This window comes from Platalea leucorodia (assembly GCF_965183815.1).
Source record: "Platalea leucorodia genome assembly, chromosome: 12".
NCBI lineage: Eukaryota > Metazoa > Chordata > Aves > Pelecaniformes > Threskiornithidae > Platalea > Platalea leucorodia.
Window position 1 is genome coordinate 1,491,111 of NC_138834.1, and position 68,890 is coordinate 1,560,000.

Here is a 68,890-nt window from a genome sequence, read left to right on the forward strand (position 1 = left end):
TAAATCAAAACTTGACAGCAATATACCACAGCAGAATACTAACCATAAGCCAACAATCTGTGAAGTATTGAAGGGTGAAGTATAGATAATGTTATCATCACAATTGTATGAAACACTTCATTAATGTTAGCATATATAAGCATTTTTCTTTTAAATATTTCAGAGTAGACACATAGCAAAACAAGAACACTCATTGTCACTGGCCTATCAAAATGGAGAAACAGATCCAGACATGAGAGGCAAGAGACTTCCTACTTCCAGCAATCTGATCTTCATGCCATTTTAACCCATTGTAAAGTATTAACAAAATATTAGGATTATATCTCAAAGGAAAGAGCAGAATATTGTTAAAAATGTCTACATCAATAATCAGTGTTCTGTACACATTCTAGGAAGCACTGCAACATTTAATAAAACTTGCATTTCCTTAAAAAAAAACAAAAACAAAAAAACCAAACAAACAAAAAACCAAACAAACAAAAAACCAAACAAACAAAAAACCAAACAAACAAAAAACCAAACAAACAAAAAACCAAACAAACAAAAAAAACACCAAAACACTCCATTTTAAGGGAACACTTTTTATGAGACACTTGAATTGCATTTCCCATGTATCTCCTGTTGATACTAGAGGGATTCTCCTTGACAAACCCCAATATAACACCGTAAGTCATGCTCATGCCCACCTTTCTCTCCATAGGCAGTCTTGTTTAAGACTTCCTTCTCTTTCCCAGGAACAGCAAAACAGAAACAGAAACTCTTGCAGTAGCAAGCTTATGGATTCTACTAGGCTGCTATGAGCGATGTTATGTCAGTACACATCACAAGAAACTCAACCAACCATCAGCGGAATTCTTTCAAAGTTCTGACAACGGCACAAAGTGACCAAAATTATTTTGTTCCCTTCAGCTTCATACAATTAACCTCATAGGCAAGGCATATGAACAGTTGTCTAAAGAAAATTCAACCCATCAATGAGCAATTAAAATACCCACCATGTGAAAGTTCTTCAAAGTTCTGATGTACACATAACAAGAATAATATTCATGCTGTCTCACTTTCAGCACCTGACATACATGCTTAATTTAAGAAGCTAGTCTCCATATGCTATCCATATTAGTCTCCGTATACTATCCAAAGAGAGAGAGGCTCCTTCAAAGCGCCAGTTAAAACACTTGATTCAGACTCATAGACTGAATCAACCTTCAGAGAAGTCTGTCTGTCTCTACCCACTGTTTTTATTTGCAGCCAGAAGCAGCTGCCCTTTCTAACTCAGGCATCTAATTGACATGCCTGAAGTTATTGTAACTACCCCAACTTAAGTGTCACATCTCAGATTCTCCTTCCTCAAGACAGCCCGCGCTTTATGAACCATATTTGAAGTCACTCTGCGATTCACTTTCCTCTGGGGAACCTCTGCAACCTTTCCTACTCTGAGTATGGTTAAAAAGATTATTATTTTTCCATTTAAAACCTACAAAAATAAGTTTATCCAATACCACTACATACATTCACCTCTCATCAAGCTGTGAATCCAGTAGATGTGGACACCGTTGATTAGTTGCAATACAGTTTCTTATCCATAGGAACAATTCAGTAAAAGTCTGACAGAAGCGATCGCACACTGTTCTGACTAGCAGTTACTTAAAATAATACCACTACACAACCCAAATTAAATAGAGAATTTTTACTATAATGAGAAGGTCCCATGGAGGAATTATGCTGATATACTTCCAACTCCTGGGTAGAAATTACACCACCAGAGAAGATGAACAACAGGCAATTAAATTACCAGAAACAGTAGCTCCAGTTTCACTAACTCTACATTGCAACAAATGTAGATCAATTAAGAAGAGACTTTCTTACAGCAACAAGTTAAGGTAGCCCTTTTCTGTACAAAAACCCACGATCATTCCTTTTATGACAGCAGAAATAAGGGGGGGGGGAGCGGAATTAAGCTTAGAAAAGAAAAAAGGTATGTGTAATACAAAGCTCAGATCTTGTAGAGATTTTTTTTTTCTGGCCAGTACTCCAAATTAAGCTGCTGCTTGGCACCTCAAAGTCAGTCAATATCACCGCACCTGTAAGAATTCTTACAGGGATTATTTCATTAAATAATTCAAAACATACCCAACTAAGAATGCAGGTCTTGATATCAATCCCCTGGAAAGTCCACTCTCAAGGATGACTGTACAAAGGAAGCACTGATGCCTAATTCTATACTCCCAAATTATTAAATTCCGAAAGAAATAAGGAAAAGAAGAAATATTTTGAGTTTACCGTAACTACACAATGTCAGGACCGGCCCCAGACTGATTTACTCACTTCTTCCCTCTCACTTGCTTGCAATGTTTAAGCTGTAAGTCTTCAGTAATGTATTTCAGAAGACAGTAAACGCTTCACAACTCTTAAATAAACCATAAGCAGCTAAACAGTAACTGTTCTGGAGGACAAAGGCCTGTTGGCAAGGAACTAGACTTCAGGCTTCCAATGGCTTATGACAGCAATAATAAGGCAAACAAAATAAATAATAAAATGAAATTGTGAAAGATACCTTGACACTGTCCTTTTAATCTTCAGCCAACTTGAGATGTCATGTAAGCACTGAAGCAGCAAAGAGATGATACTGCTTAGAGAGCAAAATACCCCAATTTCTCCCTGACCTACGAATCATAAGCTAATAGATTCGTGGTGCACTGGCATATAACCGTACAGTAGCTCACAGAAACCCTGTTGCAGCTTCTGAAACAACATGCATGTGCCCTGAGATGCAGGAAAACCATGATTATAAACAACATCAACTGAAGCATGCACAGAAGATTTTGACACTGCAGTCAAAGACCTTATGGAACAAAGGTCCTAAACTGTCCAAGCAAGCCATCGTATTAGTAGAGATAAAGCATACTGCATGCAGTTCACAAACAGAAAGGTCTTCCCAGGGCAACATAAACTGGAGAGTGAAGCAGAGAAGCACAATCCTGCCTATGTGTTCTGAACAGATCTTAGTGTCTTGTAATGCTGCCACCAGCAGTATCACCATTAGACAACTGTTGGATGAATATTACTTTCTTGAGCTACTCAGCCTGGAATCTGTGATCTAAATACTACAATATTGCTTTTTCTAAATATACTCTGTATTCAAAATCACTCAACTTGTCTCATGGTAATTAATATCAGCTGATTACAGAGGAATACGACTTGCAGAACCAGACCAAGAGATCCTTCACAAACAGGTATTTGGAGAGATGCAGAACTGTACATACTCAGGCTCACAGGTTCTTTCCTCAGTGTACTATTGCTAGGAAATATTATCTATCTTGTGCAAAAAGTCTACACTTCAGAAAACACAGATTTAGATAGCTACAGAAGTACCCGCTGATTCGGTTTTTCTAGGTTAACTCCTCAGAGGGCCTGATTTTGAAAGATATGATTAAGCAGATCCCTTGACTTCATTGTGGCCAGCCTCTTAGAACCAACTTTAGATGGCTCTTACTTGGAACCAGTGACATTTCTTTCAAGTGTTTTATAGATTGGACAAGAAAAATATAACTACATGGCAAAATATGAGGGTGTAAACACAGTATCAGCTTTCACAGAATTTTATAAAGTAATCAGTTAAAAAAAAAAAAAAAAATCAATAAAGCCAGTCATTTCAGGGGTATAATGATGCCTTACTTAGTTAAGATTCATTATTTTCAGAAAGAGGCCATTTGTTTCAATAGTGCTGTGCTCCCAGTAATGACTACTATAAGAAAATATATTCAGTCATGTTCTTTGTAGGAATGAGTAGTGACTAGATATGAGCTTCATTAACTAAATTGAAGTGTTCTCTACAAGAGATTAAAATATTTTAAAATGCCACCCATATATACATTCCTACTTGGTCTCTTGTACATTTTTTATCCCCAAGATTAACTGACGTTCTAAGAAAGGTATGTATTTTGGTGGGTCAAAACATCAAACTATCCTGAAACACAGTGACAATCAATGAGCACTATCAGGACTCTAAAATGATCTTTTATTTGATGTAGTGTGTACAAGTTAATGATGAATAATAGATGCTGTCCATTTACTATTAAATGATTAGCCCTTTACATACCACACACCAAAAATGCTACTTCTTGAAAATGCTAGCGGGTTGACTGCCAGCCTTTCAAAAGATTGCATATTACTAAATTGAACTGCCTGTTCTTACAATGTTGCAGAAAAGCAGACACATAAAAAGTAGTAGATTCACTAGAATTAGTTATTTGTCTTACTACTTAAAATGAATGCAACCTAAGCTAATGCAGAAGATCTAGACCTCTAGAACGTCAGCACATAGAACCAGAAGCAGCTTTACAGCTTGTTTTGGATCACCTGCAAAATGCAAGGGTAGGAGTGAAAAGGACAAACAAGGAACAAAAAACTTGCACCACCATTTTTTAAGTTTGGCTTTGTTTTACACAAGTTAGATGAGGGAAATAAAAAACACTTCATTATGCAAGACAGTTGCTACTTTTTTCAGATGTTAAGATAGGTGTCTCACCTTCTTGCTTCAGCACACATGTAGACCACATCCTACCTGGAATTTAAGAGAAAAACTTCAAGATCTCCTTGTTCTTATTTTAATGCTTAAACCCATGATCCTGGCAATGCCCTTTTCTGAAGAAAATAGGTTTGCCAAGTTACATGTGTACTCTATATGTTTCGCATTATGGAAAGAACACTTTTTCTAAAAATATGTGATTTTTAATCTTAACAGAAGTCTCAATGCCAATTTCCAGGTGACTCATATGTCTGACTAAGGTAACTGCACGCAACACATTTGCTAAATTCTTTCCCTATCCATATTGGTGTAACCCTGGAGTTGGCCTTTTTCCTCCTTCTTCTGTAGAGACAGGCAATAAAGTAAAAAATTTAACCTAACCTTTCTGCTTTGAAGATTACTGTGATGGCTATTAGGAATAGAATGCACTCACACTAGACAAGATACTGTCATACTCTGGTTAAACAGTAAAGACATAAGCTAAATGTAATCTCACACTTAGCTGCTACAGCATTTGTTTACAATGTTTGTGTCAATGATTTATACTCACACAATAAAATATTAAGAGCAACAAATTATAAACCTGGTAGCACAAGAGTTCTAACAGGTTTTCCTCACAGTGTATCAATTCTGACACTAACCAAGATCCACCAAAAGCACTGCAGAAATGTGTTGCATTACATAAAATCGAATACAGAAGCTTAGTTTTATATAACTGTAATATGCATGCAGATGGTCTTCAGGATAAGACATCTTCTCTAAACTGCCGTTTGTACAAAATTTGAAGTCTAAGCAAAAGGCAGGAATTTTGCCATTTCTAGTGCAGTGTCCTAACTCAATATAATGGGAATCTCTCTCTATTTGTAACTCCTACCAGTTCTTCCAATACTAAACAATTGCTGAGACTGAAATCCATTGCAGAGATTTTGAATGAACAGATGAAAATCAAAGAAGGGAACTATTTTTCATTCATTCTAGCTAAATAGTAGGTCGAATCTATGGTTATATTAATTGAAATTCAGTTATTTATATTGACAGCAACTACGGCATAAAAATAAAATCAGCAAAGTCAACTTTATAAAGATCACCAATGTCAAATAAAATACATTCTATGCATCTCTGAACAATACACGAGGATAAACTATGCAGTGAAACTATGCAGTCAAACTGTATTGTTCTTCCAAACCTTGCCCTCCTAACACATTCCTTCAGCCAAGCAATGGGAAGATAAATCCATTTGCCTAATGGGGCATATAATTTAAATATTTCAGACAAGCATTTACAGAGATGTTGCTTAAAATACATTTAACAGCCATCCATCCAAATATCTTGCATGATGAAGATCACAGCATAGTTCACAACTTATTTTCCGTAGAAGCTCCAAACTACCCAGCCCTTTCAGTTACCTTAGTCACCATATATATCCTGTATTACTTTATTATAACAGATCTTTTTTTTTTCCCCACAGCAGATTTAACATGAAGCTGCAATTTTTTTCTTTTGCAGTGCCTTGCAACATTTCTTAAGCCACTAAAATTTCAGATTTTACTACTGCACCATGCAGTCCTGCACGATTTTGTAAACAAAATATGTTTAAATTTATAGAAGCTTAAATGGCTAATGTACTTAATACAGACTGCAGCACTTCATCCACGGAAGATACAATCAGCCAGTGTCAATATTCTGTCATTTAGAATCATGATTTTTACCATAAAGCATTCCCATTAATGCAAAACAGGAGGTTTTTTCCCCACAAACTTGTATCTAGCATTTAAGACATTTCTAGTATAAAAACAGGTCTTCACTTGATATAAAAAAAAAACTGCTTCGGGTTTTTTTTATTTTTTTTAACATGCTAAGAATCACATTTTGCATTGTGACCTACCTAAGGCACAACAGTACACTGCAAAAAGCAAAGTACATGTCATAAAAATTCCCCCTTCCACATACACAAACAAGTGCCTACATTAAAAAAAAAAAAAAAAAAGGAGAGAAAGGGAGAAAGGCAGTCTTTACTATTCGCATGCTAGACGTGAACATTTTAAAGAGTTGATCAAGTTTTGCAAACATTAGATTTTAATCATGTACAGCAATACTGCAGGGAAAATGAAAAGAAAAAAAAAACAACTAACTTTGGCTTTTAAGTCTAATGGCTTTCACGTTTGTGAAGAAATAGGTTAGTTTTGTTTAGTCTTTACTACAAAGAGACTCATCTCCTATGCATGCCACAAATAACCTGAGCAATGACTTCCCTCCATGGCAAGAACTGCCCATCATATTGCAGGATTAATACAATGTTGGTTTGTTTAGGGGTTGCTTGTGTGTGCGGCTTGCGTATGTAATTTTAGCTATTCGTATACATCAGCTCCTCGTTGCGTACCTCACAATAAACTGATGAACGCTGTTAAACCTTAAAGAGCAATCTTTAGCAAACAAAGAAGGCTAGTCTGCAATCGTGATGCAAAATCATCCCAAACGCACTACACCCTGCAAGAACCTCTCACAGAAAATAGCCCGGCAGCCTCATTCATGCCCCGCAACCCAATGATCTGCTCACCATCTCCTCCGTCTTCTCTTATTTCTCTGTCCTCAGCTTATTTTCTTTGCTTCTGCTGGCTTGAAGGAGGCGGGTGTACCAAAAAAAGGAAGAAAAAAAAAAAAAACAAACCAAAAAACAACTCTTCAATAAAATACTGAGGAGCAGCCGCCGGGCAGCACATCAGCGACAGCCCCTCGTCCTCCCCTCCCGCCGCCCGCAGCGGGAGCCCCCCCGCGGCCCCCCCGCCCTCCCCCGGGAGGGCGCCCGGGCTGCACCGGCCTCCCCATCCCCGCTTACCGCCGAGGCGGCACCGGAGAGGGAGCGGGGCTGATTCTCCCCTCCCACCTCCACATTCCTATTTACAAAGGGTACCCAAGACCGTCTTTATCCAGCGGGGGGAGGAGGGGGAGGTGGAAGCAATCATTAACCCTTTTCGTGCATTTACCTTTCCTACTACGATTTTGGCTGCGTTTTTAGAGCAGGCGGGGGATGTCTCCTCGCTACGGAGCACATAAACTCGCTGCCGTCAGGCCTCCGGGTCCCGCTCGCCACGGCGGGAGGAGCGCGGTCCTCCCGGCGGCCCCCGAGGCCGCTCCGAAAGAAGGTCCAAGGGCAACGCTGAGGAACGCCTGCCCTCCCCAAGCGGCGCTGACAGAAAACCGCCGCCCCGGTGGCGCGTCCCTCAGGAGAGGCCCGCCGGGCGGGGGGAACGCGCCTCCCGTCAGCCCGTGTCCGCACCGTCTCTCCAACTCTTTTTTTTTTTTTTTTTTTTTTTTTTTTTTTAAGCGGGGCGTTATCGCTCCTCAACACTCACACCTGGGGGGGAGGACCAGCGGAGGGGAAGGGGCACCCTCCTCCGCCCCCGCCCCACGGCCACGGCGGCCGGCGGGACGGGGAGGGCAGCGAGGCCGCGACCCGCTCCCGCCGCCCACCCCTGCCTCGCGCTGCCCGCCTGCGGCCGGCACGCAAACCGGCGCGCGCCTCCCGCGCCGCGAATTTTCCTATTGGGCAGCTCCTCCGCGATCGCGCCCAGCAACCAAAGCCTCATTGGCCCTCGCCCGCCCCGCTCCGCTCGCTGGCCGGCCGCTCGGCGTGGCATTGGCCGGCGGGACTGTCCGTCAGAGCGGGGCCGCGGCGGCGGAGGGCGGGCGCTGCTGAGGAGCCGCGGCGGCGGAGGGCGGGCGGTGCTGAGGTGCCGCCGCGGCCCGGGGGGAGCCGCTCCCGGGGCGAGGGCCGGACCGGGGCTGCCCGCACGGCAGAGCGCGGTGCGCAGGGCACGGCGCTGCCGGCCGCTGCCCGCGGGAGCGGTGCACCGGCTGTGTGCTTTCGGCGGGAGCGGCGGGGACCTGTCTGTCACCGCACTGGGTGGGTACGCGAAAGCGCCCTAACCGCAGCGCTGAGCCCAGCGGAGGGTTTTCTGTGCCTGGGGAAACGAAACGGTGCTTTCACAGCTGTAGGCCGGGAGATCCTGGGTGCAGCGGATGTCTGGGACGCGCCGTGACAGAGGGCCGGGCCGGCGCGGTGCGGGCAGGTAGCGCTGTCGCGACATCCCTGTGGAGGTGCCTGGCTTGACCTTCCCGCCACGGACAGGGTCCCTGCACAGTCGGAGTCACCTCTCAGCCTTCTCTCCGATAAGCTGAATAGCTTCCTAAATCCCGTATTTTATGTCTCGTTATCTGCCCCTTCATTACTTTTATGTTCCGCCTGTGACTCATTTCTAGTGTTTATCCCCTCCTCCCTAACGGCGGTGCCAGAAGTGGTGCAGTGTTCCAGCGTTACTGGTGCTGTGGACAAAGGCAGTATCGCCCCCTTCTCCCCCCTATATATTCCGTATTTTATACATTAAAGGATTACATTAGTCCAGTTTACCACAGTATTGCTCTGAGAGGTCATGTTGAAACATTTATATATAGTAACAGGTAAATTCTTCTCTGAAGTACTTCTTGTCAAGCTAGTCCCCATCCCTGCATTCTTTATTTCCCAATGTGTTTGCTTGCATTTTCTGACATTAAAAATGCATTTGGACCGGGATGATTTAATTGGGCACATCTGTAGTTAATCAGTTATGTGAATTATCCCCTCATCTACTAAGCTACAGATTTTACTTGGAAAGATCTTGCATCATCTAGACAATTGATAGAGATGTTGAACAGGATCAGAGCAAGAACTCATCTCTAGAAAACTGCCTGGGTCACTGATGCCTCCTCCTTAGCAAATACTTTTTGAGAGATCTCAGGGAAAAGATACTTAATCCATTTAAGGTGTGCTTTATGCATTCCATACAACACGCATTCCAGCACTTAAGAGAGAGAACAAAGTTTTTAAACAAATGTCAGGACTATTTCTCTTTTAGTTTTTGAGACTAACTCAGGACAATTCAAATTAGCTTTTCACTAAGCTGCTGCTTTTTTTTAGCTTTCTCCAGTAGAGGTTCTGCACCGATGGCCAGTACCACTCCCTTCACTAGAGATACTTAAAGTGGATACAGAATCCCTGCCTACTTGGGATCCGACTATTCGAGTTTGACAAACAATGGGAGCTATACACAGATCCCCTAGGATGGGGTCTAAAAGGGACAACAACAACCGAGCTGTTTTAGGCAGAACAAAAAGTAGACACAGAAAACAGAAGGAAGAGTCTGAATGGCCACCAAATCCAGTATTCACAAATCCTTGCAGCGGGCTGTTTTTGTGAAACCTCCTAAAAAAACATTTTTAAATGAGTCTGAAGTTATACTAACTTCCCATGTGTATTAAAAATAATGAAAAAAAATTAAAAATCAGTGAAAACTAACACCATTACATTTAAGCCTATGGACAGTTCTCCTTTTCTTCTTCCCACGGACATAACTCCTACTGAAGGTATGCACACCCATCATCTGAGGATTTTTAATGGGTATCAGGCATAGAAGCTAAATAATCTTTGGTCACAGTGATGAGTCTATACTTTGAGAAACATAGTGACAGCAAAGAACAATAAATTACATTTAATGTGCATGCATTTTACCAATTTTAATGTAATGGAGATTAAGAGATTTGTATAATTCGACTACTTATTCATCAGATAATTGTTTTAAATAACAACTCTACCTGAAAACATAAATATATTTTAGCTTTATATGTGTTAAGGTTGATATATGTAGGTAATAGGTACAATCTATTATTGCGTTTCAAAAGCAATAGTACAAATAATGATGATAATATACTCACCCAGCAATTTTCATCAGTAGAGCTCAAAGACTTTGCGAAGGTCAATGCCATCATCCCGTTGTTGACGATGGAGAAAGAAAGTATCGAGATGAACTTGCTCAATGTCATCTGGCAGACCAGTGGTAGAGCTAACAACTGACTTCAGGTTTTCATCCAGGATGAAAGGTTTTGCCTTGCAAGCCACGTTACACACTGACATACCCCTGGGAGTTCTTTTCATTAGTGTTCCGTCTGTTGTGTTTGTCAGTGTTAGAACCTAGAAGAGCAGTCAAGGCTTTTCTGGTCTTCCCTTAGAGGCTTCACCATAAAACATTTTTAATTTACAGGCTCCACTGAAACCCTCTATTGCCACCTGTGAAAAAGTGTCAGAAAAAAAGTTTGAAATCTTGTTTGAAAAACCCATGAGTAAGTTAATATTTCAGTATGAAAGGACAAAAAGGTGGCACGGATCCAATCCCAGCCTAAATCTGCAGATCTAAGGAAAATTACTAAATGTTTGATTATCAGTTCTGATCATGCTGGGCTTAATAACTGAAAGCAAATCTGACTTTGTTCCCTGTGTTTTCCTCAGTCCTCAGGAAAGCTGCCCTGCCCTGAATTGATACGACTGCAAGCTGAGGGCGCAGTGACTGCGGGGCCTTGCTGGTGGCGGCGTCCCTCCCGAAGGCAGTCAGGCTGACACGCGTCCCGCGCAGCGACCTCCTGCTAGGAACGGGTAAGGAGCTGCATCCAACCTCGCTAACATTACCAACAACCCAGTCCCGGGTGTGTCAGTCCCCAGAGGTACGAGCCCTTTGAAGCTCTGATCAGGCCTTTGATGTTATTATGTCGTGCCTTGAAACAAAACACACTGGAAGCCGGCAGAGGCGGCCAAGCAGCAGCCCAGGTGCTACACAACACCAGAGGCGACCTCTCCAGTCCACCATGGCGGACATGGGCGCAGGGCTGTGTTGAAGGTGATGTTCCCAGCACCCAGTGCTGCCTCCTCTCGGAATGGCCCAGGCCCAGGGCCAGGCCCAGGGCCAGGGCCCCGTCAGGCGGCGGCGGCGGGAGGCCTCGGGCCGGGCGGGAGCCGCAGGCCGCGGCTCCTCTCACGGCGCCCCGCGACGCCCGGGCCAGTGCGGGAAAGGGAGAGGGCGGCGCCCACCGGGCACCTGTGTGCGAGCCAGCCAATGGCAGCGCGAGGAGGAGAGGCGGGGCATCCGTCCCCCAATAGCGCCGGAGGGGCGGGGCGCACGGAGCCAATAGGGGCGGGCGTTGTTTTGAACTGGCTGCGCTCCCGGAAGGCGGGCGGCGGGGATGCGCTGGTGTGCGCCGGGTGAGTGCGGGCCGCTGGCGGGTTGTCCCGTGGGGCCCTGCCCGCCCGGGAGCCGCGGCCCTGGGGGGGCCCTGCGGCCACGGCCCCTTCTCCCGCGCGGTCCTGGCGGAGCCACCGCGGGCCGTCGCCCTTCCTGGTTCGCGCTTGGGTGGGAGGGGTGGGGACCCGTCTCAAAAATAGCCCTGGGTCGCTTCGCCTGTCACGGGTGGGGAGCCCGGGCCTGCGGCGCGGCCTGGCCGGGAGCTCACCGGCTCCTCTTTTTTGGGGCTGGGGGGTGCGCCTCAGGCGGCGGCGGGCCGGCCGGCCTCGCCGGGCCCAGCGCCACGGGCCCCCGCTCCGTGGCGGCGACCGCCGCCCCTCACGGCGAAGGGAGGCGCCGCCCCGCAGCGCCTGCTGCGCGAGAAACTTCTCGTCCTGAATTCGTGCAGCCGCGGTGCTGGAGCATTTTAAAGCGTTGAACCGACGCTTGTTTTCTTTGGTTATGCGATGGCATTTAACTCTGGTGGTGGCTGGTTGGTACTTGCGTCACATACAGGAGTTTGATGAGGTGATCGTTGTAGCGGGCGGTGACCCTTTGATGGCAGCACGGCAAGAAACGGTCACAGAAAGACACTGAAAACTGTTGATGTGTCAGTTTGTAGGTATTGAAAACACTCGAGTTCTCTGGAGAGATTTCTTTTGTGATTATACGAGGCCAGCTGGGCACAGGCTGTGCTGAGGCACACTTGGATTCCTAACTTGCTCTCCACTGTGTATCGTGCTGGTTTTAAAATTCAAAATATGTAACAGAAACTAGACTTTTTTTTTTGTTAAATTCAATAACTTTTTTTAGTTGAGTTGTTTTCAGGCTTCCCATAGTTCTTATCCGCAGTTTGACGTAGTTGATCCTGGCTGTACAGAGATTCAAGTATCTCAGCTCTAACTGAAGCCAACTTGCTATCTATTTTCATTACAAATACTCAGTTAATATTTTGAACGAAGTGGCTAAAGGGTGAGCTAGTATTTTTCTCTGTAATTGTTTTGGTATGTTTGGCAATGCTTCTTGTTAACAACTTACACTTCTTCCAGACTCAGTAATAGGCTGTCTACCATCACAGCAATGATATTCTTGCAAGTGGAAACCACCAGACATATAACATACCTGCAGTAAAGTAGGTAGGCCTAGGCACTGGTGCTGCTCTTGTGAGAGCAATTCCAAGTGAACCTGCTGAATGCTGATAGTAAGCAGCCAAATTACTCTTACGGGCATGATCTTTTAAAGAGCACATTAAAATTACAATTAAATAAATAACTGTTAACAGCAGAACTAGCAAAATTCTGTTAGCCTTGCCTTATGTCTCCTAGAAGGGTTATTTGAACTCAAAGCAATAAGCTCTTGTGTCGTAATGTTCATTTTGTATCTGCTACCTTGAAAGAAATGAATATGTTTTTTCTTAAGTAAGCATACTTGCAGGACTTCTTTCATCTACTTAACTGCCGTGGGTTTGTGTTTTTCCTTGGTCCCTTCTTTTCCCCCCACCCCCCCCGCCAAGTTTGTAGGATGTCTATCACCCCATGGCCCCTCTAAGTTTTGTTCAGGGTATGTAGTAATCTCGGAGTTACTGTAGATGAGGTGGGAAGGGTGGAAATAAAACCACAATTATGTAAGTGATGATTTTGCAGCCTTTCTGTCACAGGAAGTTAAGCTTAAGAATATAAACCAGACGTACTGGGTCAGGTCAAAGGTCCATATAGACTGGTATTCTTTCTCTGGGAGGGTCTAGAGGAACATCTCTAAGGAAGAACATAAGAACAGAGCAAGTATATATGATTCTTCTAGTAAGTATTTCCTCCAACTACTTGTAACATAGACTTTCTATGAATAAGAAATGGAAAGTGGATTTTCTTGCCCCCCCCCCCCCCCCAACGATTCTTAGCCACTTCCTCCCTGAAGAAAACATTAGCATTGTGAAAGCTAAGAATAACAGTCTTTGCCTAAAAGAAGGAGGAAGTCTAGCAAAAGATTCGATGTGTAGAACTGTGGCAGAGGAGAACAATTGCTAGCACTCTTGAGAAACTAGGGGAAAGGCTCTTTTACTCCATCTCTTGCAAATGTTTTTAAAGCATGGTGTGCTGAAAGGTGATGTTTACTGGCCTTTTTTTCTCTTGGGAGCTGTACAGTGGACTTAATCTAGTAAGATGCTGGACAGAGAAACTGGGGAGCTGAAAATAAAAATAGCTCATTAAACTTGGGAATGGCATGCACTTTACATGTTGTTTTCTGTGTTTTTGTAAGTGTTCTACTTTGCATTGCTGTCTCTTGCAATGAAGACTGACTCTTCACCTTAGGGTTACAAACCCTCAGTTAGTTACAAATTGTCTTTATAGAGAGCAACCTGAAATGCATCAGATCATGGATCCATCTTTTCCCTCTCATCTTTATCTTTAATGATTAATATTACTACACAGGAACATGTGCTACACAAGGGAAGTGCAAAAGCAAATCAGTAAAATGCTTTTAAAAATGCAGCTGTGACATACTTTTCTGGAGGAAAAAAAAAAAGTAGATTACTTTTAAAAGCTAATCAAGCATCTCTTATTTTCCATGATTTTAAAGTTCAGTATAAAAAAAAATAATCTTATTCCACTACTGAGAGAAAATGCATCCAATTTCATTCCTTTATGGGCATTTGAGGAGTGTAGTGCTCAGTTTCCTTTGGACAAATTCAAAAGAAGCAGTAAAATAGTTTTAGACTCTGCTGACCATGAGTTATTGTTGTGGTAGATAAAACTACCAGAATCCAGTGACTAATGATCTTTAGCTGTCTCTCAGACTGCACCTAAACCACAGTTTTGGATCAGTTGAGAAGCAATTGAGATCGCTGTGGTAACTGACAGATGTTATTTATGATGCTTCATTTGCGAAAACAAAATACATAACAAATGGCTTCATTTTTCAAAGGCTGCTACTGGGAGTTCTTAAGAGTAAAATGGTGTTATGCCAAATTGTGAACTGATTGCTTCTAATCAACCAAATGATGGTAAAACCCTATGAAAAGAACATACACAATCTATCATGTTTTGGTCTCTTGGTAGTCCCTCTAAATGCTACCTTATGCTGGCGCGTATCCACTCAGGTTTTTAACGGATCGTTAAAACGAGCAAAACAACACACTGTACTGTCTAACAGAGTACAGTAGCACAGAATAAGAATGTTAGTTTAATGGCATTTCCAAATCAGCAGTGCCATTTGGAGCAGAACGCTTAATTACAGGATGTTTGTAATTCTTGTCAAGCTGGTTTGTGTGTATTAGGCATAAGTTAGACAGCAAACTAGAAACATGTTACAGAAATAGGAGATTGTTGCTATCATTTCATCCTTGGTAACCGTTGTCTTATTGACTAGGAATAATCAAACTAGATTTTAGAAAAGCTCATTATCCGGAGAGCAATATGTCTTCACTGTCTCCACTTTATAGTAAGGTTTCCCCTTCCCCCATTCTGCAGACCTTGTCATGTTGCACAGCATGCATATTCTGGCTTGTATTGTCTTCAAAAAAGAAAGCCAGAAGGCATGTGTTGTGCCACAACTTAGCCTTTTTCATTTGAACTCTTTTTTTTGTTTGATTGTTTGTTTTTAAACTGAGGCACCTCCTGTGTCTGTAACGATAGTTCTGAAGACACATTTTCTGCTGAAATGGAGCTAGAAAGTCAGTTTTTGGTCAAGCTTTGGACTTGCTGTAGGATCACGTTGCAGGTGTGGAAGCCAGTGCTGATCTAATATTTTTCATCTTCTCCTCCCCTTGATCTGTGGGAGACTATAGCTGAATGACGAGAAGGCTGTGAGTTGAGCCCATCTGCTTTGTCATGGCAGCTCTGCGCAATAGGCTTGTCTCATCCCCATATTTGCAGCATCCTCTTTTGTGTGACTGTGAGCTTGAGAGAATGGCACCTGTATGAAGATTTTTTTAATTAAATGTTTATGTACTTACCATGTCTATGACAACCTCTCTTCAGTTTCTTTTCCTCTTAATGTTTGCTAATTGTCTCAAATTTCAAAATATCCAAATTTGAGTCTGCCTTAAAGTTCTTGAATAAAAACATGTTGTAAGGCTAACATCTAGCCCTGGGTATAAAACCACAACAGGGGTTGCAAATGCAATGTCAGCTTTGATTGAAGAAGGTACCAAAATATATTGGTTGCCTCCTTTGCCAGTTCAGTATCACTGTTATTTAAGGGGTAGCTCTGTTTTAGCTGGCTTAAACACTTCTGTCTGAATACCAAAAAAGGTCGGACTGTTTATATAGGACCTACAAACACTTATGCTTGTTTCAAGGCCGGCAGGTGGAGCCCCAGATAAATAATGCTGGTTTGGTATTTGGAGTTACTAAAAGCACAAATGTAACTTAAAAAACTGTAATAACATCAAGCAGAGTTGATGAGGTGACAAAAAGATACTTCTGTCAAATCAGTAGTACCAAATAATAATGAATATGCATTCTAGAAAGGCATCAAAATGTTGAAAATATTTGTCCCTCGAGATAATTGTGGTGAGTGTTGCAAACTTATTCTGCTGCTGTTTTCTGACTGACAGTTTTGTGTAAGCTTTATGTTGACCAGTAACTCTGCGCAAACAGCTGGACTGAATGGATTATTTGAAGGGAACTCAATATATCAGCTAATGGAGCCTGAAACCTGTTTATTAAAATAGTAGTCTTATGAGTGATTGTCAACAGTTTTTTATTGAGTAATCCATTTAATTATCTGTCAGGACACCTAATGAATACTGGGAGCCATATCTCCATAGTCAGCAAGAGTACTCAGTGACAGTTCCCCATTATAATTAGTTTTTATATCCCTGCTTTCACCAAGCGCACTTCTTTGCACTTTGTCAAAAAAAAAAAAAATAAGGATTACCTACCATATTCATGCTGCTGCTGTAAATGGGTACCTCTCAACTGTAGATTGGAAAGAGGTCTCTTCTGAGCTATGAGTGTTGTTTCTGAAATAGTCTGGCATGGCTTAATATTTATAAATGTCAATCTTGATGCTCACATTGAGGAAAAGGCAAAAAGAATGAAGCTATCCCATTTCTGTCTATGTGAAGTAGGCACCAGTGAACAATAGTGTACAGTATTGTTCTAATGCATTGTTTGCTCCATGAACCACTCTGTTAATGCATTCTATTTAATATGTTTTATGGACATAAGTTCATTTCTGATGGGCAGCCTTCATATATATATATCAATATATCCTTGATAGTAGAAGCTGTAGCCCTTTACCTTCCAACAGATGTGCAGAGTTGTAGTTACAATGGAACTGCTTATTAAACTGAACTGTAAGTCACTGTCTTATTTTTATAAAAAGTTGCTCAATAAACAGGCAAGAACTCGCTCAATATAGATTTTTTTCTTTTTTTTTATATATAGCTTTTTGGTACACTTCTTAAAGACAAACTAAAGCTCTTTGAGATTATCTGTCTTTTATTTTAACAGTCATAATCTGTCCATTTTTTTGTGGGCTTCCAAGGAAGATTTTGCAACATGAATTCTCAGAGCCATGGTTAGGATCAGTCTTGTGCTGCAGCTGCTTCTTTTGCAAAGACTTTTCCATTACTAACTCAGATCCTTTTGGCATCATCAATGTGTCACGTGAGTCACTGGCTAATGCTTGGCTCTGGTGGCTTTCTGGTTCAGAGACAAAAAGGTTACTTCCCCTGTAGGCTGCAGATTGGGGAAAAAAAGGAAAAGAGAAGATAAAACAAAGATTTGAATGGTAAAATTGAAATCTACATAATTGAAATCACTAGCATGGGGTAAACTTGATTTTTTGGTAGAAGTGCAACTAGCAGTAGTAGATCCAATAATGTATGTTAGAGTTTGCGTGTTTAAAAATGTGACTAACGTGAGTGTGCCTCTTTGAAACGCTATTACCAGGTTTAGCTTTCCTAACTGCTACTGTTGAATATGTTTGTTAACAGAAAACTCATTGCTTTTCCTTTTTGGTGCAGCAACTTATTTGCATCTTTACAGTGTGGGTTAAACATGGCCCGCAGCTCTTGTTGTTGAGATATTGGGGGCCGGGGAGCGGGGGAGCGGTTGTCCACGGACCTCCCCATCTAGAGAACTTTCAGCAGGAAGGAGGACGTCCTGCCCAGCGTCGCAAGCTGGTGCAGCACAATTGTTCATTGACATTCCTCCTGCTCCCAATTTCATGTTCAGTCAAGTTGTTGTCAAGGACGGAGTGCCATTTCCATTTACTTGTGCAGCTGTCTGTGAGAAGATTGCTTGAGGAACAGAACAGCAACAATCAGTCAGCTAAAATAAACCTTTGTTCTTAGTTTGACATTTATTGCAATGTTCTAACTGTAATGTTGGGAGCGGGGGTTGAAGGGTCTCATCTGTCATAATTTGAGTCTCTCATCAGTAATGACTTCAGCAAAAAGATTCACTTTTTGAAGGGGGGGGGGGGGAAACCCCAACTCCTATTTGGTTTCTGTGTAGCCTGTGCACTAAGTTACGTGAACAATAACCACTGTGAGATTTGCATCATTCGGGAAAAAGGGGTAACTGTTATTTGCCCCAACCTTGCTGGACGCTTATGTCATATAGGATTGTGCATCCTTGAGAGGATTATTTGGGAGCCCAGTCTTCTAACAGGGAAAACCTGCTAGATGTGACGATACCCCGAGCTCCTACAGTTAGGCAATGTGTAGTTCGTCAGCTGGGCTGGTTGGATTGCTGCGTGTGTGGTAGGGGCCTCTTTGGAAGGTGCTGTAGAAGTGAATAATCTTCATGACTACATTCTGGCTGCACAATAAGCATGCTGAAGAACCTGAGTCATGAAGAAACCCATCCTCCATGTTCTTCTGGGGACAGAAAAATTACCAGAGAAAGATAAATGTCCAATGATAAAGCGAGTATCTAGAGGCAGAGTATGCTTGGAGGCAAGAGGAGGACATAAAGCAAGGCAAGAAGATTCTGGACTGAGAGAAGACAAGATTACTCTGCACCAGCTACCTTTCTTTTAAAGAACGACGTAATGTTCCAGAGGAGAAATCACGAATAGGAAGCTCTGCAATTAAATCCCTTCTGGTAGAAGAAATGGTATCCTGAATAAAGAAACTGAGGTGGGGTATGGCATATAGATACTGCCTGGATATCTGGACAGCATCAGAAATCTAAAGTAAAAAAACAAGTATAAAAGGTTTCAGAAGTACCTAGGGTTGTGTTAGGGATGTTTTAATTATATTATCTGGAAATGGCACTGTGCTCTAATTCATAAGCTGTCTGTTGCTCTAGGAAATTTGTGCTCTGTGATTTGAACCGTGACTGTAATTTTGTTTTGCTTCAGCTTCTTTTTGAGAGTTGGAGTGGAAGGTGTGAACAGGTCAGTGCTATTGATGCTTAGTGACATAAAGCAGCTGGGATACAAGATCCTGAGTTTTGTGAAAAGCTAAAAGTCTTTCAGAGCTGGTAGTTCGGTTGTAAAGTCCAGTATGATTGCAGTCTATTGAAAATTCAGCAATAGGAGTCTGAGAAGGGTGATAATACCTTCTTAAGACTAATTAGATTTTCTAAACAAAGCTGCCTATGGATCTTTTTAAACATCTCACTAGTACATCAGTTATCCAAAATTCAAGTCTGCATCTTCAATTTATGATTAATTTCTAAACCAGATATTTTGGGATTGACTTGTTAGAGGCGAAGCAAGCCTGCAGTGTGATTTAATTCTGTTTTCTCTGATGCCTTATTGTGTAACCTGTTAAACAGAAAATAGTTTCGATAACTAGGCTATTGCTGCCCTTAGCTAGTAGACTATGAAGTTGTCTTGGGAGGGAAATTCCTTTTGTCACAGAACAGAATTTAAAATACTTGGCGAGATAGAGATACATACATACACACACACACACTCTCCTGCGCTAATTTTCTTTTGCCTTGGCAAGCGCGTCAAGAGTGTTGCACCTCTTTTTGAGTTATTTCATTTCCTGCAAGAGAAGAGTCTTTTTGCAGAATATTAGATTGCAAGACTGAACTTGTGCCATGGCAGCGACAGCAAGCTAGTTGTGGTGCTGAACTGTGACTTAACAGGAGCCAGCAGCTACTGGCGAGCTGTTAATTAAAAAAATCTGTATAAATGCTGTACTTGTAGCACTACTTCTGGTAATATGAAATGTAGTCAAGATTATCCATTTCCTTATATCTCTTAAGGTAAATGATGTGGAAATTGAAGAGCAAGAGAGACACTCTTTACATATCTGGAAGTATGGTGAAAAATCTTACTCTTTGTACAGAAGTTGATTCAGTCACTGGGTTGCTGAGATGGTTTTAGAGTTGTGGTATTGAATTCTGCCCGTCCCTTTCTCCTCTTTGCCTACCTTGAAAACTTTTGCATGGAAGAAACTCTCGGTAGCAGTAAAACATGGTTATGTGTGGCTGGTTGGTAACATTCTGATAACTGTTTTAGCAGCCACAAAAAGTAAGGATCAGGTTGTGGTTTTATTATCAGAAAAATTTTCATTCGGGCAACACAAAATATTTGAAAGCCGTTATGTGGTTTTGAAATAGAAAGCACATTTGTCATGCCATCTGAGCATGGTCAGAATTTTAAATGTACCACAAGTGCTGGAAACTATTCATCAAAATGCACACTCTGGTCCAGTGTATTTTTGTTTGTACCTGATGTTTTTCCCAATGATAAACAATAATACTTTCTCCTGGACTTTAATAATAGCTTGGCCTAAAGTACACTTTATTTAGAGGTTTGGGAGTGTCTTTTGATCAGGCTTTTTTCCAGCTTCTGCAACAGTTTGAGTCTTACTTTCTCCTTTATTCTAACAGAAGCATTTTGCCTTACCTAAGATGGGGGAAAAAAACCTAGTGGTACTTTATTGGTAATGAGCAGAAAATTGCATAATAGCCTGCCTTTCATGTATTGCTAGTGCTCTAGACTTGGTCAGTATCTTTCTAATGCTTGTTTCTTTCCTACACATCTGCATTAGCCAAGCATAAGTTTGAAACAACCACTATAGGAATCTTGGTAGTAAACCATTCATTGAAACAAATCTATTTTGGAAGTCCTGTTTTATTTATTTTTATTGAGAGCTGTTAGTGAGAACATTGCAATCTTTAAGCTTCAGTGTAGAAGCAAGGTTATCTTTATAATTTGCAGTATAATAGATAATCTTTATTTACTTTGTAGGCTCTTACAGAATGACCTTGCAGTGAGCGTTTGTGGAAGAAGCAAGATTTAAACATCAGTTCTTCAATGTGCATCCTTCTATTCAAATTTGACCCCCGACCAGTTTCAAAAAATGCATACAGGTAAAGATGGTTCTAGTTAAAACAGACGTGTTTCTATAGGGTTTTTTATACAGTTTCTTTTTGTAGCCAATGTTTGAATTAGAAACTTAACTCAGTATTAGATGTTCAATTATGCTTTTGTAATGTTTAACTTTATGACTTTCCCCATTGGAGGACTTACTGTAACCTTTCGAGAACCCTTTGTTTTTAGACTATGTCAGAAGACTTGGGCTTTGTAATTGTGGACCTTTTGATGGTGGTCTATCGTGTGGTGTAGGATAAATCCTTTAAATATTGTAATCTAAAGTTTGAAAGTCCTGCCTTCTACTTTATCATTTAAACTGCGGGGAATTGTGTTTGTTGGGGAATCGCAGCTGTAGCAATGAGGTTCAGGAAAAGACGCAATTTCTTTCAATAGGGTAGATATGTTTAGGGCTTTCTGTTTGAAACTAACAATTGGAATTTAGCCTGGAAAGTAATGCGCAGGCAGTAGAGCAGAAGTATTGCAGTTATTGACTCTGTGTATTAATTTCTCTTCTGTTAATATGTGCTGGTCCAGTCTTGTAAGCTGAGAGAGTAACACGCTATGAATCCAAAAGGTACTAATAGTGAAACTTAACTGCTTAGATAGCTTCTGGTTAACTTTGAATTGCCACTTTGTCCTGCTTCCTCCCAAGGACAGTACCTTCTTGTTCACTGCTCTGTTCCATGGTACGTCGTGGCTACCACTGCTCGCCCTTCCTCTGTGATTTTGACAGAACTGGCTAGCTTGTGAATAGGTGCAGTTGCTTTTTAAAAATGGATAGATGAGGTCAAGGTTATTTATGCCTATCAGTTTGCTTTTGGGACAAGGTGTATTTAAAGATCCTCAGTTGCTCTTTGTCCTAAAATTAAGTACTTACAATTTCAGAAAATGCTGGAAATCAAATCTCACTGCTTTCAAACTGATTATACTCCTGTATCGACGTAAAACAAGTAGTGCTGTGAACTGGAGAAAAAGGAACTTCAAACTAACAGTCATATTAAAATTTTATGTAATTAAAATTTAAAATTAATTACAATTTTAGGTAATAAACTAGTAGTCATGTATATGAGATGTTTAGCCAACAGCTTAAGACAAAACAAGCATCCATGCTTCTAAGCAAGTTTAACTGGATGTGTTGATGTCATACAGTGTTTCCCAAACATTAAACTTTCTGTAATAATTTTCCCTCTCATTACAGCCCTTAATTTTAAAAGTTCATATCCAGCATCAGTAGCTTTGAGTACATTCTGTATGTAATAGAAAGATAGCACTTCGGGCCAGTAAGAACACTGCAGAGTTCTATTGCTTTCTGTATTTATACATACTGTATAGGTTCCGTATTACTTTGTGGGGTAAGAGTGCTGGTATTCATCCAGAACCCATCACTCAGTATGCTCAGTAAATCGTTGTGCCTTTCATTGACTTGTTGTTCTGCCCTTGTGTATTAAGAAGCAGATGCCATTCTATAGAAAGAAAGGAAATGAGAACCGAAGCTTCAGTTGTCCATAGACTGCATTCCTTTCTGCATCTGGAATCTGCCTAAAAAGGGGTTTTGTTTATTATGTGACTGGTGTTGAATTAATATATCCATTTATTTGGTCTGACTTTCTTTGTGTTGCTAGTTAGCCAAAGACAGATCCATCAATTTGATGCCTCTTGGGAAAATCCTTTGGATGTAAACTGTAGTTGTTGGCCAAGTGAACTTTCTGCCATGATCAATATTTAAAATTAAAACTTATAGTATCTTGCTTGCTATAAAAAATTGCATCAAGATTGAAATTATTGATTTATAGCAGAAAACAACTTGCTATCAGTGACAAAATAGGAAAACACTTTTAAGATGTTTTGGCCCAAATTCAGGAATATTTAATGGTATTTAACTTTCTCAGTATCTTTTTTTTTTTTTTTTTTTTTTTTTAGGCGATGTCTTGCTCTGTACCTCTGAGATAAATTACTATGAGCCATCTGTTTCGGTGATAAGTGCCAGGTCATAGTGTTCTTGGTGTCAGATTTTAACATCAGATACATAACTTTAGTCCTCCTTTTTTTTTTTCCTTAACACACCATAACTAAATCTTTTTGTTGTCTTTATTTGGAAGAATGTTGAAGTTCTTTCTTCTTAAACTGTTCTTAAGGTTTTTTCACCTTTGCCTCAGCTTTCTGAAGGACATAGGTCTGAGTATCAGCTGGGAATAGTACCCAGCCCTCCTAATTCTCTGAACAGTATTATAGCCATTAGACCAAATTAGACCTCTATACTAGTCTCTTGCTAAGCGTAATTTTTCCTGACAAGTCGTGTGTGTTACTCTGTGCTATAGCTCTGTTTATTTCACGGTGAGGTCTTGGAACAGTTTTCCCAACCAAAAGGGGATTTGTGTACCTGCAGACATGCTAATTTGTCTGTCCACATTAAAACAGGCATCTACAATTTTTTTTTTTTTTTTTTACTGTCCTCTACTTTGCATCTCTAACTAAAAGAAAGTGTCTAAAATAGGCATTAAAGATTGAAAAGACAAGCTGCATATCATTGGCCATTTTCTTGTAGCCAATAAACTTTCTCAAACTAAAACACGTTCTCCATAGCACTTAGTCTGCCTGGATGGAAAATTCTCCTTTGGTTTCTAGAGCAGTACGTTGGCCAATTTCCACAAGCACCTAATTAAGCAAAAAGCTTACAGTTCACTTTTGCGATACGCTAATGAATCTCTGTCTTCGTGTACCCTTGCAACTTGCTGTTCTACCCTTTTTCCTCTGTGTTCTCTCTACAGGCCTATTTGTAGTAAAGTTTAGTGCATTGTAACAAACGCTTTATTGTAGTCCATTATTATTGTCAAAGGTAACATGCTGCCTTTACATCTTCCTGAACTATACTGTGTGCGTCTTACAAATAAATACGTTTCAGGCTTCAAAACTATAATCACAGTCTCTTTTTTTATGGAACTGAATTACATTGTAGGAAATTGCTTTAATGGAATGATTTCTCATGTTTTCATCTCTCTGCCTCAACGTTAAAATAAATCTTAATACGTAAATCCTAATACAGTTGAATTATTTCAGCTATAAAAATAGCTGAATAGGCTTTTTGCAGTTTATTAGAAGATGAGGGTCACTTAATACTGCTCCTTTTCGGTATGATTATGTTTCATAAAAGACAAAATGAAGATGTTTTGATTATAGCGATCCTGTATACTAGCCTTGTGCTAAATTTAGGAGTCTGTGTATTAAACTTGAGATGGGGAATATTCAATCACACCAGAAAGACTTCGCTTATTTTTAGTATTTAGATACTATAAACAAACCGTGGTTTCGTGTCAAGAATTACTGAAGGCAAAATATAATTGGAGCTTCAGGAAATAAGAATTGCACTTCAGCCAAAGTATTTTTTAACAGTAGAGATATCTATTTAAATAAAAATCTGTAAAAGGAAGATGCATGCTGTAAACGAAGACTAGAATCAGCTAGAAGAGCAGCAACAATGCAAGTCTGAAAGGAATGATGTTAGGATTATTTGATTGGAAAGATAAAAATGTACATGTGCTGTGCTTTCCAGCAGATGCTATATTTGGGCAAAATACTAAGCCTCTTCCTTACAGAAAGGATGCCATTGAAGTGTTAGCCTTTATTTTCTCTATAGCTGACTATAATTCTTTATCTGTAGTATTTCTAATGTGCAGCTGGCACCTCATGGTCATGTTTTAAAACATTTAACGTTGTGTTAATGAAGAGATGAATTTGCAGGAAAGGTCCAGAAACATTTGAATGCTGGGTAAAGTAATGAGATTTCATTGGAGTCGATTCTCGTGTGTTGTGGCTTAAAAATTAGAATGAAAACCGTATGGTCTAATTTCAGTTTACAGTAGCAAACTTGGCTTCTGCTGTGTAAATGTAATCGATGTGCAGCTGGTAGGAGGAACTGACAGTGGAGAAGATACTGAGGTTATAGGAAACTGGTTAATAAAATCTGCAGGCTTCTGAAAGATGGCATTTCATTAAAATTAAATATTAAGCAACATAGCTGGAGAGAATGGGAAACACCCAGAAACTCGCAATTGAAATAAAGGCAAGTTGTGTTATGGGTAATAATGAGCAGGACTTTGGAAGCCCTAGCTGCTGGGTGCCGGCATGTTGTGGTGGAGTTGTGCACAAGCGTGTCTGCAGTCACTCGTTGCCCTGAGTCTCCAGCATATGGCTCGCCTAGGGTTACAGTTGTCTTTTGCCCTTTGCTTGGATCAGCCAAATCCATTACCTGCTCTTCAGGTGAGGATGTGCTACCAAAAAAAATAATTTATTTTTTTTTTAATTCCAAAATAATGATTGAAAAAAGACTGATGGAAGAGCAGCATCAAATGAAAGCTCATCTACAGGTTTGTAAATGGCGGTGTCTGAATGCTGATTCTCAGCATAGAAACCCAGCAGCACTTCTAACTCAAGCTTTTATTTATAGATACCCTGCATCTATTTGATGTTGCAGTAAGTCATTAAATTTAGTTTCTGATGCTGTCTTCCATGGTTTTTGAATAACAGAAAATGTTAACTTTCTCACTTTGAAAAGGTGGATGTGCACAGTCAGGTTAGCCTAGACTCTTTCTAGTGTTCCAGTGCTAACACTGCTAGTGAAATGACTGTAGCATGCATCCGGTAAGGTACCTGTATGGCCTGTAAGGGAGCACACCAAACAAGTTGTTTTAATAACTTCTGCTGGATGAAATGGACAGAGAAACAGTTCTTGCTTTTCAAAGCCCAAGAACTGAGGCTGTTCTAAATTCCTCTGAAGCTGTCTGGCTGTACGGACTCTTTAAGTCTTACCTGCTTTACATTCACAGCCCGACTGACTTGAACTGGTGTTATTGTAGAATTTGACTGGTCTGCACTGCTACCAAGCCTGGAACTTCTGAGGAAGACCTGTCCTATCTTGGATGTCCGCCGCTTCTTAAATATCATGTTGAACTTGGTCTTTGAAGTCTGCAGGTGCCATTTGTGATAATTATCAAAGAACAGAGCAGAGGGAAGCAGGCAGAGCTAGCAGAATTTTCTGTCACTGCCGTTTCCTAATAATGTCTGGTGGTGTTTAATATCTGTTTGGTTTCTATAAATTATCAGATTTTAGATGGCACATGAAGAGCTGCAGCATGCTTTTTGTCAGGACAGCACTTGGTCTTGTGGAGTGATATGTTTATTTCTAAATACAAATAATGGATTTCATTCAGCAGCATTTTTCAGCTGCGTATTATTTTTCATAACTTCTTCCTACCTCCTGATTGTGTCACCTCCAGGGCTGCTTGTAGTTGCTCTGCTGCAAGGGCTGACTCTCATTAAGGATTCAACTATTTTGTCCTACTGTTCTGGTCGAACTCAGATTATGCAAGCAACTACACATGCAAAAAAAAACCCCACAAAGCAACAAAAAACAAATGAGAAAAGCCCCACCAAAATACCTCTTGATTTTAACAAAACCCCATGCCTTTTCCCTTTACTTCTCTGCCTCCTTGAGCATGCTGTTGTTTCTTCAGATGAATTTCAGTGGGTTGGACCTTTGAGACTATCACAAATTTATCTCTGCCCTGGGTACTTCAGACAAAAGCATCAGACTTGTATCTTTGAACCACACAAGCAGAGCTTTAGGAGTCAAAGTTAAATTAAAAAATACTGTGACCACATGATCCTAAGTAAAGATGCAGTAAAAACATACTCTCATGCTTCAGATTTTTTTTTATAAGTTACCTATAAATCTGTAAGTTACCTTTAAATTTTCTTTAATTGAGCTGTAACTTCACATGCTGAGGAATCTTAAGATTGCATAAGCAATCTTAATGCTATCTCTTGTGTTGTAAGTATTATTCTTTGAAAATAATAGCTGCCTCATTAACACAACAAGATAGACCTGCTGTCTCAAGACAATGAGAGAGAAGGCTGCTGTCGGATGTCATTCGACCTTTACACTGGGTGATAAAGATGAGACGGGAGGATAAAAGATGGTTTCATACCTAAAATGAGCTAATGCTGTGGCAACAATTGGATTCTGTTCCCACCTGTACGGTGAAGTTCCTATTTGTAAGTAGTAGTATGTTTTCCCTCTTGTGTTCTACAGGCTTATTCTAGCAGCTAATAGAGATGAATTTTACCACAGACCATCCAAATCGGCAGATTTTTGGGACAGCAGCAATGAGATCCTTAGTGGTATGTACATCTTGTTGTTTTGAGTGGCTTTCATACAATTTATAAGGGAATTATGGCCTGGATTTTTTGTTATTGGGGTGGTGGTGTTGCATTTCTAATGAGAAATATGCTTCTTCCCTATACTTCTGGGGAAAACATGTCATAAGTTTGAAAGATGTGTTGTGCTATTATCTTATTTGTGTTTTAATATCTTGTGGTTTTTTTCCCAGTTTTATGTTCTTTAACTGATTTCAGTCTGAGCAGTGCAATAGAAATATATCAGATTAATTTGTCCATCACAAACAATTACTTTAGCTTTGTCAGATATGCTGAAATACTTGTTAAAATAGGTGGAATTAGTTATTCCACAGACTCAGTGTCTGTAATAATGACTTGAAACCATTAAACCAAGCCTCAAGAAAGTGAAAACTTTCTAGTTTCTTATATGTTAATAATTTATAGGCTACAGAATAATTTTAGTTATTGATCCATCAGTTTATCTTTCATGTCTACATTTTGCTAAACTGGTAGTACAGTCACTCAGCTGTCTGGTTCTCTTTTGTAGGGAATCTCTCTGAAGTCATTTTTAGGTATAATCAGTACTCCTGCCTTTTCTCAGAAACAGAAGTGAAGCTCTGGAAGACAAAGCACTGTTTAAATGCAAGATTTTGACTTTGCGAATGCTCTTTGTTGATGCTGTGTGTTATTGTCATTGGCAGGGAGGCCTGTAAGGATAAATTACTCCCACTGCACTGCAACTCCCTTGCTTCTGAAGTTCTGGCTGTAGTTTCTGTTCTGTGCCAGCCGTTCTGGATGCTGCTTCCCCTGCTATGTAGCAGTTTAAAACAAACAAACAAACAAACAAAAAACTATCCTGAAAACTGAAGGGCCCTGAATTTTTGTCTTTTATATCTTTATCAGCTCTGGCCATGTTTGGCATAAGAAACTTGTGTATTCTCCAGCAGCGGGTGTATCTGTGGAGATGCCATGAATATATGCCTTTGAGTTAATAATGTTAGTTCAGAGGAAAGCAGCAAGTTGAACGAAAATAAATCAAATTTATTCTTTGTATGACTTTAAAATGAAAACATATTTTGCACTTGCAGCAATTTCAGAAAGCAGGAATTGCTATATGTTAATCACTGGGCAGTGGTCAACAGAGCTGTATGTTTTTCTTTTGTGTGCCTTTCAGCTAAGGGAGAGAACAGTAGTAAAAGTATTGTGTAAAGATGTGATGTGGCTAAACTCAATATTGAAGTTTTGGATACTGAAGAAAGAAAGAAGTTCCTGAATAAGGATCTAAAACCTGTTCTTTTGATCTTCTAATGAAAGTTATCTTATGACATGATGATTCAGAATTAAAAGGTTTCTAACAGTATACATGTTATTAAACTAGTTTTTCCATAGAATGCTTGCTGGTTAACATGAGCTTATTACAAATAGGTAGTGTGTTGGGTTTTTTTAACTTGTACTCTCTTTCAAGAGGTTTGGTTGTGGGCTTCACTTTTGTGGATCCCCTTCCTCAATGTAAAGTACTGTTACCAGAGTCCAAGATTTTTATCAGTTACATAGCTTACTCTAAATTTTTCTGGTTACTTGTGAATTTAAACTCACAAATAACATTAATCTTCTGAGATTTGCTTTGGAGCTAACAAGCATTCTGAGCCTACTTAGTTTTATATGTATTTTAGCATATAGGCAAAGCTTATAATTTTGCTTTTACATTTAATTTTCTCATTCTCTCTCATCTATTATTGCAGTAGCTTGGAAAAATTTAATAGTGCAGAATTGGAGGGCGGGTAATTTAAGTGGGCTTACCTCGCTCGTCCAGAAAGACAGTCTTGTACCTACTGCGTTTTATCCACCCTGAACGAGACTCTGGATTTTCATTAAGAAATTCTGATTTTAAGCTTGAGATTTTTTAAAATGAATGTAATAGCCTAACTCTTACTTATTCCATTAGGTCTGGATATGGAGGAAGGAAAAGAAGGTGGGACGTGGCTGGGAATCAGTAAGAAAGGCAAGATGGCAGCCCTGACAAACTATATGCAGCCAAAGATTGATAAAAATGCAAAAGGAAGAGGTATGAAAGAGTAGAAATAGAAAAAGAAGAAAGTGGACAAACAAGCCCTGGTGTCCCAGTAAAATAGTGATGGTTACAGTATTTTTTTTAACACCACTTTATGGACAAACAAAATGGTTATGTGCTGTAAACAGAATCTGTGAACTGATGATTTTGAGTACCTGTGTGGGGAGCTTGACTTCGATAATGATATTCTAATCAAGCAGGCAAAAGTAAAACAAGGTATAGTACCTAGAGCCTGAGTTACGTTCAGACAAGAAATGCGGCACCAACTGTCTTCTCTTGACAGTAATTCTAATTAACAGTCAGAACAACTAGACAAGCATTGAGCTAGATTTAAATTACAGTAGACTTCTTAAAATGTGTATGTTGTTGTTCAAACACTTAAGCCAGGGAAACAATGCGACTTGGATTATGCTAGAGGTTAGTCTAAAAGATTATGGTAGTCCCTTCTTCCCTACACATTGATAAATCAGAGGAGCAGAAATAATAGGAAGAAAAAAAACCTCTTCCAAAAGAGTGCATCTCTGTGTGTGGTGGTTTTTTGGGTTTTGGGGGTTTGGGTTTTTTTTTAAATGTAAAAATAGATCTATTTGTCATATGGCACTGCATTGGGAATATATTGCAATGGCAAAACATGTTATACAGAGAAACAAACGGACCATGTCATTTGTAATTCATTTTAGGGTCATATATCAGGGAAATGAAGCAAGACAAGAAAGAGTTTGGTGAGGGGGGAGGAGAGGAAAGGCACATCCAGTATAGAATAGTTAGCAAATATGAATTCTGTAGAAATTTTGACTGAGAGCTTCAGAGTAAAAGTCAAGCTCTTAATGTGAACATGATACAATGCTGTAAGACTTTTAAAGGCTGGTTGGTTGGTTGGTTTCGGGGGTTTGGGCTTTCCCCCCCCCCCCCGTTATATCCTGTTGGTAACAGGAATCTTGTGTCTTACTATTTGTTTTACCAAGCCTGTCGGAACAGCGAGTTCACCCATGCAAGTTGCTCTATGTACTTCTCTTTCTTAGGTGCTCTTGTAACAAACTTCTTGACTGCAGATCTGGACAGCTACTCTTACTTGAAGAAAGTTTCAGTAGAAGGACATCTTTACAACGGATTTAACTTATTAGCAGCTGACTTGAAGTAAGTCTACAAAACATCACAGTTCACATGTCAAAGGGAGAAAGACAATAGCAGTGATGTCCGTATACTTCTTGGCACAGAAGTGTAACAGTACAGAAGCCTGCCACAAAGTAAAGCTAGAGCTCTTCCTTTTTGCTAATTGGTATCTAAGGTCCTAATGTTACTCTAGTCATAATTTCCTTTGATATTTTTTCATCTTTCAAACACTGGAGGGCTATCTTGTATTCTAATTGTTGCTTCCCGCAAAACTTCTTGTGACTCTTTCCCTAATGGGCCATAGTCAGCCTTTACCCTAAGGGTATGTGGCTTGTGTTTTGGAGAAAACAAAACCTTGGCTCCATAATTTCTCAGGAACTTTTTTTTTCTCTGAGAGGTGGCATGCTCTGGCAGAATTAGAACAACTGAAAGCTTTCAAGCTATTATTCCCATCAGAGTAACTGTATCATTAATCTGTGCTGAAACATTTAAAAAAAAAAATCGGCATGTAACAAATACCTTAACTTCTTCAAGTTTCTGTAGCTGAAGGAAGGACCCTGGATACTTGATTATAGTCATTGTGGTTGGCACAGTCCTTTCCACTGCACACGCATGTGTGTGCGCACAAGTGTAGATGCTGATTTTTCTTTGCATTATGCCTGATTCAGAAGAATGGAAATCCAGGGCTAAGTCATCTCCAGGCTATCTATCAGTTCTCAGTTAGATGCATACCATAAGCAGGTATAAATTGCCAAGAGCACACTACTGCTTTGGCACGCTTTCTGCAGAAGCATTAATCTTACTAGGCCCTGCACCATCAGGTTGTCGTCGTCTTCTACTCAGCTTTTCTGCATGCTTCTGGGAAACCACATATATTTAAAGCAGAAGGTGATAGTGTGTACTGCTTTCAGTGAAAATAATTTCTAGCACCCTATCACTAACTGGCCTTGCGTTTGCATTTTTCACTTTCTGTATTAGACCACCTTCAGCTGGTGGTTCAGACTTACCGGTCATTTCTTCCCTACTCTCCCACCTTCCTGCAAGTGTTTTGTCTTTTTTTAAGAAAGGCCTTTATTTCAAATTTTGCCAGGCTATTGGTTTTCATTTTTTAATTTGCTATGGTATGGTGGGGAAGTGAAATGAAACTCGCAGAGGTGATTGAAGTCTAAAAGGATGAATACGGAAAGGCAGACACGTGCCACCTGTGAAGATACCAGGAGTGTATTTCTGCTTTGGTGTGCCTGCTTAGAAATAAGCATATAGGTTACGTTTCCAGAATTTTAATCCAGAAGCAGGTTAGGCAATTACAGGGTTTGCTGCTTTTCTGTTATTTTTACTCTCTACTTTACAGAGTTCATTACCCCACTAGAGAGTTCCCAAAACTTTCCTGTTGCTTAAATTAATTTTTACCACGGTCAGAGGATTTGACTTTTTATGCTCTCTGCTGCGTGTTGCTTCCTGGTTAGCTTTCATAAATTGCAAGGCTATCTGTAACTGAAAACCTAACAGAAGAAATAGTCTTACTATGTTTTCAAGCAAACATGATATTCAAGGTGTGACCTAGCAAGCAGTAAGTACGTTTGAGTTTCTTTTTTCTAATTTAGGTAAATAGAGTAGTCATAATGGCTGCTAGTATAATGATATTAAAGTAGATTCGATTGACTTTATTTGTTAAGGCAATCATTCGTGTGTTGGTTTTGTTTGTTTATTCCTCCATGCGAGGCTGGTAGGGAATTGTATGCTCAATTGAATAGTCTTTCTGTGGTGATGCAGGTCATAATTCCTTGCAGTGTATCACTCTGAAAGCTATATGTGTTGATTAACTTCTCCGTTTTGATGTGTCCTTAGCCTTGGATACTCTGATGAAATGAAATTCTTGGCAAGCTAATGATGCAGAGCAATTTCTATAAGATATGTAAACTTGTCATTTTAGGAAATTAGAAGTACTCTCGAGAGAAATGTAGTATATAAATGGAAGGTACTTTTCTACGTCAATAAAAAATGTTATTGTAGTTGATGCTATTTTGTTAGGGCCATGTTACTGTTCAAAGAAAAGATTGAAGACTATTCTTAACATGTTCTTCTGTTGGGTAACAAATAGTGATTGGCTCTGTTAGTGGTGTGAAACAGAGAGGAAACTCAAATTGAAAGTGCAAATGAAGCCCTGTTGGGGAGGGCTATATCAGAGCACATGATATTGCTGACTATAGGCAGCACATTTAGAGAGAGATTTACAATGCTTGAGTTTTTGGGCACACATTTCAGGAAAAGAAATCTTTATCTTCTCTCTGTATTACTATGATGACAGTATGCTAGATGATACAGGTGCAGTGATGTGAGGAGGAGCACTGGAAACCACCATATGGGTTGTAAAATCTCGTTGTTTATTTCCACAGCTTTGTGTGACTCTTACTTTAAACATGCATGGGTTTTGACACTTTTAGTGTAATCTGTTTGCTTTGTGACATCCCATGATGTCAATTTAAACTCTATTCTTCTTTTTTTAATGAGAGTATTGTGTTGGAAAAAGTAGTTAGCACTTTTAGTTTTCTGATCCCTTCAGTTTATCATCTTGCTGTACCTGCCAAGTATGAGAGTCATGAATACTTACCCATTATGCTAAATGTACTTTTATGTTGAAGGTATGGCATATGGCGAACAGCGTCTAGTTGGAGTCTTGTGTGGCTGCAGAATTAGCTTCTAAGAAGGCAGTGTTGCTCCTCCTCCAGTTTTGACTATCGGTAGGTCTGATTAGAGAGGAACAAGGTTATCAGAAGCTGGACTGGTCTCTAAGAAAATGTCTGCTTAAGATTCAGAGCAGTTTTCCTTCTTCCTTTGTGGTAACATGTGAAATAATAGTGAGCTGCTTTTGTTGATGATCGGGACGGCATTTCTGTCGTCATTTGGGGAAACCCGTGTTTATGTCCAACAAATCTTGTTGCTACAGTTGCTCAGGCTTTCATGGGTATCTCTCAAACTTGCATTAGGGCTCTTGTGGCAGCATCTCACTCGCGTTCCATGCTGCCAAGTGTGTTATACAGACTGCTCTGAAGGGCAAACTGAAGTGGCAGCTTCTTGTCACTCTCCCAGCAAGTTCTGAGTATCTGACGGGCTGTCAGTTAGAGCCCATATTGTTTATGTGCAACAAGATCCCTGTGTAATAGGAGTGAATCTCTTTCTCCATGAGGAATAGATGAATTGTCCCTTACGAAACAAGTCAGCTGGAGGGAGGCCTTTCATGGAAACTTTTTTGCTCTCCCCTGTGACAGGCAGTTTTCAATCCCTCCAGGGGAAATGTAGTAAACTATACCATCACCCGCATTGACTAATGCGGTAACGTATTGAAAATAGAGATTATGTACTCGAATGTATTCTTCATGTTCTGATCTGGAGAGTGAAGTTTGGTTAATAATAGATGTTATCCTTGATGTGATGATGGCTAGGACTGAGTTCCAGTTGAAACTGCAGATCCTCAAAACAATGGGGTTGGAATGTTTGGAGTGGGGAATAGATATACAAATATATAATACAAAATATGTGTTTAAAAAGTGGTTTTATATATAAATTATGTATAAATATATATAGACTGCATATATATTTTTCTTTTTTGAATATGGAAATCTACAGTTGTTTAGTTACATGGCAACATCATTGAGGAGGTGAAAAAAGCAAACTGAAGAAAAGGTGTTTGGGAGAAGAGTTAATTGAACTGTTGATGGTGCAGGGCCTCATAGGTTTAAAATATCTGAACAGCGTGACTGGTATGGTTATCAAGCCAAGGCTACGTGGGAGGGATTTGATTGCTTTCCCGAGATGAGACGTAGGGGCCTTTCCAGTGGAAAGTGGGATAGGGTCAGACTGCTGGTGTGGAAAGAACGTAGATGGGCAAGTTGTCGCGATTGCTCTGTAAGCTCACTTATATTTCTTCTCACGCATTGTCTGTCCTAATAGCACCTCCTGCAGAGTGCATCTGTCCTGCTCCTTGTGACCTCCTCATGAAAATGAGGTGTCCAGGTACTTCTCTAACGTGGTCTGTACTACCACCTTTGAAATATTTCTGCATAGATCCTCAATCATTTGCAAGTCTAATGAGATGGACAGTCCAATGTCAAGAGAAGGAAAAAAGCTTCTGAAAAGCCTTTATATTTTATCTCTTCCCTCTGGTGTTACCTTCTGCCTGGCTCAAAAAGTTAGGGCTACACCAAAGAAATGTTTAGACACTGATAAGGGTAGAGCTTTAAAGCAGACTTTGTATGCTATGAGTATCCGGCAGTATTATTTTCACCATTTTATTTGTGGTAGGTGGTATATGTACAAAAATGTTTGGGCTTTATAGGTGGTGGTAGGGTGTTTTGTTGGGGTTTTTTTAGCTTCATAACAAAGCTTTCCGATTTAGCTCATGAACATTGAAGAAAAGATTAATCTGTGAACGATACTACTCAGTTGAAACTACTGTTCAGTGTTTCAAGCTGCCAATTTCATCTCTTCTCCTTGCACAAAAAATATATGTGCACGTTATTCATAAAACAATCCAATGTCCTCGTCTGTGAAATATTCACCCTGTTAGATTAGAGCTCAGTGCCCAGGGAGTGATCACTTGGTGATAACCACACCCCGTGGAGCTTTACTGCCTCATTCCCTTTTGCTTTTCCTTTCTGTTTATATTTTTGAATGTGACTTGGAGCCGCCTTGAAGTTGAAGCAGGACAGGGTGCTGAAGGACATTGCTTATATGTCATCAGCATTAAGAAGTAATTCTGGCAAACTCTGCATGGCTTTCCATCTATTACTACTGAGATTTATGCTGCCTAGAATATTTCCAGGAATATTTATTATTGCTTGCATTTTTGACATAATGGTGTATCTAAGAGCATAATTTTTATGTAGTTTTAGTTTCTTCTCTTTCTGCTGTCAGCTATGGCTGGGATTTAAAAAAAAAAAAAAAAAAAAGCCTGCTGGGTCCTATTGTCATCACTTTAATTATGCCTTTATTACTTCTCCAGTGAAATTGGTGTGTATATTTGTAAAGCTGGGGGGGAAGAGAACCTGAGCCTAGGCCAGGATTTTGAGGCTATAGCTGTGATCAAGCCTACAGTGATTTTTTTCATCTTGGCTTCTGCCTTTATGTTCAGTACTGAGGAACTGTAAACAGTAGGAAGAGAATAGGCAGAGCCAAATGATAAAAGAAAGAGTAGCTGACTGGCACACTGAACTAGATTTTGGAAGTGTCCCCATTTCAGAAGTCTCTTGGAAGGCTTCAGTCCTCTTTTGATAGAAGACAGCAGCAGCAGTGTTGCAGTGGAGGTAAGTGTAATAGAAAACACACATCTGGGGGAATGTGGAATGTAGAAACAATAAGATACAGATGTCCTGAATTAGTGACCCTGCAGTTTGTATGTATTCCCCATCTTTTTGTTAAACTCCAGGGGATCTTGTTACTGAATTTCTCAGTCGTAAGAATCTCAGAACAGATGCTAAATGATAATATTCTTTCACATAAAAAGCCATTGCTAAAGGAAGTCAGTAGTGCCTACTTATTCAGCATGTGGTCTCATTTATGACAGGACTTGTCTTACAGCTGTGTTCAAGGGCTTGCTTGGGCCATTTGTCTACCTTTGCATCTAAAACTCTGTCTTTTGAGACTGCAAGTGATAACAATTGCTCTGATCTTTTCTCTTCGTAGACCTTCTACAGCAGATACTCTCTTTTCAAATTGTTGAACCTGTATTTCGTGCACCAATAAAATAGCTTGTGTAATTGCTGGTGTCTTAACTGAGAAAAAGCCTATAATGACCTTAATGATTTTTGCTTTATTTGCTTAATACATAAAGTGCTTGTAGTATATTTATAATTGCTACTGTAGTTTTAATTTTTTTTAATGACCCAAGTGTTAATGTTAAAATAGGCCATTAGCAGCCAACTTTTTTTTTTCCTGTTTTTTAACTTTGGTTTATTTGTTCTCCCTGTGCTTAGTCATTGTATTGTATTAATTCAAACTGGATTTTATTTATGGATTATATTTTTCTAAGTACTACTTCTTGCTTTTGAGAGACAATATAAATAGTTTGCTCCATGAAACACTCCAATTCAGCAACTTCAGGTGACCTAAAATACTTTACTCACACATTGCTTTTTCTGTGCCCCTGTTAATGGAAAATGCAGTCTGCCAGTGTACTCTTAGGAGTATATGACTTCTTCTGTCCTAGCATGTGACTGGGAGCAAGAAGTCAGCCTGGTCTATTAATGACCGCTCAGCTCAATGCCCTCCTTTTGTAGCTGCCAAGGGATTCTTTCTAGCATTAGTCCTAACTGTGTGCCAACTCGAAATGTACCGAGCAGAACCAGGCTTGTAGGAAGGTGTCTAACCCCAGCTGGGATAGGCATGCATCATACAAGTTAACATCACTTTATGCTAACCATTAGCTGGCCATAAAGATGACATAAAGAATGCAGAGGCGAGGAAAGACCTGACATTGCTAAAATGGCCAGCTGGTCCTAACCAAACATTACTAAACAAGGACTTGAGAACATGAGGTATAACTTCCATTCAGTTTTCAGCCTGGGTCTAGACTTTGTTTGTATAAGGCTTTGCAAGGGCCGTAACACGCTAGGAGCAAGATGATGAACATCGTCCTGTTTTCAAAGGTTTCAGTTTTTGAGTAACTGCACTCATTCACCCAGATCTCTTCATAGAAGGTCTGTTGATCCTTTGAACTCCATGCCTTTTTTATTCCTGTAAGGTCAGTATTTGCAGCCAAATAAAGTATGGCTCAACTTCTCTGCCTATCTCACGTTTTTCCCTTCTCCTTGAAGACGTGGCAGAATCTAGTTAAGGGAAGAATGTGTGTGAGTCTTATATTTGAAATTTTAGAAAATTTGTAATAGCGTCCGTCTAGCTTAAAAGCAGAATATCTTGGTAATTTAACTGAAGGAGCTAGTTATAGGAAAGAGAGTCAAAGACTTCTCGGATATGACTATAAAAGTAGTGTCAGGAAATATACCTGTTGCTCATTTTTTCTCATACAAATATTTCTACAGACAAGTATGCTGGCAAAAAAAAGTTTGCTGAACCAGTATAATAGGTGAATATTTCATTAGAGATTTCTCCCACTCTTCCAATAATTTATTTCTAATACTTAAGCTTATTCAACAAAGGAAATGTGTGTCAGGTGAAAACAGCTGTTGTTTTTATTGCCGTGTTTACCCGCTCATGAACAAACTACCTTTTTTCTATGTAACTTTTAATTTGGAACCGGTTTGTACCTGAAGGAGTCTCAAGAAAAAGAAGGGAAGTTTGGGTTGTTAGGAATAGAATTTTTTTTTCTTCCACATGTACTTTTCAGCAGCACTTTCTCCTATTAATTGAAAATGCTACATTTCTCTGTCTTAATGTGTTTAAAAATAATAACTTAAACCCCCCTTTTGTCTCAGATTAAGAAAATACAACTCTCTTAACAGATTCCATAAATGGGTTACACAAGTTAATCTGTAGTAGTGGAACAGAAATTTGCAGCTCAAGAAATTAAGGAAAGAAGATTCTAGTCGTATCTTGTGTCTTCCTTCTACTTTGCTTCAGCTGCTTTTCTTATGGGCTATCTAGGTATTCCCAAAGCAAATACTCCAAATGGCCTTTTGACTAACATACTTTCTTTTTTTAATTGATGGATAAGAATATTTTTACTGACTCACAAGTAATATGAGAACTCTAGCAGAGACTAGTAAAAATCTTCAGTGCGTAAGAAGGAGGGCCACAACAGGGAAGGAGTGATCAATAGTCAGCGCCCTCCTGAAGCGAAAGCGTGCCAGGTGCCACGATTCTGATGTGGGCAGATGGCTGCGGAGAGTTGGGGAGGTCAGTAAGGAGTCTTGAGATCAGCATAAGGTGAATTTGAACAAGATCTTCTATTTTCCTTATCTTTGTTTTTCTTTTCAACATTAATGTCTTTTAAGCCACTAGAGGAAAGTTCAGAAAGTGCCACATTTCTTTTAACAGTAGATAAATTGTAAATTAAATAACTGAGAGCTTCCTATATGATATTTAACAATAAAAGCAACAATACACAAATACCGCCTGCTATAATTACTGTCTTCTAACAATGCCAAAAAAACTTGGACATCTTCCTGTAAGGTACCAGAAAAGTCTTATGGGTTTGGGAGGAGGAAGAGTAGTGCACAGAGGAGGAAAGACAGTTTTATTTTTGCTTTATGTGGGTTTTTTTATTCCTCCTCTTGCCTCTTCTGACTTGTATAATTAATAAGTTAATATTTCCCTCTTCATTTGGCTGTCTTGCAAAGGATGCTGTAGAACGTCTTTCAGAATGGCTTTTTAAGAAGAATATAAACAGCTAAATCAGGACTGTTTTGCTTGTTATTAAGGTTTGAGTAGCGGATGCTAACTTATGCAGAGCAATTTAACTTCCAGTACATCATTAATGAGATTGCATTCTATATACTCTTATTTGCATCAAGGCACAGATATGTCTCATCTTAGGGAAAAAATGAGGAGCTGGAAATGGCTTCTCTATTGTATTATGTTTTATGCTACTCAATCCAAATTCAATCTTAACTGCAAGTTTTGTGTCTGTTTGGGTTTTTTTAATTCAAAAAGTCTATCTGCTGTCCAAGGAGCTAGAGCTTCGGGGACAAATTAAAAGCTGAATTAGTCAGAGTGTATTTGTTGGTAACTGGAATAATACTCTCGTCCACTGTGAACAAGTGAATCACTAGAGTGAAACACAGAATTATATGATCTCATGGCTGTGTCCTGGCAAATTTAAAAAACCAACCAACCAAACAAACAAAAACCCAAACCCACCAACTGGTAGCAATCTGAGGAATCACTATTTTGTGTCAGCTGGTGGGACTGAGGGATGTTGAGAGTGAGCCATCTAACGGCAATCGGTTCCCCACCTTCCATTTCCTACAAGACACACAAGGCTTATTGATGACTGTCGTGGCTTCTTTTTTTCTTATCAATTGATTTGGTATTTGCGTTGTCAATATCAGTATGACTACTTAAAAATCTGTGCTGCTCGGATATGCTGATAGGATCTCTGCCACGTGAGAGTTCTTTGCAACGCTGGGAGCCGTCTTTGAACGTTATGTGAGATCCCCCCTGCTGAACTGTGCGCAAGACAGAGCGAGTGCTGAAGCCAGTGCCTACAATTACAGAGAGAGCTTACAAACAGTAACTCCAAGTATCTGAAAACAGCCTGAAAATGCATATCTATCACTTAAAGAACCTAGCTATGCCGTGCAACATTGCCATAAGTAGGCCTAAAAATTTACTTCTGCCAGATAAACCGGCCTGCAGTAGTCAGCCTCTTGGAATGCGGTAGCGATCCAAAAGAGATGATGGGAAAATGTTACTTGCTCTGATGGACTGTCCTTTCGTTTTGACGTGCCCCTTCCCCCCAGTAACTAACTCTTCAAAACCATACAGGCTTTTGTCATTAAGCCTGGCCGCTTTCCATGCAGCAGTTCTGGGATTTTACTGAATTTTATTACAGTTATATTTAAAAATGATAATGGTGCTATTTGACAGTGGTACAGCTAATACAGTATTTTGAGAGAAGGAGAGTAATAGAACTCATCGATTAATCTCTGGGCTGCGGTATCATAGTAGTAACAGTGGGAGAAACATCTTGCTGGGTTTGAAGATTGCATGAAATTAGAGCATAATCAAATATAGAAGCTGATGGTTTTTCAAGGAGGAATTTTTATTTATATTTTTCAGTACCGCCAAAGGAGATGTAATTTGCTACTATGGAAACAAAGGAGAACCAGAACCTGTTTTCCTAAATCCTGGTAGGTTTTCTTCAGAAAGGTCTGAATATTACTCTTTGTTATTTTAAAGGAGTCAGAATGTAGCTGTATTGCTCTAGTAATTTAGCTATTTAAGCATTGTCTTCACTAACTTTTTTTTTTTGCATTCTTTAAAAAAAAAAAAAATTAAACATCCTTAAATTCATTTAAGGGTTTGCTAGTAAGTTTCAGTAGAGAATCACTGGTTCATTAAAAGCTTCTATCCATGTCAGTGCAGCCACCTGCACGGCGATGAGTGGGATGCTCCTTTGGTAACCATGGCTGAAGGACAGGACTCTGTCTTGAGGAATGGAGTTTTTAAAGGTTCATGGACTTGACCCTGACTCTCCTTACCCAGCAGGGTTAAGGGCATAGTGTGACTGTGCTCCCCTAGGGACAGAGCTGGCTTTAAAACAAAAACACAAAAAACCAACAACAACAAAAAAAAGACCCAAACCCCCACTTTTATCTGTCTTATCAGGTGGATTGATTTAAAATACCTAAAATCCAGCCAGCTACATAGAACAATACTCCAGAATTCATCACCAGAAAGCCAATTTAAATGGACAAGGACACACGGAAGGCTCTGAGCAGTGTAGCTGGTTGATAGCAGTTAATGACGGTGGCTTATTTTGCCTGCTTAGGTTAATGGTCAAAATGTTGCTGCCAGTAGGCAAATAGTTACTGTAGCAATTACAGCACAAACTCTTGGAAACAGCTGTTGGATTTTGTACAGCTAAAAGCACAAAACAGGTTTTAATGCAAACATTAAAAAAAAAAAAAATCTGGCTGCTTGTTGTAAGGAGAAACTCAGTCCCAAATTTTAGGTATCTGCAGACTGTGGCAAAGGTAGTTGTGGTCTCCCTGCTTTAACAACAGATTCCTTTTCTATGGATGTGGCTGCCTTTAGGGAGAGCCAAGGTTTGGTAATCTTTGTGCTTATTCATTTGGATTGTGGTGAGAAATATAGGATTCTCTAGAGAGAAAGCTCCTTCTTGTCATCAAATGTTCTTTGCTGTGTTTTTCGAGAGTAAAATCAGAGGCACAAATAAATTACGATTAATATAGCTAAACTGGAAAAGACTAGACTGCAAAAATGGTATAATTGTGTTGTACCTTTTTCATAATTTAGCAAACCAGAGGTTAAAAGTAACTGCTGCAAATATGGATTAGAGTAAAACTGTGAAACACAGCACTGAATATTAGCAGAGGAGTGCTTAAGCACAGCCTGGTGTAAGATGCATGCCTGCTGTAGTCTCCTGTTGAGGAACAGGGTGTGTGTTCTATAGTGCACCTGCAGATAAAGATTAGCTTGGGAATCACTTAAATTGTATTCAGATTTGTGAAACCTGTAATGACAACTGTGAATCAGCAGAATACCCTTTCCAATTAAATTGGTGCCTGCCCGTCCCTCCCTCAAACATTATTTGGTAAGTATGTAGATACTACGCAGCTAGAAGTGGTCCACAGGGACTGTGGAATAACTTGATTGTTACTGCTTTTAAATCCTAAACTTGCTACATAACCTCGTTATTACAGATGTCATTAATTTCATGACATGTAAAGCTTGAAGTATTAAAGTTGCTTTACAGAAATAAACTCAACAATATCGTGATTATGAGTTATTTTGTGCTTAGGCTATGTGATACCCTAATGTTTCTATTAGTATTGTGTTCTGGAGGCAAAAAAAGGCTTTGATATTTCACCTGATTTCACACCACAGTGTACATTGTGTTAATAACAGTGCTGAAAAATCTCACATTCAGCTAATTTTAGTAAACTTAAAGCAATGCTTCTCTGAAGTGGGTGTTTTGGGGTTTTTTGTGGTTATGTGTTGGTTTTGTGGGTTTTTCCCCCTAATAAAACAGTCAGAAGTAGTGCTCCAGAAGAGCTGTTGAGAAATGGTTAGGTTATTTTATTATGAGTTACACACCTAGGAGACTTTTACTATCTGAAGGAGTGTTGTATTTATTTTATCACGATATGCACCTTTGATAACGTAGTTTAATGACCTCACTTATTTTTGAAGCAAAATGAAAAATGGCAATAGGATGAATGAGCAAATTATCATAAGAGATTCATGATGAATTTGCTGGTAGCATTTGTTTCTGTCCCTCAGACTGTGTGGGATAAGGTAATTATGAAGTTATTTTTTGTATAGTACATAATTTCATTTTCTTTGCTCCAGAGCTTAATAAGTTCTTTGGGCTTTTTTTTATGCATAGGAATATATGGATTGAGTAATTCTTTGTTGGATACACCATGGAAGAAACTTCAGTATGGGAAGCAGCTTTTCACAGAAGTGGTCAAGAGAAGTCAAGACCTTACCAAAGAAGACTTGGTGCAGGAGCTTCTTACAGTGATGAATAATCAAGAGCCGTAAGAACACTATAGCCAGAGTTTCCTCAAAATGCGACATGACCAGCTTAAAAATTTCATGTAGAAACTATTATGACAGAAAAGAAACTTCTGCCTTATATTAATTGACTAAAGCTGGGTGGTGAAAGGCAAAAGTAGTGTTCTTTCTCTCCACAGAGACTGACTTTCAACAATATTGATTTTTAAGCAGCAGACACAGTAAACATTATTACTGCAGTCTTAGTACTCATAGACTGTATGCTGATTTCTCTGTGCCCTTTTCTTTTAAAGATTGCACTTCTCTTAGTAAGGGTAATGAGTGCAAGACAAGGGATGTGTACGTTGCTTGCTGTAAGCTTTGTGGCAGCTCTCTGTAGGGTAAGGTTCAGTTTCTTACTGCACACAGAGTAAGCACTTGTTTATATGAGCAGGTTTGTGTTAGTAGCTGCTCGCTAGTCTGTATTGCTACCCAGAGGAGACACAGACGGTGGAGAGGCAAGCTATTTTTGAAGTAGAACCAGCTGCCTTCCTCAAAAGTGCAATTATTTTAGAGGGGGAGGGGATAAGGGAGTATTTGCACAGTCCTCTGGTTAAGGAAGTTCCCAAGAGATGAGTTTGAGTATCGAAGTAAGGTTCCTGCGCTCACTGCTGGCTACACAGCGAACCTGAGCCCGTAAGCTAGATGTTTAGAAGTAAAGGAAATTGATAGCATTTAAACGTCCAGACATGGAGCAGGGCAAAGGAGGTGCTGTGGTCTAAATTGATGTCATTGCTCACTGTCCAGTAACTTTTGTGTTTAGCCTGATTTTTACCTGTCTAGGGAGTGATTTGTTTTGAAGCAACGCTGTTTCTGGTATACAGATCCAGTTTCCTAAACTTATCAGTCAGTTCTAATGCCAACATTCATGTCTGTGGCATTTTTCAGTGGTTCAAAATAAATGTTTACTTAAGAACTCAGACATCTGAGCAATGAGGAGTAATTGGGCAGTCTGCTAAGCTGTCTTAATTACTTTTTTCATCTGATATCAGATCAAGGGATTTTTCAAAAAATTGTTATACTTTACCTTTTACTAGTAAAAAGACAAAGGTATAAGACAATACAGTCCAAATGATCTTCCCTTAATGTTCAGTAATTCAGTATGATCTCATCTGAAATCATCTGACTATAAAATGGAAATATTTACTTACAAAAAGCAATATTTGAACCTAAGACTGTAATCTTTCCAAAGCACACTTCAAGATGAAATGATCTTTTCATAATAAATACGAACACATGGATATGCACTAGCTTTGAACTTTCTTAAAATATTATATTGCGTATTACTTTGTGATCACTTTGTGTGTGTTACAGGAATTAAGTGGGTACAGTGGTTGGTGGTGGAGTATGCAATAGAAGCCCGTTCTCACGGGCTGAAGCGCCCTGCTCTGTGCCTTCCCTGTTACGTCGTGGTACGCTCCAGCCACGTGCCCAGTACCGGAGCGAGAAGAGCTTAGTTGCTCTATTCACACTAGAATTGCACCTATTCTTGCTTCTCCCTGAAACGCCCACAGGTCCTCTTCTCCACCACAACAACAATGATCCCAGTTAGATGTAAAGGTCAGTTACAGTATAACAAATGGCACAGTCTCCTCTGCAGATCAGGATGAGCTCTGAAAATGGGGCTGAATTCATCAGTCTGTTTGTCCTGCCCTCTTCCCCAACATTCACTGTACAGCTGATAGGCTGCTGAATTGTTATTATTTTATAGGTACTACTGGGTCTGTGCTAGGAGGCAGAAATGGGATTATATCTTGAAGATGGAAGAAGCTTGAAAATCAAACACAAAAACCTGCTATAATAATAGTTAAATTGGACTTCAATAAATAAAATTCAAATCTTTAATTATTGAAATAGGAAGCTGTGCTTACGGCTAGCATTTGAGAATATGTTCTGGTGACCTGAACGGAAAGCCAGGGATGTAGGGTTGCTGCAGTAACCGTTGTGACCTTAGCATCTCTTCTGTGAGATGCTGATACTTGTTTAATTACAACAAATGAAGCTTGATATGCTTTATAATAAAATTATGTTTCTAAATATCTTTGAAGCTTTGATAGGAATATATGTCAAGAAATTTGGGCACAAGCTCACCTTGTCCTCTGCTGCATCTTCACAAATTTTATTTTAAGGATTGTCCTAGGTATTTTCCAGGTATTCCAAGCAAGATCAAAGGAAGCAGAAAGGTCTTTCTTCGACACAAAAAGAACTCCTGGATTCTAACTGGAAAAATGCTGATTTATTGATGTGCCTCAAATTACGTGATCATTAAGGTTTTAATTGAAACTAAAATACAGAAAGACAAAGAATAACAAGGAAAGTGAAAAACTTGTCAAGATATGAAAAAGTGAGACAAAAGTTGAAGACCTTGAAAGAATTTGTATGGGAGAGAGCTCACAAGCTGTTTTATCTTTGGTTTTCCTTGTACTTTAGTTTTAAACACAATTCACACTTTTGTACTTTTTGAAAAGTGATTGTTATTTATCAACCACTGGGTCAACACAGCTTGGTTCAAGAGGGATGAATGTGTTAATATTGGAGAATTAATTTTTTTTTTAATTACTTTACTACTATTTTTCAGTCAATTACCGGACCCTGCAATTGAAGACCAAGGGAAGGATTATATACGTCCTATGTTGAACAAGTATGCAGCTGTATGTGTTCGTTGCCCAGGTTATGGAACCAGGTAAAAAATTCATAGTTGGAAATAGATGTGTACTGGATCAAAGCCCATCTCAAATCAAAATTATGCTGCTGTCAGTTTTAACTCTGTAGTGACTGCTTTAAATTTGTTCAGATATTAATCAAGTATAATTCGGTAAAGTATTTCCTTGCTCAGCGTTTCCTTGCTCAGTATTCTGGTGTCTTAGACTTGCTCCTGATGAGCATTTTAAGCACACATTATGGTTCATCTTTGGTGGGGAGTGTGACACAGCTTCCGTTCGTCCAAGACAAGATAGTACAGTTCTCCTGGTTCCCCAGTGTAGTAGCAGATCTGACCACCTCCAATTTTGATCTTATCAAAACATGAAAAGCTTTGAAATAATGTTTTTAGCAGAAAACCCCAATTATCTTGTATATCTGAGGAACTGCAGAACATATTTCTCTTCCAAGAGCAAGAATAGTTTCGTCTGCATAGCTAAGTTAGAGGTTTCTTTAGGCATGCCATTGTAATATGTAGCTGCTATTTTCATACATTAAAAACCTATTACTCTTGTTCAAAAGAACCGGTATTTCCCCTTCTCCCCTAACTGATGCTGCTGTTCTTACTGAGGTATTCTCACTTTCTGCTCAGACTGTTCTACCAAAGATGCAAGAAGAATAGAATAATGCAATGCATCTTGCGTTTAATCCTCGATGGGACAAAATTATAGGTGAACCCTGTTGCTGTTGGTAGGGAATTCCTTCTCTAAAAGACTGACAACAATTTTGTCAGATTGGTCTCTGGCATAGTCAGCCATAGCATTTCCACTGTAGAGATGTAAATTGATAAGCAGAGAACACTCACTTCTGTTTTTTAAGTTTTTTAAATTGGTATTCTGAGAAAGAAACCACTGAGTATCTGATCTATATCTATCTATATCTCTCTAAACTCTATAATCTGATCTACCTGTCTCTCTAAACTGAGTATCAGTCGCTGCAAGTGCAACAGGGAATCAGAGCAGTGGAGTGATGGAAGAAGGGACTGAAAATGCCCATTTGAACTTGTCGGGATGATTTCTGCTCTGCTAGTGTGGTGATGATGTGGTCAAGAAAAAAACATCAGCTAAAACCCTTGGGGATGAGGGATGGGACCCTGCAAATTTATGTAACGGACACAAGGCTTAACCCCCTACCCTTCTGTTGTTTCAGGACTAACACAGTCATCCTCATTGATTCAGAAGGACAGGTTACTTTCACAGAGCGCAACATGATCAATGCAGATGTCAACCAGTGGAAAACAAGCACCTATGAATTCAAACTGCACACTTAACAACTTTCCATTTGAATGGTTTGTAATAAAAGCAATGAGAGAACAAGCCATTAAGCTCTAGTAAATGTTTTGTGCCAGCCTCCACAAGCTAAAAATAGCAAGGAAAGCAAAAGTTTAAATAAACTGGTAGCATACCCTATCAGGCTCACAAATCCTTTGGTTAAAACCGAAAGAAGAAACTGTTTTTACATTAAGTAGCAACTTGTAATCAGAAATAAATTTTTAAATATCACCCTGCCTCCAGGGCAGGCCATTTTTGCCCAAGACAAAGTCATTGCTTTTCTGTGGGTGTTTAGTTTTTCTTTTCTTTTTTTTAATTATGTTTTAAGTAGACTCTTAAACATGTTTCCACTTCAGAGGAGGGGAAACACTTGCTGCTTTTATTGTTCTACCTGAAGGTTTTACCACACTTTGCTTTCCCTTCAACATATGCTTTTAAGATTGTATAGCTGATGCCAATGTGCATTAAACGAATGTATGTTATATGTTATCTTTGTGTTATTAACTGCTTTAGCGTTTAAAATTTTTCAGCAGTGCCATGGTGCAATGTTCTGCCTGGGGAGGGCAGAGCAGGGGGGATTCTTTACATTTGTTTTCCTACAGATAGTACAGCAATATATCTTATTTCTAAACTTGATTTAAGAGTAGATAGGAAATTAAGTTCAGTCTCTGTTCAGCTTTACTTAGTAGAAACTAAAAAAATCATGGGAGCAGACTTGCTTGTCTTTGACCGGAATAAAATTATGTGTATTGCAACATCTTGTTTCCTGATAGCCTAATTAGCAATACTGTTTTTCTTCTCTTCTTCCCCAGCAGGCAGGTAAGGAGTAAGTATCTGTTTGCAAACAGAAGCTGAATGTGAGGTTTACATATATCAGCTGTTTTATACATGTGCAATTTTGGCTTCATTTCTTTATTGTTATAATATGTCAAAACCTGGAGTGACTGCTTATAGATTTTTAGTAAAAACAGCTATTTGTTTTAAGGTGACATTATTGCAGCCTTTACATTGCTGAAAAAGTTGGGTAATAAGATGCACTTCATATGTTCTAACATCTGTGAATTAAAAAGCTATTTAAATGCATGCTTTGTTCAATTATTCAGTGCCAGTGTAGGTGATAGAAGATTCTAGCTAATATCAAGATATTTTAAAACCCTAAGTTATCTTGCTGCTACTGGTGTTCTGTTTTGACTTGCTTTGAATGCTGAATATTAAGTTAGTAATGGATCACTGCTATTTTTTTCTCTATATATGCTGAATGTATTCTTTTTAAAGGCCCGTGATTATTAATTGTTACAAAGTAGCAAGATTTCTGATGCTATTTACAAAGATGTGCAACTATTCTTCTGTACTCAAGCTTTCTCAGGTGTGTGTGTGTGTGTGTGCGTGCCAGCCTGTAAGGGAGGAAGCAGTAAATTAGACTTGCCGTTGAGGTGAAGCAGTAAATTAGACTTGCCGTTGAGGTGAAATACTGTGAAAGGCCATTCCCAGACTTCTAATTGCCAGGAGATGCTAAAGCAGCATTTAGTCAGGTATTTCCTTTGTATTTGCATATTTAAATAGCTCTAGGTAGCAGGACTGCTTGCGTGACTAGTCACAGGTTGTTCACTCAGTACTATATAAATGACTTTGTGACCACCTTGACTGCAAGACGATCAATACAGTCTTGGCAGGTTGTACGGGGTTTCAAACTCGGAGCCTTCCAGACTGTGTTTCTGAGCTGTGGGAAATGGTTAGCCCTCTTTTATTTTTTAATTGCTGTTTAAACCATATATTTGTATGAATAAAAATGTTATCGTTATTTTTAGATGCAAAGAAATAGCCATAGCTTCTTAAATTTGAATTTGACAAGTGCGTATTTAAAAACAAAACTTGGCTTCGATGGCTTGCTCTTACTGAGTGTTTGCGTATCAAACTTTTTTGTATCTTAAGAAAAAAATCGCCAGTGTACATTTGAACAAGACGTTACCTTTGAAGACATTACCTGAATGGCAAGCAAAATGCTTGCATGCCGTTTCTTGCTAAAAGCGTTTATAAGCTTTAGTTTTTATAGTAGCTCTGTAATAATGAAAATTTATTCTTATTTTTTATATGTAGGCAAAAGAAAAGCAAGTCAGCTTAGATGTAAAACCAGATGATAGTAGTGTATTTTGCTTTGCTTGAATCAAAATTCTAAATCTGGGATTTGCTTTTTCTGACAATTAAAATAAAACAAACGGTAAAGAATCGAAACCTCTAATGTTAGTTTTTATTATGTCAGAATAGTTAAGAAAGTGAGCTTTTTTGACTTCTTTTGAAGCTTATGAGAGTTTTGCCATTGGCTTCAGGGGAAACAGGATCAGGACTGCAGTGCAGGTATCAGCAAATGGTGCTTGTCCATAGGAACGATCAGGTATTCATGAAGTGCATCATTTACTGTGTGCTAATTATATTTGCAATGGAAATAAAATTCCACTGGGAAAAGTAAACTGTAGTTAAATTTAACAAAGACAGTATTTTATTTTTATAAAAGTATTTTTAAAAAGAAAAGGGAGTTTAAATATCAGTTTTAAAGGATATAAAGGAAAAAAGTGTACATAGTAAAATGCCATGCAATAGTTTCCTAAGTTTGCTTATATATAACATCTTTTCAAAGTCATAAATTTGCAAGAGATTTTTGTTCCCTGTCTTTTTTCTATCAAAGTGGTAGTGGGAGAAATTTTAAAATATCTGTAAAAACTCAATTATATTTTTTTGCTTAAAATTGTTTCATAATTGTTGTTCACCTGTGTGCTCAAAACTAGAATCAGAATAAAGTCGATCTGGTGACCAGTCTTTGTCAACATTAATAGATTGTGCACTTTTGCACATATGTTTATGTTAATTTGTCTGTAACGTTGTGTGATAAGATGAATAAAATCTTTCATGAGGTATTAGAAATTAAAGACCTTTTAAGTTCAGTCCATTTCTGGTACTTAATTCCTTTTTAAGAGGGCTGTATTTTTCTGGGGGTTTTGTTTGGTTTGTGTTGTGTGTGGTGGTGTCTTTAATTCTGTGCTGTTGCATGGTGATACTTGTCTTATCCAGGTAAGAAATTGGAAAATATTTCTTTAAAGCTAATAATGCAGGTTTGGGGCATTTTGCTTTGTTTTTCAGGTTAGTAAACAGAATGTATTGACTGGAATGTTCCCAGCCAAGTGTCACAGTAATCAGTTCTCTGAAATACCCTCCAGCTTCTGGCAACCAGTATGTGCCCACCACCTCCCCTCCCAAAAGCGAATGTCCTCTTGTTGCTAGCCCTGCCTCTCTTCCACTCCAAGCACAGCACGATCAGGTAGAAAACGGAAAGGTTCTCAAATACTGGATGCCAGAAACAAAGTCTTGAGCATCCCTCTTCCTGCCGTGACCTCGGGGTGCTTGGCATCTGCTTTCTCCCTTGCAGACAGGAGTGGATCCTTCAAATCTTAATACCAGAATGTGCCAAGAAAGCCCTTAAAGGAGGGGGGACTGGCATACTCTTGCCTGTAAAATGGTGGAGCCATCTCAGAGCCAGTTTTAGCTTTACAAGCGGTGACCTTTTCAAACTGACAGTCACTTTGAGAAGACAAGCAACTGGTATTGTCATTGTTAAGGTGGGAACCCAAATGAAATCTAGGGGAATTCCTAAATTCTGCAAAAAGAAAAGCTTTATTAACTCACAAGCCTCTAAAGTTGTCGCTGCCAATTCTTGTCTATGCAACAAGATAAATTTGGTCTGGGTTACTGGCCTCAAAATTAGGTGGCTGCATCAAATGTTTGTGGCAAGAGAAGTTATTAATTATTGGGGACTTTGAAAATTAGTATAAAGATAAATATATGTTAAAAGTACTTTGTGGGGCTCAGGTTCCCCCCCCCCCCAATGGAAATAATCACAGCAGAGATACAGTACAGATAATGCAAAGGAAAGAGCAAAACCAGTGCTTCCTTGGTGAAAAGCCAGAGCCTCACAAAATGCTACTGAAGGGTGAGAATCCAGGTTCACTGTGGGAAAAGTCTGGATCTTGGGCAGACCTGAGACTCTCCTGTTTCGCTAAGTTGAGGCTACCTTAATGTTCTGCTGCACCTGGATGTTGGGGTGGAGATGTAATTTGCCTCATCTCCCTGTTATCACTAACTGTAATTAAATACGCTCTTAACAGACCAGAGAATGAATTAGGCCTTTGGAGGTCCTCAGTATGTTCAAAGCTTAACGGATATTTATTGTTAGACATGAAAGATACCAAACTAAATATTAAGACAGAATACTGATAAGACTTGGAATACTGTTTTCATATTATCATAAGGAAATAGTAATTTCAAAATGAATTGATGAAATACTAAGCAGTAATAAGGCAATACTTAAAGCATCTTACATTTCAAATTCAGCTTGAAGAACTTAAATAATGCACATTTATGGCTTAGCAAGCGTCCCTATTTATATGGAATATTGGCTACTAGGAATTAGATTTATATCATTCAGATTTATGTAATAGAACATTGCTAATGTTCTTCACCTGGTTCATTTTCTGCAGAGAAGTCTTGTTGACAGCTACTGAGGATTGAAGAAATGGTCTGGTCTTGGTGAAAATAGAATCTGTGTTGTAATCAACTGGAAAGGCAATAGAATAAACTGAGAATTACATAAGCCATCAGGATGACTCATGCTGTGAAATGTAAGTTAAGGGGAACAGAGTGAAGAGAATGTTGAATCTATAAAATGAATCTATAAAGTAACTATCTCTAGAACATCCTGTATCAAGAACTTAGAACCTCAATGAAAAAAGCAGCATCAGATTAAAGTACTCAAATTTACCATATCTTTTAAAACAGAAGACGTAAGGACTGAACTTAGGATCATAGATGAGGGAGAAAAATAATATTAATGTAAACTTTCCTATTAAGTAGGATAGGCAAGAATTACAATCTGTTTAAGTCATATGCCACATGAATGAGAGAAAAGCAGTTTCTCTGCTGATTCACATTAAATTGTGGTGTCTTTGTACTAGACAGAGAAATGGAGAAAAACAAATACAAACTAAAAACAGATCAGAAGTTGGAGAAATGATGTGGAGGAGAAGGCCATATTTAATTTAGCAGAGAACAAATATAACGAAGAAAATCTTATGCTGAAAGATGTTCTGAAGATTATCTGCAAAAGCTTGAATGCAAAAGGAGTGGCTATTTTACAAGTAGACAAAGATGGACAGTGTAGCTTTAAGATGTCGGGGCTACATCAGGAATATTTACTGGCACTCTGAGACCTTTATTCTAAACATGAAGTATTGTGTGGCCAGATCAAGCTACTGATTATATAGAGAGATATAAAAATATAATAGATTTATAAATTGTATGTAAAATATATATTTACAAAGAATTTGGTGGAGAATTCAGATTCATCATCAGAATAGAATATCTGTTCTAATATAACTTGCATTCAACCATGCCAAAAAGGTCACTCTACATAGAGAATTCTGTAATGTATTGCTAAAGAGTGTGTGTTTTTAAAAGTGGTTATAACACAAAGGTAAAATAGACAGCAAGTAGGACTGCGAAGTTGAAGAATACTTGATGGTGACTTCAGTGGAGGCATTAGGTTTAACAGGTGGGTAAAACAAAATAACCTCTGTATTCTGAATATCTTTGCCAAAATGGCACCTTTTTCAGCATGTGTTTCATTTCCATCTCGTTCTGTGATTGATCTTATTTTCTTTCTTTGTGTCTCTACTAAATATCAGCTTGAATGATCACAGTACTTATTAAAACTGTGGTAGTTGCATTATTAAATATTTGTCTCAACAGGCAAAGCCTTGATTTTTTTTTTTTTCCCTAAAACATTATAAAAATGCACGTGAAGTCCTGATCTCTCTCCTGAAGAGTTTGAATTGGAAACGGCATTCAGTGATGTATTCTTTTGATCCAAAAAGCCACCCAAAACCAACCAACCAACCAACCAAAACCCAAAAAACCCCACCAAACCCCAAACCAGAACAACCACTGTGCGCACAGATGATAAAGCTTCCACTGAAGCTATGATTGTTACACAGGTATTGGATTTGAACTTCTTTAAATCATTTTGAGTAGCATAGAAGTAACTGTTATGAAAAGAATGTATTCTGCATAAATTATTATCTATGAAAATTAATATTAAATGTAATGATGCTACTGTACGCTTGGTCTCCGCAATTATGATTAATAGTAACTTAAGAAAAAATTTAAACGAATGTATCAGCTGGCCTTTATGTGAGCACTTAGAAGCATATTTAGTCCTCATTTAACTTGCTCTGAATTAATGGGACTTCAGCACACTCTTGATAATCATTATATGCTTAAATATTCTCAGTAAAACGTTCTGGAAGTGAGCTGGCTTTATGAAACTTTATTTTATGAGCTTGTTCTTTTTGTGGCCTCTGAGAAACGACGGTGCCTGCTAATGCAGTGAGGGGCTTTCCGAGCTTGCCTCGGGTGCCGGAGGAAGAGTTGCAGTGGATCGCATCTGACGTGCCAGCCCTCGCAGGCACAGAGCCAGCCTTGGTCGGTTCCTCAGCAGACTGTGTAAACACATTGATTGCTTCTGTTCGCTGGAGGAAACCACGTCACTTTTGAGACATTAATTAAGATAGATTAAATAATAAACTGGAGAATATGTGAGGCCAGTAGTGTCTCTTCTTGTGGTACAACATTATAATTAGTATTCAATAATTGAGGCTTTTGCCTCTCCTTAAAAGAACGCTCTTCCAAGAAGGTGGTGAAGGAGAAAGCTAGGGGTTTTTTCTCTCCCTGTTTAGCTCTGCTGTGAATAGCTACTGGAAATAACCAGAGAGCCAAGGTCTCAGTCAAATGCATTTATCCATCTCATGTTTGTCATGCCTCGCTTGAATGGCTGCCATTCAGAGAGGAATTAACTGTCCTTTCAGTTACAGATGGCTCTACATTAGTACCTTAGTTTGGTTAGTACTGCCCTTAGATGATTTTTCTGATAGTCCCTGTTTACTATGCTTTGGCTTACATTTCAGGGCAACCTCCGGTCACGGGGACTAGACTGTTTTCAGATGGAAGGGAGCTGGTCGGTGTGCTTCAGGAAGGCACTAAGTGTACTCCAGCAGGTTGTAGGTTTAGCCTGAAGCAAAACTGGCTGATATGCGCGTAGCACGGAGATTAAGTACTCAGCACCAATTGCTTTGCTACATAAATCTGCTTCTGTTGCTCTGCTTTACTTGCAGTGTAGCATGTGATAGATGTGTGCTGTGTCGGTATCCTTGCAATGTGGCAGTTGCAAATTTTTCTGTTTTCTTTAGCAATATATTGTGCCAGTCAAGTCTGAGTACTCTCCTGGTGTAATATGCATGTGTTTAGGCTGGCACAGCAATCCCAGAATGGCAGTTACATAAAAAACAGCCATACCAGCACACTGGCGCTGTCGGAACCATAACTTACTTTGCCTCTGGGGAAAACAAAGGTACTGACATTTATGGGTTTGCTCATGTAAGTGCAACTACACCTGGATTTTTGGCAGCCAAAGATATGCTCCTTATTCATGCCTGCGTGCCACCACCAGTATATATAGTAGGCCAAGCTAAGGAATTGGAGCAACAGTTTCTTAGCTGTAGTTCACAGCAGTCCTATGGAACAACAAAGTACGCTTTGTTATCATGGGTTTGAATTTAAAACATCATGATGTATAATGACTCAAAGAAGAATTGCCACTCAACAGAAGTCACTAGCTGGAGAAGTGTAGGAGAAGCCTTAAGTAGTAGTTGTCAATGGAGTACTACTATAGCTCTTGACAAGTAACTCGGATTGACTTGCAGGGTTCGTTTAACAACAGTAGCATACGGTAGAGATGTGTGACGTGAAAGCAGCCACAAGGCTGGCTCAGAGGATTTTATTTTTTTATGCTTAAGTTTATCTTTACAAATGGCAGATAAATATTATATATTCTAGAAAAGTGCTCTGAACTACTTGGATGAAAGGGCCTATAGAAGGCAAAGTAGGAAGACTGGTATTCTGTCCCACGTGGATGTTCTTTCATTTTTTTTTTCTCTAATATTCCTGTAGGTAAATCGAGTGTATTTAAGAATGTGGGGTTTTCAGCCGTAGGAATGAATTTGTTGTATGTATCAAGAAGAAGCAAGGGCAGCCTCGGTCACTGTACAATAGCACCAGCCCAGGCCCAGCTGGCAACTGCAGAGAAAGTTACTTACGAGTGGCACGTGCGGGCCAGCTCCTAATGTGACGGTCACCTGGGTACTTAAAAATCGGCATCTCTCTTTCATCCAAATTTGGAATACCTTTTTCCAAAAAACAGACAAACAAACAAACAAAAACAAACAAACAAACAAAAAAAACAGAAAAGGTTAATGAAACCAAACTGGTCAAAGGCAGATTATCGACTGTGTAGCTAAGCGCTCTCCTCCTGCCAGTTAGAATTGCATGCAACAGTGTGTGTATCCCAGGACAGCTGAGAGGGAAAGAGCCTTGCCATTGCACATGTCCCATATTTAAACTGCAGCCGCATCCACCACGTGAATTTTCCGCCAAAGTGGTAGTGGGTTTGATTGTTTGAGTGACTTGGCAAGGTCACTCAAAGTATGTAGCAAGCAGGAATTCAGATCTCCAGCCTTGTGCCCAGATGCGTTTACCACAAGAACATTCCACGTAGGAAATGTATGAATATAATGATAGAGTAATTTAGGTGGGAAGAAAACCTAGAACAGAAAATGACTTGTGGGCTATAACAGGGAGGAGCTGTTACTTTTTGCTTGACCTCTTAGTCATCACATCCCACTTCAAGTAATAATGTCTTTAGAAAAAGGCCTGCCTTATTGGACAAAATGCTACCAGCAATCTGAAACTTAAGTAACCGATTGGCTGAAGTTTCTCCAACAGAAAAATCAGAAGTTAGATGTGCTTCTGTGGTCAACGCAGTTTAGTTTGCCTTAAATCTGCGTGGACGCTAAAGTGCACGATCAGTAATTCCCTGGTACGGTTGAGCCAAAGGATTTGTCCACTTTGGTCTTCCACAGCAATCAGCCACCTCTCTGGACATTAGAGGACTGATCTGGGCCTGCTCGTGGGGTCCCTTTGACATCTTGCCGTGGCTGTCAGGTGGTGACTGACAGAGGCTGGGTTGAGGAGAGCAGATTTCAGCAAAAAGTGAGACACACAAATATACAATGCAAGCAGATACCAGTTTGCTTTTTTTCCTCCCCCCCCTAATTCTGCCTTAGTCAATGTGCAATGGCAGTGCCCGTTTTGCTGTAGGACACCTGTGGTCTCCATGTAAAGCTTTAATGGATTGATTGTTCTCTGGCAAATGAGACAAGGTTTCTCAAAACTTGGAGAAAATCCCAGCCCTACTGATGTCACGTTCTTTTCTGCATCACTTCTTACTCCTACAAAAACAATTTCCCCGTTAATTAATTAATTTGGTCTGTCAGTTATATTTTTTAAATTGCATTTTACTTGATTTTTCCATGGTTGAGAGCTTTCTCAGACTTCCAATTTATGTAGTTGTACGTGGAGTGCTACTTGGAAGTCCGGGAGGCTTGGTGGTTTCTGCTCTGGCGCGGCATGGTCAGGTACCAGGGAAGCCGTCTGCGGGGAAGCACGTCCCTGCTGAAGTTCAAGGGCTGGGCTTTGCAGGGCCGCGGGAATCTGGCTGTAGCCAGGGACCAGCTTGCCTCCCCCTCGCTGTCCAAGGTGGCTGTAATGTAAATGCTGTGTACAAACTCTCCCCCGAGTAGCACTTAGATGATAAATTTGGCTGCTTTAATAACATTACTAAGGAAGGGGTTTTTTTAATATAGTTCCAGATCATTGAGTGCAAACTGGCACAATGCAGGCTGTAGCTAGAGTGACTCGGCTTCATTAATCTGGTCATTATTGTTTCCATCAGGTTAATCACATGTATTGTAAAGTACATGCAAATCTGCTTCATACCTGAAATCTATTCTATGCCTTGATGATTAGTGTTTGAAGTGTCTTTGGAAAGATAAGTCACATTAATCTTTTTATATTTCACATCATTAGAAAGTAAAATATCTTTTTTGCAAAACGACTTATTTTACTAAAATAAAAGTAATGCGGGCTGAGCAAAATTTGTCTTTAGTAGCCTGCGCTGTTGGAGCAGCGCAGGATGTGCTGCAGTTACTGACAGCGTAACTAGGAATATGAAAAAGACGCTGGCTCCCCCTAATCTTCATTCCGATGAATGCAGCCTGTTAACTTTATTAGGAAGCTCGTAGCTGTTTTCCTTACAGGCTTCTCTTCTGTATTTTGTGTTGGCAGCAGTTGCGTCTGTCCAGCCTTCCTAGATCTTGCACATGAAAATCTCCTTGTCATTAGGAACTGATTTTTTGCTGATGATAACGATAGCTCATGACACTCTTGTAAATCCTGATTGCACTGTGCAGGTGCACCTGCACGCTTCTAATTCAAAAGTCTGGATGGAAGATAAGGTTTTTGTGCACGTTTGGCAAGTCTTTCGTCGGGGTCCAGGTGATCAAAATTTTCTGGTAAGTTTGCAACTTGTCAGAGCAGATCAGATTTAATTCTCCAGAGGTCACATGGGCCTGCTGGGTTAAAAATGGAACCGTGATTTTAACACTGTTTTGGTGAAGCCATTGTTTTGCTACTGGATTGTTATTCTTTTGTTTATGGGACGTTAGAAGTATATTTCCCTGTAGCGTCAGTGTCTCAGAGAATCAGCTGTTGCATTGTTGCTTTAAGTCATAGTATTACGATTCTCTGCAAAGGGATGCACAATGGGAAAAACTAACATACTGGTTACTTTTTCACCTTTCAAAGCACTGCAGGCATTTTAGTTCTTCCAACTCTACACAAAAACCTGTGTTTGTGCCTCTTTTGATCCTAACAAATTTGCTGTTTATGCATATATAAAAAATTTAACCTATTTTCTGCAGTGGAATACTCTCAGTGCAATACTTCAGTTATACAGTCACGTAAATTGGATGCAAATGAGTCATGATACTTGCATTTTCATATATCCTTTGGAAGGGACAATCTTCTCCTGTCACAATGTTAGCACTTGATGAGGTGATGTGACACCACTAGTTTAAAGCAAACGCCAACATCAGCTCAAATTTGGGACTTAATTACTCAGCTTTGAAGGTTGAAGCATGATGTAAACAGCCGTTTTGCAAATCATGGATATTTATTAAATATGCGTTCTGAAGTCGTTTGTTTTAAATTAATAAAAACAGTCGTAATTTAAAAACCACTCTAAAATAATGGCTTGAGTGCAAAAGCCCATTATGAGGAATTAAAAACTAGAAACTGCTTTCAGTTTTTGAGGGCAGCTTGCAAAGATCAAACCACTTGCAGTGACCTTATCCTGATGTGTTGGTACGGTACCATGACATTATCTCCATATAAATGACCACCATGTCATTAGGTAAGTTGGTCCAGTCAACCACAAAGATGAAAGGCCTAACAGAGGTCTTCAAAATATTATTTTAAAATATTATTAAAATATTACTGTTATCTTTTATAACAGTATTTGGGGACCTCAAAGATGTGAGATGAGTGAAATACTAGAAAAAGATTCTCATGTCCTGAAATTGCATACGGAAGCAAACAAAAAAAAATTATCACAGTTAATCACCTACGGTATAATAGCATTTAAACCACTGATGTATTACGATAATATTTTGTGTCTGATGTCGATTTCAAATCGGGATGAGAGTGAAGGACAAAAGAGGCAACCCTGTAATTAAGTATATCATAAAAGCTACTATAGTTCTCTGGTTCAGGGGGAAGCAAATGATAAAGTATCAGAGCGAATTAGAACAGCTAACGTTCATTAAACCTTTAGAAGTAACTTTAGATAAATTGTGTAAGATGTTTTCTCTAATTATTTAGAAATTGTGTCTGAACCTGCAATCGGATTTGGGGCTTATTCTATGAACTGCTTGGTGCACAGGGCACGCGATACGGACCTACTTTGATTTGTCCTTTTGAAGCAAATCCGTTTGGAAGGGGGGAGCCTGTAGTTGTGCTGCTTAAAGATAGAAAGCAGTGTTTGTAGGAAGAAGCGTCTTTTCTTTAGCTAGCTCGTTATACGCATGGGGGGGAAAGGCTTCAGGGCTGACAGAAGGCATGAACTTCCTACAACCCTTGCTTCTGCTGTGTTTTTTTATAATTTAAAATAAGAGCAGCTGCAGTGAAAGGACAAAAACCATTAAGATCCAGGAAGACCCAGAGATTATCAAATCTCACGCTATTAAAACGGATGAACGCGGTAAGAACAGGGGCATGGACGCTTCTCCCTTGCCCTGCGCCGGCCCGGCCGCTCCCGTACCGGCGGGCTGGGCGCCGTCCCCCAGAGCGGGGCTCCGCGGAAGCGCCGCCCGGCCGCCTTCAACCGCCTCCCTCGGCCCCGCTCCTTGCTGCCGGGGAGTCCTCCCCGGGCTGGGCTGCCCTGCGGCCGCCGCCGTGGCCGGCTCGGGGCCCGCCGGGGCTCGGGGCCCGGGCGCCCGCGGCGGCGGCTGCCCCGGGCACCAGACAAAGGAGCCCGCCCGCCGCCCGGAGCTGCTCCCGTCGCGGCCGGCCGCGCCCTCCCGGTCCCGCCCCCGCCGCCATCTCATTGGCCTGGGACTGTGAGGGCGTATGCCTTTCGCGTCTCTATTGGCAGAACGAGTTAACAGGCGGGGGAGTTCACCAATGGCTACCGAGATTTCAAATTCGTGACAGAAGAGACTGGGAACGCAATTGGCTTGGCGAGCGCCGAGTCCCGCCTGCGGAGACTGGAGCGGCTCGGAGCAGGCGTTTAAAGATGGCGGCAGCGGCGCGGAGCGGGGGACGGTTTTCGTGAAGCGGCCGCGCTGGCCCTCTCCCCCCACACCAGCGTGCTGTGGCGGAGGTGCGGCAGGGGCACCGGCATGGCTCAGGTGGGTGCCGGCGCCGCGGGGCGACGGGGAGGGCGGGCACGAGTGGGCCTCCGTGGCCCGATGGCCGCCGCGCGGGCAGTAACCCCTCCGTCCCCGCAGGCCGCGGCGCCTGCGGGGGCCGCCGCGCTCCTCGCCGCCTGCGTCGTGCGGCCCCCGCCGCGGGCAGGCAGCCGTGAGGAGCCTTGCCCCAGCCGCGGAGGCGAGCGCAGGTTCCGAGGCGGGCGGCGCCGTGAGGCGCTGCCCCCCCGCCCCCGCCGGGAGCGTCTTCCGTCAGAGCCGGTGTTTTGTCTTGCGTTCTTCAGGGCTGGGGTTTCTTGGGGCGGGGGGGGGGGGTGGTGGTGTTGGTTTTTTGTTTCCCGCCCGTCCCCAGCCACCTCCCTACTCGCTCCCGCCGTGGAATCGCACTCAGGGTAGCGGAAGGGAAGGAAACGCCATGTCTGTCCGCCCTCCCGCACCCCCTCCCCGGCGGGTGCCGGCGGCACCGGCCCTGCCGGCCGCGGCTGCCCCGCGTCGTGCCCCGCGGGCCCGCCTGAGCCCCGGGGCGGGGGGCGCCGGGCCCCTCCGCGTAGGCGGGGGCGGAGAACGCGTCCCTCCTCCTCTGCCAAGTTAGGGAGAAAAGGCAGCCCTTCACCAGCGTGTGTGCGGGGGCCTGCTCGCTTCTTTAGCCCTCGTACGTTGGGACAGCGAAGATGAGGTGGTGCGCCTGTCCCTGACTCTCAGGGTTCTTCTTCATGTGTTCCTTCTATTAATAGCCAAGTATAGTTATATCTTCCTCTAAATTATCTTATTCAGTCTCTAAAAGGTTTATTTTCCTAACTTTCTTCACCTCTTTTGGCTGGAAAAATAAAAGTCTCTCTTCTACACCTCCTTTCCTGAGGCTTCAGGTTTATCTCTAAAGTCTGTTTGCCCGCTGAGAGGATGGGCCCCCTAACATCCAGGTATCGCCCCCGCACAAATCGGCCTTGAGGGCTTGCTGGGTGAACCCATTCAGTTTCCCTGCTCCCTTAGGTTGTGAGTTACAGACATTAGATCTTTAATTTTTCTTTTGCAAGCGTACCTCTTCTCCCTTCTGTTTGGGTAACTGAACTTAAGGGTTCCTATTTTTAATTCTGGATGAGGCGTTAGGTCACTAGCTCTTGTGTGCAGCTCCTTTTGATTACCAGGATTATTTTGCTTTTTTAGAGAATGGGAAGGGAATTTGGTTCCTCATGTCTGTTGTTTTTCTTTACAAGTAAGAAGCTATTTGTGATGTGAAAGTAGGACTATTTTTTCTTCTTCCTAGGCTCTGATTTGCAGATTTTTTAAAAAAACGGTTTCCTGTTTTACACCATTAATTGAAACCATCTAAATCCTGCCAGAAGACTAGTCAAGCCATAAAAGCAGCAATTGCTTTGGCATTTCTGAGGGTGCCTTTCCAAAATTATGTACTCTGCTCGTTCTGAAATGGGATGAAGTCCTATGAACTAGAGAAGTTCTTCAGCCTTGTCTGCATTTGCCACTGGTAATGTTATGGTTGGGCCCTGACTGCCTTGATGACTTACACAAAGTGGTTGTTTCCTTCAGAATCTTTCTATTCTAAAGCTGGTAATGGGGAGAGAAATGAGTTCCTGTACGTAGTAGTTAACTTATAGAATATTTTTCTTTTGAGACTTCCTGTTCTGGTTTAAACAAAATAAATTCAGTCTCCTTGGTTTGGGGGGGGGGTGGGGGTGTTAGCAGTTGATAATAAATAGGATTCACTTATTTTTAGGACTGTGTGTATCGGAAAGATACAATAGGCATGGGTGTAATAAAGAGAAGGTAGATGATTGCGAGGGAGTAACTACTTTGCGAAGGGTTAAAGCTGAGTGGATCTTTAATTGTGATCAGTGCCTCATAAATTCTGCTCTGCATCCATTCGGAGCCCAAGGAGGAGGAAGACTTTGTATTTGGATAGCAAATAAGGAGAGTTTGCTCTGAGCCACTCTTCCTTTTGGGGTCTACTGAATGTGAAGTAAGCAGTTTCTGATAAGGAATCCAGTTGCTTTTTAAAAGTGATTTTTAAAGAGAGAATGTGTGTGCTGTTCCTTGTTCCTGATTGCAGCTACAGGTACTCATGAAGAAAATACGTTCTTTATTGAACTCACTTGTAAGACTGCTGACATACTGTACAGTGAAGGGGGTTCCTCTTTGAGTTTGGGCAGTGCTGGTTACAAATGTTAAGATTCTGGTTTTCTCTTGTCTTGAAAAGAGAGACCCTTTTCTCTGTGTACTTCCCGCCGCGCCCTCCCAATCGATCTGTTCTAATTGCAGGAATAGGCAGTGGTACTTGCTAAACAGAGAAGTTGTTGGGTTTTTTTCCTTCAGCCTTCAAAGAACAACTAGAAGACAGCCAAGTCAAGACACTGCTTTTGTTGGGACCTGTGCAGTTTGCTACATTACATTTAGATGTGCACCATGTATCTGTTTCTTTGAGTTTACTTTGTGACATGAAACTTTTTCAAAATAAGAGCAAGCAACTAAAAACGTGAAATTTCCATGTATTGGTAATCGTCAGAACACGAGCTGTGCATTCGTATTTCCAGCAGTTCATCCAGAGTTCCTCCAGTGTTTTGTACTGGCTGTTGCAGCTGTCAGTGGTGTTCCTTATCTCTTTAAGGAGTCCTTACGGAAACTGTCGATGGAACTTGGTGGAGCCCTGGAGAATAAAATCTGTTCTTTCAGGGCAAGTTGATGACAATAGGCAGACTAACTTACGTTGTATTCTAACATTACATAACCTAGCATGCTGAGTCTGGTTTTATACGTGGTGGTTGGGTTCCCTTGATCTAAGGTACGTTTGGCTGTTTTTAACCTACAGGCTCAACTAACTCCTCCTTTTAGGTTTCATCCCTTCTGTCTTTCCTTAAAAATACCTGATATCTAAGGGAAAATCCTTATTGGTTTTGTTGCGGTTTTTTTCCCCCAGCCCCTGATATAAAGGGCACATTGTAACATCAGTTGGCGAGGAAGTAGATGGGAATTAGACCTGTGTTACTTCTCCCTGTTCTTTTGTAGCTTACAGGAGGGTATTGTAGCCCACTGTAACTGTAGAGCTGCCAGACTCTGTTATCTTGCCCTAGGGATGTGGCAGGTTTATGGCTAAAAATGCAAAAGCTAGTTTAAACTCATCTTGGTCTAGTACTTTTTCTGGCCACAGTATGTGTACTGATTAGTAGACAATCGCTGGCAGTGATTTGGTATGCTATTCGTGATTTCAAAGCCAACAAGAATTTCATTGTTAATAGTGCTTGAATATAATAACAAGACATCTTTTCTGCAAAGAGCGGAGGTGTAGCATCAGTGAACTGCCAAAGCTAGGCAGGTAAAGATTAATGTCTTATGTTTTGACATTGGTGTTGTTAAAACACTCTTTAGCGTAGGAGCAGGACGTGTATCAGGGATGTGGAAACTGCATTGATGATCGTGTCTTATGACTTGTCAAAAATAGTCTTTCTGGTTGGACCAGGTAGCTTCTTGATCATATGGGAAGGTAGCACTCTTTCAAATTCTAGAATACCAATTTCAATATTTCATTTCTGTGTAAATTACTTCTGTTTGCTCTTTAAAAGGAGTCTTCTAAAGACTCTAAGGCGGAAAAATTAGATTGGTTAGGCATTTAGTTTCCAGGAGTTACTGAACTGGTACTGTGAGTTTTGATCCCCCCCCCCAATTAACAATGAAGGCACTAGTGATTTGTTGTGAAGAACGTAATAATTTGTCATTCACTTTTTTTTTCTTTTTTAATCTGAAGATGAGAAAGAGGGAAGGTTATTAGACGTATTTCTAGGGGTGTTCTGTATAACACTAGGTGTTTCAGAACCTGTTGAAAGAAGAAGGAATTGATCACTGCTGGGGTGATTGTATGATCATCTTGTAGGATGGAGTGGATTTAAATACATAGAACTGCTTGTCTTACGGGTGAATGAGCTGTTTTTCATTCTGGAAGGTAATATGTATCAGAGAAGATGGGATTATTTTAGAGCTTTTATCAAAACGGAGTGTTTTTCCTTAGTAATTCTACAATGCATGTCAAGCTCAGTGTCTCGAATGTGTCAGTTTTGAGTATATTTAAAAAAAAAAATCAGCACCAACAACACCACCACAAAATATGCACTATTCTGCTGCCCCAGCAAAACTTGCTTTATTGCCAAATCACTAAATTAAGAGTTTGCTCTGTTGTATGTTTTGCTTTCTTCCAGCTTCCAGGTAGGTAGCTTCTGTATGCTGTTGAATTTTAACTGATCCCATTATAACTCCCAATTCCAAGCTTCCTGCCTTGCCCCCGTTGGTGTTTGGATATTGCTGTTGGTTTGTTCTGTCTGGGCTGTCGTAGAAATACATTAGAGAATTATATTTGGCTTCTCTAAGTCCCTCGTGACAACCCAGACGTTCTGCGCTGCTGCATTCACAGCGATGCTAGGGACTCGGGGCTTATCTTTCTAGAATACTTGGGTAGGCTTTCTCTACTACCTGGAAAGACTTTAAACAGAGAAGATACAGCCAGCTGGCTGTCTTGGGCAGAGTAATGCTGCTTTATTTCTAGCTGGTAGCAAGATTTAAGTCCAGTTTGGGGTGGTACGGAGGGACTTGGAGAAACCAAAACAGCAGGTAAGAAATTATTCTTCCTTTCCCCAGCTGTTTATAGTCCTGCACAGGTGACAAAAGTATAATTAAAGATAGATATAGATATGGTAGAAAAAAAACCACTTAATGTAAAAACCAAACAAACCCAAAAAACACACACACCCCACCCCCTGTAAAATTTCCTAGAGCAACTGAATATTTTTGCCAGCTTAAATTACCTAAAACATTGGCTTCTAAATGCCTTCCAGAATTAATTTGAGCTTTAATGCTATGTAGCTACACCTGAATTCCTCAGACATAACAAATATATAGTCCCATAATAGTATATAATATAAGATCAAATGTCTAATACCTGGTTATCTAGAGAGTCGTTTTGTGTGAGTTTTCAGTAAATTATGTGATTTCCTGTTAAAGCTTCTGGTGAGATTTCAAAAATATCTAATAACTTAAACTTTCAAAAAGCTATGTGTCTTATAAGACCATAGTTGTTAAAATCTTGTTGCTTTTGCAGATTGTTTTTAACTGTAAGCTAATTATCCTTTCTGCTGTGTGGGTAAGTATGGTTTGAATACCAGGTTATTTTTAATAATGAGAGAATCCCCCCTAAATGCACAGTTTTTAGTCTGGTCCTTACAAATGCCACGCTTAATGCCCTGCCTGCTAACTGAGCAGAGAGAGTCAACAAATTATCCAGGCGGCTGTGTGTTAGCAAATTCTTGTGCTGGCGTACAGATCAAGCAGTAAAAACAATATAATTTCAGCCTCATTCAAAATGGTATCAAGATGCCCTGCTTTTTTTCACCGTAAAAATGTCACTCTTACTTCTGTTTGAAATTTACGCCGGAAGGAGTGACTTTTTTTCTTTTTTGCCGGGGATACTATTTCCGTTTTTTTCTGTGACAAAGATTTTTTTTTTTTTTTTTTTTTTTCTTCTTGTAGGTTGAAAGAAGAAAGGGAGACCTGCTTGTCCAATGAAGATGCAGTCTTAGTCTTCAGCTATTTAAGCTGAATGCATTGTGATTTCCAATAATTGAGACAGTGATTCTGAAAGCTGTCTACATTAATGAAAAGAACAATGTAGTCAGCTTAACTGAATCATCAGTGTTGCATATTGAATAGAACATGATAAACCAATCTTGATGGACTTATGCGTGTTAGGAATATAGATATAAACATTTATTAAAGCATTGTTTTTTTAAAAACAGTAGTTTTAAAAATGGAGAAATATGAAAATGTACCACCCCTCCCTAAAGAGCCTGCAAGAGAAATGAATGTGGAGAATCATACTTGTCCCCCACCTCTGCCGCCTAACGAACAGCCTCCACCACCTCCCCTGCAAACGTCCAGTGACGCAGAGGTAATGGACGTTGGCTCCGGTGGTGATGGACAGTCAGATACCCCTGCTGGGGACACGCACAGTATCTGCAGAACACAGCTTCTCACAAAGGGATCTGCCTGCTACAAAAGTCGTCTTATAATAGACCCTAACAATAGTGACCAAAGCCCAAGAACTGCTCGTCATGCACCTTCAGTTCGAAAGTTCACACCAGATCTTAAGTTACTTAAAGATGTAAAGATTAGTGTTAGCTTTACAGAAAGCTGCAAAAGCAAAGATAGGAAAGTTCTGTACACTGGAGTTGAGCAGGATTATAAGGCAGATACAGATTTTGGTATTAATAATGTCAATGGGGATTTGCATGTTTGTCCTTTCGGTGGTAGTAATGGTAAAGCTGTAGGAATAGGGGGTGAAAATGATGACAAGAAGGATGATGAAAATGATATTGATCAGGAAAAGAGAGTGGAATATGCAGTTCTGGATGAGCTAGAAGATTTTACCGACAATTTGATGGAAATAGATGAAGAAGGAGGAGGGTTCACATCTAAAGCAATTGTTCAAAGAGATAAAGTGGATGAAGAAACCTTGAATTACTCATATGAGGTAAGTGAACTCACAGGTTTTTGGTGGGTAAGAGGTTTCCAAGTGGCTAGAAAAAAGTATGTAAAGATGTTCACTGAAACACTCTCTTCGACAAATGTGCGGCACTTGAGTCACAAATGCAGAATTTTCGGAGAGAGAACTTTGGCTGAAAACTTGTAAATTATGTTGGTCAAACTTCTGAGTTGTGTGGCAGCTTCTGTAGTCGTGTTTAAAAATAACATTTAAAAGGCTTCTTACACAATCGCAGCTGATTTTATCATGAAAAATACCAGTTCTCGCTTACAAAAAACTTACTTTCTTACTTTTCAGTCTTTTCACTGGGATCATTGGAAATTTCTAGTTTGTATGGAAGTACATAGAGAAAATGTATACTTTTTCTTTGCAAGGGGAAAGGGAGGTTAGTAGACCCAGAAGGATGGTGTCTGATGAAGTCTCTTTCAGGATGACTTTGATAACGATGTGGATGCTCTGCTGGAAGAGGGTCTTCGAGCACCCAAAACAAGGAGACTAGAAAATGAGAAATACGGTGGTGAAAGTGATCACCAGTCTGATGGAGAAACAAGTGTGCAGCCAATGATGACCAAAATTAAAACTGTACTTAAAAGTAAGTTAATGTTCATTAAATATCTATAATTTTTTTGTGTGGCTTATGTTTGTAGAAGAAAAGTATATCAGCAAGCCAAGTTTAGGATAGTAATTCTTGTGAAATAGTTTTGTATTGTTTGAAGGCTTCTTACTACAGGATATGATATTTCACGTTCCTAAACAGTGAAGTTGATGTTTGGGAGTGCTTTTGATCTTCATCTGTGGTATGTAATGCGAATGTATTTTAGCGTGTGGATGTGTGAAAAATTATGAAGAGCGTTACCTCAGAGGTGGGGAGGTGAACAAGGGCGATCTGTTCTTTTGTCTCCAATACTGTGAAACTGCTGACGACTCTGGTCATGGTGAACTTCTTCCTACTTGAGTTATATAACTTCTGTTGTTGAAATTGCTCTGTGACGTCTTTATGCGTGCAATACTTGGTAAAAAAAATCATTAGGAAAGTCAGCGGCTTACATTTATCAAGTTTCATTGCGTAAATGTTACAAACTATGAATAAAGAAGAGCTAAGAATGTGAACCAATCCCCAAGAATGTAACTGAAAATAGTCTGAATTAGAATTAAAATTTGAACCTGCTGTAGAGGAGTATTTTACAGGTCCACTATATTCTGAAATAACAAACCAAACAGTTTTTCCCTTCAAAACTTTATACTAACACAGAATTGCCAAGAAGCTAAGATGAGTCTGGTCTCTGATCTCTGATGTAGAGAGGAGTGAGGCCATTCTCTGATTTCTGGAATAGAAAGGAGTGAGGCCATGTATTATTGAGTGTGAGCATAAGCATTTTACTGCGATATTGTTTCTTTTTGCTATGCGATTCCTCATATTGGCTTATTGTACTCTAATTTCGGTCTTGTTTTCTGGAAGAAATAATATTCTTGATGGCTAAGATATTTAAGTATAAAGGCTTGTAGACTTGATCCTAGTTTGTATTGTGCTTATGCTGAAAAATATAATAGGGAAGCCTTAGCTTACAGCCCAACTCACTGCTGGCTCTTTGGGCCTGTGGGCCTAGTGGTGTCTCAATGCAAATTTATCCCTGAGTGTCAGGTGCAAAAATTTTTAATAGAAAACTTAGTTGTTTCAAAAGCAAGTACGACTTTTCCATTACATATAGCGGTGCTTGCGATGATAGAAGTACATAAAAAAGACTAAAAAGAAGAGAAAATTCACTGGTGAAACGAATAAATTGGTCTGTATAAGAATTAGTGGTACTATTGCTTTTCAGTTGAAAACATAATGGAATCTGTAATTTTGCAGGATTTAATGTGGGTTAGAAGCATATGCCTTCTTATTAAAGCAAAACAAAATCTTTCTACAAAACTTTTTTTGTCTTGTTTCAGTGTCATTTTATCCTTTGAGGCAGAAAAAGCAATAAAAATAAAACCCCTTGATTCTTTTTCTGTTCTTCTAAGCAGTCTATCCAAGCTTAAAGAGATTCTTTGCTTTAAAGGTCGTGGCCGCCCTCCTACAGAACCTTTGCCAGATGGATGGATCATGACATTCCATAACTCAGGCATTCCTGTATATCTGCACAGAGAGTCTAGAGTTGTTACCTGGTCTAGACCTTACTTCTTGGGAACAGGAAGCATAAGGGTGAGAGCTGTCAATTACTTAAATATTTACTGAGACTTAAAAATTAGATATGTTCCTGCAAACAGTTGAATATTCTTCTACTTTAGCAGGCTTCTTTCCAGTGTTAGAATTAAGGTACTTGAAAAATAAACTCCTCTGTTTGGGAAAAATGCGATATGATTTTTCTTACGGTGTCTTGGTTTTCTATTTTTGCAATGAGTTTGGGCAGTTAAAGTGAATGAGATGGTCTTGTTTGGTGCCTTTGTTGTTCTAGCATATGGCTGCAAAATGTTGGTTTTATTCCACCACGAAATATATTTAGATCGTTAATTTGTAGCTATAAACTAGCCTGAGCTGTGGCTTATGGTCCACATTTACAGAAATAAGCATGTGATGTTCATGAACCAAGGAATCTGCAGTAATTGGATTTAATGTCATGGGCTTAAACCCCAAGAGAGCTCAATGGATTTTATGAAAGCATGTAGTATTTGCGTGTAATTGAAGAGAATATAATTTGGATCTCAGACAGCACTTTGAAGGTTAGTATCAGTGTTACGCGGTGTCAAGATACCACAGGAATGGATGTACTCGGATCTTGAGTAGAGTAAGATCGCTGGCCAAAGAGAAGCTTGAGCCTAGACTAAATAAAAGCAACTTCCATCTTGATTACACCTTTTGGTTTTGAGTTTTGCTTTTGGTGACCTTGAGGCACTGAAACCTTCTGTATTATTTTATCTTTGCAGAAACATGATCCTCCCCTTAGTAGCATTCCCTGCTTGCATTACAAAAAAATGAAGGAAAATGAGGAAAGGGAACAAAACAATGACATAACCC

General features: G+C 40.0%; 2 protein-coding genes across 5 annotated transcripts in view; both read left to right on the forward strand.

Moving 5' to 3' along the window:
* Positions 1-8,301: 8,301 nt before the first annotated feature.
* TANGO2 (transport and golgi organization 2 homolog) lies at positions 8,302-49,367 on the forward strand. 3 transcript variants are annotated; one of them, XM_082325194.1, is made up of 10 exons: positions 8,302-8,432; positions 10,855-10,991; positions 20,776-20,897; positions 26,990-27,078; positions 29,021-29,140; positions 30,169-30,283; positions 39,995-40,065; positions 42,288-42,441; positions 45,036-45,140; positions 46,307-49,367. In XM_082325194.1, exons 3-10 carry the CDS (start codon positions 20,842-20,844, stop codon positions 46,425-46,427), a joined length of 831 nt encoding a protein of 276 aa, XP_082181320.1. In that variant the 5' UTR covers positions 8,302-8,432; positions 10,855-10,991; positions 20,776-20,841; the 3' UTR covers positions 46,428-49,367. The 3 variants fall into 3 exon arrangements, 2 of the variants coding, with proteins under 2 accessions (XP_082181320.1, XP_082181319.1); XR_014229610.1 differs by lacking the exons at positions 8,302-8,432; positions 10,855-10,991 and adding an exon at positions 11,548-11,594 and having other exon boundaries at positions 46,307-47,861; positions 47,892-49,367; XM_082325193.1 differs by lacking the exons at positions 8,302-8,432; positions 10,855-10,991 and adding an exon at positions 11,548-11,594.
* Positions 49,368-59,189: 9,822 nt separating this feature from the next.
* DGCR8 (DGCR8 microprocessor complex subunit) overlaps positions 59,190-68,890 on the forward strand; it is a 21,493-nt gene continuing 11,792 nt past the window's right edge. The window contains exons 1-4 of one of the 2 annotated variants that reach the window (XM_082325282.1): positions 59,190-59,333; positions 60,616-60,834; positions 64,878-65,877; positions 66,319-66,481. In XM_082325282.1, coding sequence (XP_082181408.1) covers positions 65,155-65,877; positions 66,319-66,481 — 886 coding nt within the window. In that variant the 5' untranslated portion in view covers positions 59,190-59,333; positions 60,616-60,834; positions 64,878-65,154. The remainder of the gene's footprint in view (positions 59,334-60,615; positions 60,835-64,877; positions 65,878-66,318; positions 66,482-68,890) is intronic. The other variant, XM_082325281.1, reaches the window with a different exon arrangement.

Coding starts and splice junctions, on each gene's coding strand:
- TANGO2 (XM_082325194.1), top strand. CDS start 20,842: ATGTGCATCCTTCTATTCAAATTTGACCCCCGACCAGTTTCAAAAAAT. Junction 20,898..26,989: donor GTTTCAAAAAATGCATACAG/GTAAAGATGGTT, acceptor TGTGTTCTACAG/GCTTATTCTAGCAGCTAATA. Junction 42,442..45,035: donor GTGATGAATAATCAAGAGCC/GTAAGAACACTA, acceptor ACTATTTTTCAG/TCAATTACCGGACCCTGCAA.